Source organism: Arachis ipaensis, chromosome B5 (genome assembly GCF_059453495.1).
Source record: "Arachis ipaensis isolate K30076 ecotype BB chromosome B5, ASM5945349v1, whole genome shotgun sequence".
Lineage (NCBI taxonomy): Eukaryota > Viridiplantae > Streptophyta > Magnoliopsida > Fabales > Fabaceae > Arachis > Arachis ipaensis.
In genome coordinates this window covers 30,808,545-30,880,633 of record NC_142440.1, presented here as the reverse complement: position 1 = coordinate 30,880,633, position 72,089 = coordinate 30,808,545, and the positions used below count along the sequence as shown (strand labels likewise).

At 36.9% G+C, this 72,089-nt stretch overlaps 2 protein-coding genes and 2 pseudogenes across 2 annotated transcripts; all 4 read left to right on the top strand.

Moving 5' to 3' along the window:
• The first annotated feature begins 6,751 nt into the window (after positions 1–6,751).
• On the top strand, positions 6,752–13,087 carry EMB25 (DEAD/DEAH box helicase). Its single transcript, XM_016347126.3, has 8 exons — positions 6,752–7,389; positions 7,502–7,677; positions 7,829–7,942; positions 8,981–9,089; positions 9,178–9,264; positions 9,939–10,057; positions 10,229–10,403; positions 10,665–13,087. The coding sequence occupies exons 1-8, from the start codon at positions 6,892–6,894 to the stop codon at positions 12,915–12,917; spliced, it is 3,531 nt and encodes a 1,176-aa protein (XP_016202612.2). The 5' UTR covers positions 6,752–6,891; the 3' UTR covers positions 12,918–13,087.
• Positions 13,088–22,754: 9,667 nt separating this feature from the next.
• On the top strand, positions 22,755–26,879 carry LOC107643470 (pyruvate dehydrogenase complex E1 alpha subunit). Its single transcript, XM_088487831.1, has 9 exons — positions 22,755–23,594; positions 24,180–24,348; positions 24,450–24,529; positions 24,954–25,031; positions 25,413–25,508; positions 25,604–25,675; positions 26,226–26,279; positions 26,377–26,442; positions 26,583–26,879. Exons 1-9 carry the CDS (start codon positions 23,070–23,072, stop codon positions 26,625–26,627), a joined length of 1,185 nt encoding a protein of 394 aa, XP_088343957.1. The 5' UTR covers positions 22,755–23,069; the 3' UTR covers positions 26,628–26,879.
• A 4,169-nt stretch (positions 26,880–31,048) lies between these two features.
• LOC148563750 (peroxisomal targeting signal 2 receptor-like) lies at positions 31,049–31,601 on the top strand (annotated as a pseudogene).
• A 640-nt stretch (positions 31,602–32,241) lies between these two features.
• Positions 32,242–33,854, top strand: LOC107640476 (phenylalanine ammonia-lyase class 3 pseudogene; annotated as a pseudogene).
• Positions 33,855–72,089: the final 38,235 nt, after the last annotated feature.

The window sequence follows — 72,089 nt, the reverse complement described above, 5'->3', positions numbered from 1 at the left end:
AAATAATTAGAATTCAAAACCGGACACTAATTCTAAAGGTTTGGCCCAAAATTGGGCCAAACGGGCCAAAAATACTAACGGGTTAGACCGAGCCCAAGTTGGGCCCAAGCCCAACCTATATATAAGCTTAAATGAACCCCCATTCAGCCACTTCACCCTCATAAACACAACACCACAGCTGAGAAGGGAAGAGAGAAAATCCTAACCTCTCTTAATCTTCAAACCACCATAACTTTCTCTCCGGTGCTCCGATTGACGAGCCGTTTGCGGTCACGTGTCGTCCTTGACGAGCTCTTCAAATCTATCTAGGTTATGTGGTGAGTTTCTTGATGAAATCTGCCCAGTTTCGATTTTTCTCTTGTATTTCGAATTTGGCTTGGGTTTTGAGAAAATCTTGTGACTTTGGTTGTTTAGGGGTGCTCTAGTATGAGCTATTGGTGAATTCCATCAACCAAATTCATGGGTTAAGGTAAGGAACCCTCTAACCCTTGTAATATATGATATTTAGTGAGCCCTAAGTTGATGTATGTATGTAATGTGTGTATTAGAGAATTGGATACACTTTTGGAACTTGAATCTTGCTTGTGAAAGTGTTTGGTGGAGCTTGGAGCTGAGTTTAGGTGGAGATTCCCAAGCGAGAACTTAAATTTGACTTCTAAGAGGTACGGTTTAAGTTTCATTTGAGTACCGTGTGGTGTGATATGAATTCCTAGGTTAAATGCCCTTAGGATTAGGTTTGAATTATGTATTGGGATGAATTTGATGTGAGTAGATGGTATATTGTGGTAATTGAAGGTTTGGATGAGATTAGTGTAATAGTGCATAATTGGTGTATTGTTGGATTTTCTATTTGATAAGGAATGGTGTGAATTTTGAGTTATATATATATATATATATATATATATATATATATATATATATATATATATATATATATATATATATATATATATATATTGATTGGTGAATTTTGGGCCGGAGGCCGGAAGAGGTAAGGAAGGTGAGTTGATGTGTGTAGTGTGTGATAATGCATGATGATTTTGATGGGTGTGATATTGTTGTTGATTATTGAGATGGAAGTTGAATGATGATAATGTTGGGTAGTGATATTGAGTTTGTATGCTTGTGGATGTTAATAAATGAAAAGGCTTGGTGATATGGATATAGGATGATGGAATGAGGTTTTTGTCATGTATATTGTTGAGGTTTACATTTTTATAAGTAGAATGTGGGTATGGAATGGATTATCTATGTCATGCTAGGTGTTGGAATGATGAAAAGGTATATGAACATGAATTAAAGCATATTAGGACTGCTTTAAATGTGGAATAAGTGATGCTGGATTGAAATTTTGGTAAAATTGAGGTTTAGAGGTTTTTGGTAAAAATGGATTTTTAGTTAACTTCGACGGATCATATCTTGAGCTACGGATTTTGAAAATTAATGATTTTTTGTATCAAAATAAAGACAATTCAAAGAGCTTTAAAACGATATCAATTTTGTAGAAATCTGAATTTTGTAGAGAAAGATATGATCATCAAAACTTGGTATCCGAAATCTGAATACTGTGATGTTGTAGAATTTTGGTTTCTGGTTAGTGTGCGCATGCACACACTGTGTATATTTTTGAAAATGTGCGTACGCACACCCTTGTGCGCATGCACACACGAGGATATGGCTGCTGTTGGGAGAGCTAGCACGCCCTGTGCGCACACACAACCATCGAAGTTTTGCAGGCTGTGCGCACGCATAACCCTATGCGCCCGCACACGCTGGGAAGTGCGTTCTGTTGGAGGCGTTCGCATGTTCTGTGTGTACACTCAACAACCAAAATTTTACTTTCTGTGCATATGCACAACCTTGTGCGCACGCACACTTTCTAAAAACTCTCCTGGGCGTGCGTATGCACAGCTCTATGCGTACGCACACTGCCCTGTTTTTCAAATAAAAACTTGTTTTTAACTGTTTGATTTTCCTGATGAGCTTGCAAACTCCCGTAATACTTACTTGACACTTTTTTTTACCAGTTTTAGGGTATTGAATCACGGGAGAGAATAGTAAAGGAATAAAAAGGGTAATTTTGGTTATGAGTTTAGAAGATAGTGATTTAAGCTTGGTAATTTCTATAGATGAAATCAGAAGGGAATTAATGATGATTCGTGGGAACGATGAATGAGTTAACTTGAGGTTGAGTATTAAATTGAGACGAGATTAATGATAAGGGTGATTAAGAGTGTGATACTGAAATTGAATATGATTTGACTGTGATATACCTGCCTGGGTTGATGCAGTGGAGTAATTCTGCTTGCTCCGGGTTTGGTCTGAACTCCTGGGGTAGATGCAGTGGTTAGCTCCCACTTGCTCCCAGTCGAGGATAATTTGAGATTTGTGAAATTATCTGAGTTTCAGATTTCCTTGGGTAGAGGCAGTGGGTCGACTCCACTTGCTCCAGGTTGAGATCCGAGATTCTGTTGACCCTACGTCGTAAGATGTGGCCGGACACTTATACCTTTTCAGATGAGCTCTCCCCCATGGATATTTTCATTTTGATTTTTGAGCTTGGGGACGCACTCTCGCAGGGACTGTCCAATGGTTAGCTACCAGGACATGTCGGGTTGGCTTTGTAAACGACAGATGATATCATCGGCCATAAGGCAAACATTCATCATTTGCATATGTTTGACTTGTTTGGGCTTGCCTATTTGTTTTGGATTGCCAAATTATACATATATGCTATGCTACCTGATTAAATGCTACTTGCTTTACTTGTACCTTAATTGTATTTTACTTGTCTGTATTGCTTGTGTTTGTACAACTGAGAGGTCCCTCATGCTGGTGTCAGTTGACGCTGAGGGCTGTTCTTAACACGATGAGTTGATGATATAATTAATTAATGATAATGATTATTAAATGAGATAATTTGAGCTCCCTGGGTAGACGCAGTGAAGTGATTTCACTTGCTCCAGGTAGAGAATGAGACAATTGGTAATTGGAGTACTGAGTCTGAATTACGGGTTATAGTTGTTATGAATTAAGTGATGAGAGGTTTGAAAAGAAGAGAAAGATGAGGTGTGGCCTAGACTTAGTATTACCTAGATCGGTTGCCTAATTCATGGATTAGTGAGAACCTAGGATGAATAATCGACGAAGGGTGTTAGGATGCTTAGTGAGTTTTTATTACAATGTATTGTATTTATTTGGCACTTTTACCGTACCGGGAACCCATGGGTCAGGGTTCTCATTCCGTATATATCGCTTGTTTTTCAGATGCAGGTCCAGGTGTTCAGTAGTGAGCTGTGGTTCATTTGAGAGACGGCGAAGACCTTTATATTCCTGCTTTATATTTTGCTTAGAATCTCTCCACCTCCATTTTGAAAACTTATATTTTGTATATTGATCTATTTTGGGAACTTGCCTATTATTTTGGGAGAGATAGGACTTTATGTTGTTAAATTGCTTTTATTCTGTAACCTAGCCGGCCTAAACTTCGCGTGTCGCAACTAGTGACTACTTACTTATGCTATATTTCTATATTCTGACTTTACCCTATTCTTCTTCGCGGATTTAACTCTATATCGCCTTCAATTTATGCTTTATGTTCCATTTGACGATACGTGAGTGTTACGACCTTGCGATTTTATTTTTACTCTTTTCAAACTTCTCGATTAATACCACCTTCGATTATACTTCTAATTATGTATAAAAAAAATCCACCTGAGAGTCGTACCACCTTATTATCATTGACTTATGATTCGAGTATAAGGATTTGTTTATTAAGGCGTTACATTTTTAATTTTGTTCCACCAGCTATGTTAAAATGTGTTTCAGGTCTATTTTCAGCCACCATGTCTTCTTTACATATTTTCATGAATATAATAGTATTTTGTTCATTCCAATAAAGTTTAAATTTTATTTTCGGACTTGCCACTTTCATAAATTTGTTGAGGAAGAGCATAAAAAAATCAAACAAACAAAGTACATGAAGAGATACATAAAAAAGTGGAGAGATATTGCAAAATAAGGAAATGACCCTATTGAAAAAAAATGTTAAAAGGCCAACACTTCTAGCAAATGGAACATTGCGTGAAAATGGTGGAAGGCCACTACTTCTTGCAAACGAAATATTGCATGAAAATTATGGTAGATGGCCAATATTTCCAGCACAAATAGAAAATATTTTTCACAAAGCCAAGAATAAAAGTAGTACAAAGATCTCTTTTATTTTAAAGTCAAATTTTTTTTAATAGAAGTGATAAAATAACTTCTAAAAAAAAGAAGTCATATTTTCTATTTCTTCAAAAACGCTCAATTAACTTAAAAAGTTAAAAACAGTTTCTAAAAAATGATACTAAACACATATATTTATAACTTTTACAATCCAAAAGTTAAAAAAAAAATTGCTACTTCCCAAAAGGCACGCATAATCAGCCAAACTTTTTGGAGGGCCAAGTGAAATTTATCTGACCCAATAGATAGATTCGAGTAGGGGTGGCAAGAGGGGAAGCCCGCCCCGTCCCGCCCCGCCAGAAGCCCGCCCTTTGGTGGGCTGTCATGTCCCGTCCAGCTAGTGAGGGAGTCCTAAAATCTCACCTCGTCCCGCCTAACTGTGGCTGACAGGCTAAACCTGCTAAAACTTCTTTTTTTTTTATTAATTACTAAATAATATATATAATTTCCAAGGTTGCGAGAACCGGACCGGTCAATGAACCGGTGAGGTCACTGGTTTAATGGTTTACTGGTTCGACCGGGGTTCAACCGGGGTTCAACCGGTTTAATTAAATATTAAATAAAATTATTAAAAAACTTAAAATAATCTTAAGTATATAAATTCAATAATTTCTAACTTAATAAAATTTAATATTTCACATAATAAATTATCCATTACTTAATATTAGAGGTTTACAAACAACTTCAAACATCAAAGTTTATAACTAAACAAAAAATAAAACGTACATAATGACAAACCCATAATGTTCTACATTCAAAAGATACAATTACTAGCAGTTTTCAACTAATCAAAGATGCAACTCATCAAACTTTAATAAGATGATATTTCATTCTATATATCCCCCCTCCATTATAAGTATTCAAGCAGAAAATACATGTATAGTGAGCCTTGTTATTTTTGTCATACCTCACTGTGAAATACTGCCAAGCTGGATCAGATTTACCTCTAGATGAACCAGTTTGAGAATTTTGAGCAGCATTATCTTGTGGCTGTGAGTTACTTTGTGATTGTTCCATCTAAAACAATCAGAAACAGAACAGGCAGCATAGAGAATCAAAAACTATTTCCAGATTCCAGCAAACAGAACAGGCAGCATAGAGAATCAAAAACTATTTCCAGCAAACAGAACAGGCAGCATAGAGAATCAAAAACTATTTACAGATTCCAGCAAACAGAACAGGCAGCATAGATCAACTTCATGCAGCTTGACAGTCACAGAAATCAACTGATTCAGGTAAAATAAAAATTTAAAACCATTTCCATTCAGAAGCAACAAAAAGCAGAATCCAACAGAATGGTCGAGCATAGAGCAAACAGAATCAGCAAACAGAACATGCAGCATAGAGAATCAAAAACAAAAATTAAGATCAGCATGTTATCCATGAACCAGCAAACAGAATCAGATGCCCTGTTATTTTTTTTTTCAAACAGAAGTACAGAACAGGCGAGCTAGAAGGAAGCATGTTCAAAATCAAGAAGACAAGAAAACCAGTCTTACCGGCGAATGCGATGCGGGCTCGGCGAGCTCGTCAAGGTTCGGCGACGAGGAGGCGGGCTCAACGCGGTGGTGGTCGCGGCTGCTGAGGAGCGCTGCTGGGTGGCGAATGGGGAGCGATGCTGGGTCGCGAATGAGGAGCGCTGCTGGAATCTGGAGCTTGGTGGGCGGTGGCAATAGTGGCCTTGGTGGATGAGGGGGGAAGAAAGGGGAGGAGGCTGACTGGCTGAGAGCTTCGGGGGTTTGGTGGGTGGCTGAAGGCTGATTGATTAGGGTTAGGTTCGTTAGGGTTAACTGGTTAACGCGTATGCCATTTTTTTTTAAATAGCCAAAACGACGTCGTTTGGCTTCTGAATTTTGAAACCACTGAACCGTCAAAAAACCGGACGATTCTTCCGGTTTGCCGGTTAACCGCCGGTTCGACCAGTTTTTCCACCGGTTTTTTGCCACACGGTTTTGGAGGTTACCCAGACCGGCCAGGTAATCGGTTCCCGGTTTTCAGAACCATGATAATTTCACAACCATATTAATAAATTTATAATTTTTAAAAGCATAAAAAATAAAAATATTCACAAACATAATTATAAACTAAGTTTTCATCCAAAACATAATTATAAATATTGTCTCCAAAACAAAATAAACATAATCCAAAACATAATTATAAATATTATCTTCAAAGCAACATATAATCCAAAATAGTGAAAATACTCAATATTCATCTTTATACTCTTATAAATTGGATTGGAAGAAGATGAGTTTTGGCAAAAAAAAATTGCAAAAATACCTCTTTATAAAAAAAAAAACTAAGCCTGACAGGGAAGTCCGTCCTGTCCTGCCAAAGCTTGCGATTTAAGCGGTGCAAATTAGGCAGATTTTTTTTTTTTTGCGATTCCAATTTTTCAACCCGACCTATCTTTTTTACGGGTTATGCGAGCCGGCCCGATAAATTTAGGCCCGACGGGTTTAGCCCGTTTGCCACTCTAAACCGCATCATGGCCAGAAAATAAAAAGAAAAAATAAACAAACACAAATGTTGACAAAAAAAAACACCCAACCAAAATCTTGAGATATTTTTCTCATTTTTGAATAATAAAAAAGTTGGATATATTGTCATCGGCAACAGAAAATCGCAGCCAAACCAAATCCAAACGCGAAAAACTCTCCCGCCATGGTGGTCGTGGCAACCGCCCCCGCCACCAGCACTCCATTCATTCTCTCACTCCTTCCAACTCGCCACACTCCTCTCCCATTTACACGAGCCGCCACTACTCTCCCCTTCTCTCTTCTACTTCGCCACCGTTCGGTCCTCTCTTCCCTCCGTTTCCAAATCTCCTTTAAGTCCCCATCCTCTACGCTTCACGAGGCCGACGAAGACGAAGAAGGCGAACAAGATTTTGAAGAAAATGAAGAAGATGATGAATTCGAATACGACGACGACGAAGATGTTGCTGCTGATGAATACGACGACGTTTCGAGCGAGGCGTACGATGGCGCCGTTTCCGACGAAGGCGAGGAAGCGTTCGAGGCTGCTAGACTTGGCAACGACGGAACGTTCAAGTGGCAGAGAGTTGAGAAGCTCTGCAAAGAGGTCAGGGAGTTTGGCTCCGATATCATCGACGTCGACGAACTTGCCTCCGTTTACGATTTCCGAATCGATAAGTTTCAGGTTCAGTTTTCTCTTCTTTCTCATTTCAAAATTGGTTCGGAGAATTTTGTTACTCGAAGTGAAGTTTGTGCTGGCTGTTTTTTTTTTATTCGTCTTTGGCTTTTTCCTTCAGCGGCTGGCAATACACGCTTTTCTAAGAGGCTCATCGGTTGTGGTGTCGGCTCCAACGAGCAGCGGGAAGACTCTGATAGCGGAATCTGCGGCGGTTGCCACTGTTGCCAGGGGACGCCGGATATTCTACACGACGCCGCTCAAGGCATTGTCCAATCAGAAGTTCCGAGAATTTCGGTATGCAGTAATTTTGAGAAATGGAAGTTCTATGCTTCTAAATTTGACTTTCCTATTTTGCATCGTGTGAGAGAGTTTCTGTTGCCTTATCTTTTTGTCACTTTCATTACAAAGTTGAATCGTTGCTGATGCTTTTGTTGTGGATTGTCAGGGAGACTTTTGGAGACAACAATGTTGGCCTTCTTACAGGAGATTCCGCTGTCAACAGGGATGCTCAAGTCTTGATTATGACCACAGAGATTTTGCGCAACATGTTATATCAGAGGTACATAATTGCAAAAGTTTAATTTCTATGGAATGTCAGTGTAAAGCTCTTCTACATTGGCATCCAATCAGGTGCTACTTCTCATACTATAGCGGCTAGTTTCTGCCTCCGCCATTGCAAAAAGAAATTACTTTTATTTATGTTGCAGCAGCTCATTGGATGTCGGGGTAAAAGACAATGTGCAAAAATTGAACTTAACTTGGATCCCAGTATCAGAAACAAGTGATTTTGTGTAGCTGTGTACCATTTCACTACTTTTGAGACTTTTGTCACGAAACCACTCATCGCTAAAGTTTAAGTTGATAGGAGAAGCCGAGAAGACAACATTAATGGTTATATCTCGAATACTTCCCCTCAAGCAAGAGCCTCTTTTTGGGTTTACTTGATTTGCATAGGTCTTCTCTTCTTTTATTTGTCTTATGCTATTTTTTTCACTTCTGGGGTTCACCAAGGATTGAACTTAAGTCCGAGCTCTGATACCATGTCATGAAATCACTCATTCCAAAAGCTTAAGCTGATAGGAGAAGGCAATATTAATGGTTGTATCTCTAATAACTTTCAAGTTGTGCAGTGAAGCTGTGAGTTGGGGCTTTACGTTGAATAGGCCTTGTCTTACTGTTAATTACCCCTTTGGATACGTTTATTAGAGAAGATAATTTATTCTCCTTTTTTCCCCTGGAAATCCAAAATGGTTCATTTCAGTGGGTTAGAAGTCGAGCCTAACTGAAAAATGGAGTTGCTTGTTATGTTAAAGCATAGTCACATAACTTGTTCCGAGAATAATTTTGGTATATGTTGTCTTAAGCTAGGAGGACTTCAGCTACCAGTTACTGGCTTTATGTATTTGATCTTAAAATTTGATTTTGACTACATTATTTTTCTCACCTAAAGTCCAATTGTTTGCATAAATATTATTGAACCCTTCCATTTCATCCGAATTATAACATCTATAAAGCTTCTCTTCTCCATTGTGATTTTGGTATTTGAGCTCATCTATTGTGGACATCAATCATAGATAACTCTTGTCTTTTCATGCAGTGTTGGTAATATTTCTTCAGGAGGCGGACTTCTCCATGTTGATGTGATTGTTTTGGATGAAGTTCATTACCTTAGTGACATATCTCGTGGTACTGTTTGGGAAGAGATTGTAAGCATACTTTGTTTTTTTCTTTGCCTAATACTTAGCATAGTCAACTTCTCTTAATTACAAATACTTATGCAATCAAATACTGCAGGTTATTTATTGCCCTAAAGAAGTTCAACTAATTTGTTTGTCAGCAACTGTTGCAAATCCTGATGAGTTGGCTGGCTGGATTGGCCAGGTACTTGCGCTGGCTGGGTTTCTATATCTGTAAAATGATTCAGTCCGACTTAGTAGATTCTTGCACCCTTCTCTCGCTCACCCACTTACACATATACATACAAAGGAGTTCAGTTTTAGAGTGATAATAAAGAAAGAAAGAAAGAAAGAAAGAAGCAAATAGACAGTGAAATTTCAAATGGGTTTGAAAAGCTTCATTTTAAGTACCAAGCATTTTAACATCCTATAAACAATTACGTAACCATGGGAGGTCTTCCCCCTCTGTTCTTGGACATGAAAGGTTTTTTTGTAACTAGCATGAAATATCGAAAAACATTAGACAGTGCATTTCAAATTTACCTAAAAATTCAGTTTCTAGGGAATTTTGTAGGTTGATCATCTTGATGTACTTATGGAAGTTCGGGATTTGAAGAGTGTTTGGGTGTTAGATCTTGCCTATACTGATGTTCAATGATTTCAATCTTTTGTTCAAGTATGGGTCCTGATGGTTATACGATTCCTGGATTTAGCTTTTATCTACCCAAAATTTTCTGTACTGTTGTCTAACTGAGGTTTAGGGTTTATTTTCTATGCTCGTGAATGGAATTAAGTATGTGGGTCAGTGTATCCCTGCATTTTATTTAGTGGTTTCTGCAAGAGCGATCTTACAATGAGGATAACTGTTTTGGCTTTCAGATTCATGGTTCAACAGAATTGGTAACATCATCAAAACGCCCAGTTCCACTAACTTGGCATTTCTCTTTGAAAAATTCCTTATTGCCACTTCTTGATGAGAAAGGAACACGCATGAACAGGTCCGGTCAGGGACCCTTACTGCATTTATTTAGTTTTGTTAATCGTTTCTGACACTGCTGTAGATTAATCATTATTCAACATTTTAAACAACTTGGTACCAAATATTATAACATTTTTATTAGTGAATTGGATAAAAGTGGAAACTTAGTTTCTTCCTTTATTTAAAGCAGGAAGCTGTCTCTCAATTATTTACAACTTCAAGGTGCAGGGGTCAAATCTTACAATGATGATTGGCCTAGAAGAAAGAATTCCCGGAGACGAGGAACGAGGTACGATAGTGATGGTAGCACACTGGAAAATCGTTCTCTTTCAAAGAATAATATAAATGCAATTCGTCGTTCACAGGTAAGCCTTCTGAAAAAATTTCTGATAATGCTTCCATATTTTCCCTACCTTCAAAAATCATAATGCTGAAACTGTGATGGATAGATCTTGATGTCCAATAAGTGTTCATGAATAATAAATGGGGAGTTTGAGTTCTAAGACACACTTAGGGTATAAGTGCAAAAACTTTATTAAGACCAACAAAAAAGACTGAATGAACTTGTTTATAATAGTAAGTATATTCTTCAAAATGGAGTATTAATCATTTCACTTGTTTTCCAGGTTCCTCAAATAATTGATACTCTATGGCAACTTCAGTCTAGGGATATGCTGCCAGCTATATGGTTTATATTTAGCAGAAAGGGCTGTGATGCAGCTGTGCAATATGTTGAAAATTGCAATCTTTTAGATGAGTGTGAAACAAGTGAGGTTGAACTTGCCTTGAAGAGGTTCCGCATTCAATATCCTGATGCTGTCAGAGAAACTGCTGTGAAAGGACTTCTGCAAGGAGTTGCTGCACATCATGCGGGTTGTCTTCCCTTGTGGAAAGCTTTCATTGAAGAATTGTTTCAAAGAGGGCTTGTCAAGGTTGTTTTTGCAACAGAAACACTGGCTGCAGGAATCAACATGCCAGCTAGAACTGCTGTTATTTCATCCCTCAGCAAAAGAGGTGATAGTGGACGTGTCCAGTTAAGCACAAATGAACTGCTTCAGATGGCTGGGCGTGCTGGGCGAAGGGGCATTGATGAAAGTGGTCATGTGGTGCTCATACAGACACCTAATGAGGGTGCTGAAGAGTGCTGCAAGGTGCTGTTTGCTGGACTTGAGCCCCTAGTCTCACAATTTACTGCTTCGTTTGGAATGGTTTTAAATCTTCTTGCAGGTGTGAAAGCCATTCATAGGTCAAATGAGTCAGATGATGGGAGACCTTCATCAGGGAGAACTTTGGAAGAAGCTAGGAAGTTAGTTGAGCAGAGTTTTGGAAATTACGTTAGTAGCAATGTTATGCTGGCTGCTAAAGAGGAAATTAATAAAATTGAGAAAGAAATTGAGATTCTGATGTCAGAAATAACTGATGAAGCCATAGATAAAAGAAGCAGGAAAGCTTTATCACAGCGACAATATAAGGAGATTGCAGAATTGCAGGAGCAGTTAAGGGCAGAAAAACGTGTTCGGGCTGAACTGCGTAAACAGATGGAAGCAACAAGAATATCTGCTCTAAAACCTTTGTTGGAAGACCCTGAAAATGGACATCTACCATTTTTGTGCTTGCAGTACACAGATTCTGAAGGAACTCAACATTCACTGCCTGCTGTGTTTCTGGGGAAGGTTGACTCACTTAATGCTTCAAAACTTAAGAAATTGGTATCTTCTGCTGATTCTTTTGCAATAAATTTAGGTGATGCGGAACCAAGCATTACTGATTCAGTATTGGATGATGGCCTTGAACCATCATACCATGTGGCTCTTGGTTCTGATAACTCTTGGTATCTATTTACAGAAAAGTGGATTAAAACAGTATATGGGACTGGCTTTCCTAACGTTCCATTGGCTCAAGGGGATGCTCTACCACGAGAAATTATGAGCACTCTCCTTGATAAGGAGGACATGAAGTGGGATAATCTTGCGCAATCTGCCTATGGTGGTTTATGGTTCATGGAAGGCTCTTTAGATACATGGTCTTGGAGTCTGAATGTTCCTGTTTTGAGTAGCTTCTCTGAAAGTGATGAGCTACTGCTAAAGTCTCAAGCCTACAGAGATGCTGTAGAGCGTTACAAGGATCAAAGAAATAAAGTTTCACGCTTGAAGAAAAAGATTTCTCGTACAGAAGGCTACAAAGAATACAGTAAAGTCATAGACGCAGTCAAGTTTACTGAGGAGAAAATCAGGCGCTTGCAGAATAGATCAAAACGTTTAACTAATCGAATAGAACAAATTGAACCCTCCGGATGGAAGGAGTTTATGCAGGTTAGCAATGTCATACATGAAACCAGAGCATTGGACAAAAACACGCAGGTCATATTTCCACTTGGGGAAACTGCAGCAGCAATCCGAGGAGAAAACGAGCTTTGGCTTGCAATGGTTCTTCGCAGCAAAATTCTTCTAGAGCTAAAACCTCCACAACTTGCTGCAGTTTGTGCAAGCTTGGTCTCTGAGGGTATCAAACTCCGACCATGGAAGAATAACAGTTACATTTACGAGCCAACCACAACAGTTATGAATGTCATAAAGTTATTGGATGAACAAAGAAGCGCCCTGTTGACCATTCAGGAGAAACATGGGGTGATGATACCTTGCTGTTTGGATAGCCAGTTTTGCGGTATGGTTGAAGCATGGGCTTCTGGGTTGACTTGGAGAGAGATAATGATGGATTGTGCGATGGACGAAGGCGATCTTGCTCGCCTCCTTCGTAGGACTATTGATCTGCTAGCTCAGATTCCAAAATTGGCAGACATTGATCCTTTGTTGCAGCGCAATGCAAAGGCTGCATATGATGCCATGGACCGGCCGCCAATTAGTGAGCTTGCCGGGTAGTCTCTCTCTCTCTTGCTTCTTTTCTGGTGTATCATTCATTTGTAAATATTGTATGATTATTGATTAATTCCAAAGATTATTCTTATGATACCAATATAGATTCATAAGTGTACAAGTTAGTTTTGATCAATGGGAAGTCAACTAGGATTCGAGACGAACTTTATTTAAAATGGAGCTCACATCCGCGCCGGATTAGTCCTTGACCTGTCGGGTTGGGAGATACCGTGGAAAACAAAAAAAAAATTTTCAAAATTTACTATACTTATATTCGAGATCCAGCTCTGGGCACTATATTCATTCTTGGTTTTGTCTTAGATGGAAAAAGGTATATTAAAAATCTTGGTGGTCCAAATAAAAAAAAATTAAAAAATAACATGGTAAATTGCTTAAGTACCATGTCTTCTTCCTCTTATTTTTTTTATAACAATAACCACCATCACGCCACTTGCTATATCTTTGTGTTTCTTTCTAACAATAGCAATCACCACAATATTTACAAGTTACAACCAACATTATTAACAATATTATTAATAATTATTGTTTTTCCCTTTTTATATCGTTAGGACAAGGTTCCTTCGCTTCAATTCAACACTCCATAATCATAGATTTCATAAACTGGTTTGGGATAAAAACAGTGGTAAAAAGTAATAATTAGTTTCTATACAATTTTTAACACCAAACTGAAACTGATCTTTAATAACTGGGCTGTGTCTTGTTAAATAGTAACTAATATACAATTTCAATGTCTTACCAGTTGCCACTTCACAGATCCAATATGTTGTATTTTAGACTAAACCTCAATAAACGACGAGTTCACTTGGTCAAAAGTGCTATGAATGCTTCATAGCCATGATAAGTAGGTGATGCGTGTTGTTTTTTTAGGAGCTTCTATTTTTGATTCAAAGCTCACATTAATTAGAGAAAAATATTAATAATCAAATCTCATTTTCTATCAGAAGAAAAAGATAGCAAAGTGGATGATAGGACAAAGAGGGAATGAGCTGGAAAAAAAAGAATAAAAAAGTAAAATCAAAATTTTACAAATGTTGAATAATTAATTTATATTATTATAATTTTTAATATATAATAATCATTTAATCGAAACCATTCATCACTATTTTTTAATGGTTAAGATGAAAGATTCTACTTGGACCATCAAGATCCAAATATACTTTCACCACCATAGAACCAGCCTTCATTCTTAACTCTTTCTAACTACTACTACTGAGTGACTATATATATATATATATATATATATATATATATATATATAGTTTTTATATTAGAAATACATATATAAGAATCTAATGAATAAATTTATCATTACTTTTGTCCAAAAAATATAAAAAAATTATGGTACAGTATTATTGTGCAAAAAATAATAATAATAATTTTAATTTTTTTTGGATGGAGGATTGTTATGTCTGACAATTTTTTTTAGGACTAAAATGTCCGTTTTTAAAATTCTTAGGGACTGATCTGAGTAATTACTCTGCCGAAAAATGAACTGGGGACTGATTTGTCTACCGGAGTAAAACCTTGGGGATTGATATATGTATTAAATTTTTTTCAGGACTAAAATGTCCGCTTTTAAAATCTTTGGAGACTGGTTTAGGTAATTACTCTATAGATTATTACTCACTCCTCACGTACCTATGTTCGCATATTCAGAAAATTCTAATGCATACATGATATTAAGATCCAAGCTACGCATAAAAGGTGAAACATCAATGGGTTGACTGATTATGGATAAAACCACTAAATTGTCACGACTACCTCACCTTTTCCATCACCATCCTCATCCTCCTCCTCGTCACCGGCTTCGTAGGTAGCTTCGAACTGACTTTGTAGGTAGCTTCAAAGTCTTCTTTGCTATCACTGTTCATTTCTTCGTACACTTCAACTCTATTATTTTGCATGTTTGAGTCATGTTGAATCCCATCCGCAGCTATATGTTCAAACTCAACATACAACTCAATCTTTAGATGTTGTACCTGAGTCTGCTGGTGAATATGAAACATATGATGAATACTTGTTTCGTCAATGATCAGCATAATATCAAACTATATTAGGCGCCAAATACGATAACAAGATTCCTATAGAGAATATTGTTTATCCTCTTTAAAATATCACTTTCTATATTTTGACGAAGACCATACTGTAGTTCTGCGAATGTCATAGTGCATGGAACCACAAATGAAAATGAATTTTCACACATAAAGCTTATCACCTCATTTGTATTTTTTATAATCTCACAATTGTGGTACACTATTCTATTTGTAGTACTCTCCATTGCACCAACAATACAGTAAAACACATCTCTTGCAATGAAGTAAAATGATAACGAGCTTCAATTTTTAGGTAGAGCACCCACCACGCAAGTCACATGTTGGAATCGCATCGAATCAAAAGTTGATATGTGTCCAATATGCACCCTACGTGTTGGCCTCGATCTTAACACATGTCGATCACGCATCCTACGTGTTAACTCAGCATGTCCCTTGTGTGTTGGGACTGCTCCACCTGCAACATCCACCCACGTGCAATTATACCAAATAGGTTTATTTCCAGAAAAACATCCAAAATATTTCTATATAAAAGAAATGAGCCGATATTTTAATATTTTATTGATATTAAAATATAAATTATTTTTAATTGTTTTAATATTTTTTAATTATATAAAATATTTAAATATTTTTTAGTTTAATAAATAATAATATATATTATTTCTAAACTCATTTTAAGAATAAGGAAAGACACGCTGATACGTGATAGTATTTAGGTATATTCAAACGTATTCGAAGAAATTTTTTTATTTTTTATTAAGATACAATTGGTCACTAAAAATATGCGTGTCTAACGAATGTTAATGAATATCATGTTCAAAATGTGTTCGATACAACAAAAGATTTATTTTTCATAATAAATTTTAGATATTTAAATTTTTATATTCATAAATTTAAAATTAATTATTTGACCTTTTTAATAATTAGGCAATAATATTTAGACCTATATATCACGGCCTTGGACACACTCCAACGCTACCGTGCCAGCACTCGGACTTACTCAACCTCTTGAGTTAAGAACAAGTCAGCCTAACCCTCAATACTTAGCAAGAAAGCTAAGAATACAAAAGAACATAAGAGAATGGAAGCTTTGGTGAAAAGAACACTTTATTACTCAAGTGTTTGTTACAAATGACTCACACATGACTCACACTAATTCTCTCCTCCTATTTATAGTCATCCACCTCCTTAATGGATGGTTAAGATTAAATCTAATCAATGGTCCAGATTAATTATCTAGAACCTTCATTACAAATATCTATCATACTACAACTTTCTAAATACTTCTAGATTTTTCCATACCTCTTCATACTCCTGTATACATCCACACTCTTCTAGAATACTCTATGACCTTCCAGAGTCTTCTAGAACCTTTTAGAGTATTCCTGGACCTTCTAGGACATTCTAGAATGTTCTGGAACCATCTAGAGCATTCTCAAATATTGCAGAAAATTATACAAACACTGTTAAATCTAACCTTCTAAAATTTACCGTGACATTCTCCCCCACCTAATGCGCAAACGTCCACGTTGTGTTCTGTTCATGATAGCGCTCTAGGTGTTCTTGAAATTGCCACAAATCTTCACGAGCTTCCCAACTAGCTTCAGTTATCGGGAGCCCTTTCCACTTGATCAAGTATTGGATACTTGGTGGTACCCCTCTTCGTCGCATGACGCGATTAGCTAAGATCTCTTCGATTTCTTTATTAGAGGATCTAATCACCATAGGCAGAGCATGAATCGATTCACCTCTACTTGGTTTATTTTGGTCTTCATGATATGGTTTAAGCATACTCACATGGAAGACCGGATGGATCTTCATAGAGGGAGAGAGTTGTACTTTGTAAGCAACCTCCCCAACACATCCAATGATCTCAAATGGCCCTTCGTATTTGCGGATTAAGCCCTTATGAACCTTGCGAAAGGCTTTGAATTGTTGTGGAAGAAGTTTAATCATTACCTTATCTCCCACTTGATAGCTTGCATGCCTCCTCTTCTTATCTGCCCATTTCTTCATCTTCTTTGCTGCTTTGTCGAGGTAAGAACGAGTGACATCTGCTTGTTCTTCCCATGACTTGATCATATGATAAGCTCCAGGGCCATTCCCTGAGTAGGAGGAAGAAAGAGAGTGAGGCGTAAGCGGCTGTTGTCCAATCACAATCTCGAACGGACTCTTCCCAGTAAAGTCACTCCTTTGTAGATTGTATGAGAACTGAGTAATGTCTAGGAGTTTTGTCCAATCCTTCTGATTAGCGCTTACGAAATGCCTCAAGTAACACTCAAGTAAGGCATTCACTCTCTCAGTCTTCCCATCGATTTGAGGATGGAAGCTTGTTGAGAAATGAAGCTCCGACCCAAGGAGTTTGAACAGCTCTGTCCATAGTCGTCCTGTGAAGCGTGGATCTCGATCACTAATGATACTCTTAGGCAATCCCCAGTACTTCACCATATTCTTGAAGAATAGTCGTGCTGCTTTCTCTGCAGTGCAGTCAGTAGGGACAGGTATAAAAGTAGCATACTTCGAAAATTGATCCACTACCATGAGAATAGATCCAAACCCCTCAGACTTTGGTAAGGCAGAGATGAAATCTAGAGAGATACTTTCCCACGGTCACTCTGATGGAGGCAGAGGTTCCAACAACCCACTTGGTGTTTTATTTTCAATCTTATCTTGTTGGCACACAAGACAAGTCTTCACATAGCTCTCCACTTCATCTCTCATTTGAGGCCAATAATAAGAAGATTCAATGAGTGCTAAGGTCCTTCGCTAACCTTGATGACCAGCCCACTTGGTGTCGTGACATTCTCTCACTAATTTTCTTCTTAGATTTTTTCATTTAGGGACGTATAGTCTTCTCCCTTTAGTGTAGAGAAGGTCGTTTTCTAGCCAAAATCTTTTGGTCTTACCTTCTCTAGCCACCTCCACCAACTTCTTGGCTAATGGATCGTGGTGCAACCCTTCCTTGATAGTATGCACAATATCTCCTTCAACCATAGAAATGGCCACCAACTCAGCCTTGCGACTCAGCGCATCTGCTACCACATTAGTCTTGTCTGACTTGTATTCAAATTTGAAATCAAACTCAGCTAAGAAATCTTGCCACTTAGCTTGTTTGGGGCTTAACTTCTTCTGAGTTTGGAAGTAGCTTGTAGCCACATTGTCTGTCTTGACGATGAAGTGTGAACCAAGCAAGTAGTGATGCCAAGTTCTCAGACAATGCATCACCGCGGTCATCTCCTTCTCTTGGATAGTGTATCGCCTCTCTGTATCATTCGACTTGCGACTCTCAAAGGCAATAGGATGTCCTTCTTGCATCAGAACCCCTCCAATAGCGTAGTCAAAAGCATCAGTGTGGACTTCAAACACTTTTAACTAGTCGGGTAGTGCTAGTACTGGTCCTTCTATGATAGCAGCCTTCAACTCATCAAAAGCCTTTTGACACTCCTTTGACCATTCCCAAGAGTGATTTTTCTTGAGAAGATCAGTTAATGGTGCAGTCTTGGCGGAGTATCCCTTGATAAATCTCCGATAGTAATTAGCCAACCCAAGGAATGACCTCAATTCAGATACCTTATTTGGCGGCTCCCATTCTTTGATAGCCTTCACCTTTCCTTGATCCATGCAGAGGATTCCATCTTTAATTATGTGTCCCAAGAAGTGGACTTCATCCCTTGCAAAGGAACACTTGTTAAGTGCTCAATAGTCGATGCATAGTCTCAGCAAACCATCATGCTTCTTTTGGAACAAGACTGGTGCGCCAAAAGATGCCTTCGATGGACGGATGAATCCAGCATCTAGCAAATCCTTGAGTTGCTTCTTCAACTCCTCAAGTTCTGGAGGTGCAGTAAGGTGTTGAGGCAGGCGGCTTTGCTCTGACTCCAATTCAATCTTGTGGTCCACCTTCCTCCTAGGTGGTAGTTATTTTGGCAACTCGGGAGGCATCACATCTTTATTTTCTTCAAGGAATTTCTTGATTTCAGGAGGAACGTCTTCTCTTTTAGATGTTGACTCCTCTTGTAATAGAGCCAAGTATGTAATCTCTCCTTTCTTAAACCCTTTCTTGAGTTGCATAGCAGAGAGCATCAGTGGTCCTCCAGCTTTAGAGACTGTAGAGACCATGCATGGAGACCCTTTCTCCATGACGCATACTATGTCATAGTATGGCATAGGTATTATATTTGCCTTCCTTTACAAATCAAGTCCGATGACTATTTTGATATCGTCCATGGGTGCTACTGAGAAATCTACAAGACCCTTACAAGAATCAAGAGTCATCTCAACCCCTTTTGCTACTCCCTTAAGAGGTTCACCCTTGGTATTCACAGATTTGAACCAGCCATTCTTTTTGGTGATCTTCAACCCAAGCCTCTTTGCTTCATCAGACGTGATGAAGTTGTGTGTAGCACCAGTGTCAATCATACCCATGACGGGTTTTTCATTTATAAAGCCCTTGACATACATCAAGCCTTTCTTTTCTGCGGTGCTTGCCTCTTTTTCCTTCAGAGCATTCATAAGTTGGATAGATCCAACACACTCATTTACTTGAGTTTGGGCCTCTCGTTCCTCGACGATAGATGCCAGAGTCCCTAACTTGGGACAATCCTTCATTTGATGTGGTCCCTTGCACACGAAGCATCCTCCTTTGGGCACAAAAGCCTTCTTCTTTTCCTCGTACTCTTTTTTTGAAGAGTATTTTCCTTCCTTCTTGGTTGAGAAACTCTTCCCCTTGTCTCCCCAACCTTTAGTAGAACTAGGTTTGGAGGAAGACTTGGGTTTAGAGTCTCCCCTAAGATACTCAATGAGAGATTCGGCCACTACGATAACCTCATCGACATCCTTAACATTCCTTCTTTGTAGTTCTTGCTTTGTCCAAGGTTGGAGTCCATAAATGAAGAAGAACAATGCAACCTCTGATGCTAAGTTTGGGATTTGAAGTGTAAGAGTAGTGAACTCCCTTACGTAGTCACTAATCATACTCTTGTGCTTCGACTCCCTCAACTTCTTCCTTGTTTCATAAACCACATTCTCAGGGAAGAATTGTCTTTTTAACTCCCTTTTAAAATCTTCCCATGTGGCTATGTTGCAAGTACCCTTTTTCATATCTACGCACTTTCTCCTCCACCACAAAGTAGCATTATCAGAAAGGTACAGGGTTGCAGTGCGTACCTTTATTGCTTCTTCAACCATTTCTTGGCCTTCAAAGTACCTCTCCATTTGCCATAGGAAGTTCTCCACCTCTCGAGCGTCCCTTACGCCCTTGAACTCCTTTGGCTTTGGAAGATCAATCTTTGTCGTCTCCCTTATAATGATTGGTCGAGATTTTGCCTCCTCGAACCAAACTCGAACTTCCTCAAATAACTTCAAGGAATTCTCAAGCTTCTCTTCGATTTGAAGCATGCTTTCTTTGAAAGCATCTAGTTCTCCTGACACGTGAGTCTCGAGGGTCTCCTTATCATGTTCTATCCTTTGGAAGCGCTCATCCATAGGATAGCATTTGTTTTTGGAGACACGACACAAAGACATGGACAAAACATGTTTAAAAAATGTTTGGAAGCAAAGACATGGACAATGAACACATTGTCTCCGAGACAGTTTTTTATACTTTTGTGTCTACCTTTTTACGAAGGACAATGATGGACACGGGATTTGGAAGAATGGACACGGACTTTTTTATAAATTTTGTTTTTCTTTTTGTCCATAGATATTTTTTATTATTCCACTATTACCCCTTCTTGTTTTTCCTATTGCGTTGTTCTCAGGTATTTTCTTCTTCCTGCTCTTTCTCTATCTTTGTGTTCTCCTTTTTGTAGAATTTGTTATTGAACTGGATAATTCCTTCCTTCTTATCGTTCTTACTTTAATACCATTTTAACCTTGTATTATATTATTTAATTTGTAATAAAAATAATAACAAAAATAATTAATCTTAAAACTTTTGAAAAATAAATATTATCAAAAGTAAAATTGATCTTTTAAAATGCTAAAAAATAATTTATAAGTTGTAATTGATTTTATATAATTTAAAGAAAAATCAATTTTTTGAAAAGAAAAATCAGTTTTTAGATAAAAAAGAATTGGTTTTCTAAATAAAAATAGATTTTTATGTGCAAAAACTAATTTTTTTTTTCATGTAAAAATGGATTATTTTTTAGAATTGATTTTTTATTTAAAATTAATTTGACTTATTAACCTAAACAAAATTTTTTATTAATTAAACTCAGATTTATTTTTTTGTTAATCTTAACCATATGTATTCCTACATATTAATAATAAATTTAAAAATAAAATAATTATATTTATAAATTTTATTTTAATATAAATACTATTATATATTTTTTTATTAAAATTTTTTGCCTTTTCAAACATTTTTTTAAGTTCTGTCTGTACTCCTACGTGCTCTCATTCTCTATTAAATTAGTTTGTATTTGATGTAGAAAATTTAGAATCACATGGCTATTTTAGTCATTTTATATAATATTTTAGTCTTATCTATGTGTATTCAAACATAATATTGGATATTACATTAGTGTCTTGTACATCGTATCCAAACACAATACACAAAGGATAATTTTTAATATCTCCGTCCTATTGTCTCTATCTCAGTGTCATGTTCTGTCTCTAAAAATAAACATAGTCTAGAAGATAGAACATTTTCCAACATAGAAACTCTCTCTTCTAAAAAGTTAGAGTCCTTACCTTTAGGCTCACTTGAAGAACAGGCCTTCCAGCCTCTCCATTGAGAAGGAATAGCATCATTTCCCCTTTGAGACTCAACATGCTCCATGGTTACATTAGAAGTAATATTCACAAACCACTTGTGCTCCCTCTCGAATCTTGCTCTGATGCCAAATTGTCACGACTTTGGACACACTCCAACACTATCGTGCCGGCACTCGGACTTACTCAACCTCTTGAGTTAAGACGAAGTCAACCTAACCCTCAATACTTAGCAAGAAAGCTAAGAACACAAGAGAATGGAAGCTTTGGTGGAAAGAGCACTTTATTGCTCAAGTGTTTGTTACAAAATGACTCACACATGACTCACACTAACTCTCTCCTCCTATTTATAGCCATCCACCTCCTTAATGGATGATTATGATTAAATCTAAGATAAAAGGATAAATAGGTCCCTGACCTTTTGCCCCGCGGACATTTTCGTCCCTGACCATTGAAAAATACTTTTAAGTCCCTGACCTTCACAAAATTTGGACGAATCAGTCCCTCCGTCCAAATGCCTCCGCCAGGGACTGATCCGTCCAAGTTTTGTGAAGGTCAGGGACTTAGAAGTATTTTTAATGGTCAGGGACGAAAATGTCCGCGGGGCAAAAGGTCAGGGACCTATTTGTCCTTTTCTCTAAATCTAATCAACGGTCCGAATTAATTATCTAAAATATTTATTACAAATATCTATCCTAGTACAACTTTTTAAATACTTCTAGATTTTTTTATACTATTCTTCATACTCCTATATACATCCACCCTCTTCTAAAATACTTTATGACCTTTCAGAGTCTTCTAGAACTTTTTAGAGTATTTCAAGACCTTCTAGAACATTTTAGAACCTTCTAAAATCATCTAAGCATTCTTAAACATTTAAAAAAACTATACAAACTCTAGCTTTCTAAAATTTACCGCGACATATAGTATTTAACCAAACAAATACTAGTTAAACAAATTAATTATTTTAGTATATAGTTATTACTTATTACTTATTGGAGATATTAGATTAGAGATCATCGAAAAGCAAATACTACAATATTAAACATTTATTAACACACTAATTAATTTAGTTCATGTGGCAGTAACATGACGAGACACAAAACAAATCACTCTCGGACACGATTATTCCCCTCCAAAAATTTCTCCTTTTATATTTTTTCACCTCTGTTTCCTTCTTCTTCTTGATCTTCCACCTTTCTCTCTAAACCTCCAAACTTTTCTCTTTTGTTCTCTTCTTCACTTCAAAACCCCTCAACCCCATTTCCACATTCCACTCTTACTCCAAAAACTCTCCACACCAAAACAAAAATTAAACCAATTTTCTTTTTATATTTTCTTTGTTCTTCGGTAACAAGAGAATCTAATCATGGCTCTGTCACGCATAGCATCATCAACTCATGCATCCAACCTCCTTAAACCCCTCTCCGCCGCCTTATCCATCCGCCGCGTTATCTCCTCCGACTCCACCGATCCCCTCACCATCGAAACCTCTCTTCCATTCATCTCCCATAAATGCGACGCGCCCCCACGCGCCGTCGACACCTCCGCCTCGGAGCTCTTCTCCTTCTTCCGGGACATGGCCACCATGCGCCGCATGGAGATCGCCGCCGACTCACTCTACAAGGCCAAGCTCATCCGCGGCTTCTGCCACCTTTACGACGGTCAGGAGGCTGTGGCCATCGGCATGGAGGCCGCCATCACCAAGAAGGACGCCATCATCACCGCCTACCGCGACCACTGCATCTTTATTGGCCGCGGAGGCACGCTCCTCGAGGTCTTCGGCGAGCTCATGGGCCGCATCTGCGGCGGCTCCAAGGGCAAGGGCGGCTCCATGCACTTCTACCGCAAGCAGACCAATTTTTTCGGTGGCCACGGCATCGTCGGAGCTCAGGTGCATTTTAGTTAACTAAGAGTTAGTTACAGTTAGTTCAAATTTGTTATGATCCAGTTAAGAATTCGTTGAGTTAGTTGAGGAATTAAGTAAGTAGTTAGTCGTACTTGTTAGCAAGTTTTTCATGCTGGATTAGGCCCACTCAACTTTAATTTGTTACGAAGCATATCCTATGATTGTTATTGGGTCAAGGCCACTGCATATATCGAATAAATCAAATCTTACACTTCAAGTCCTTGACCCTGATGAGAGATGAAGTAGGCCTAACCAAGTCTATTTGTTAGATTTAGTTAAAAGTACAACGGGATGGTCTAATGGTTAGCTTACTAGTCAATTTAAGCAAGTGTCGGTTCAAATCCCGCCTTGTACATGCTACAACCCATTGGCAAACCCTTAAATGAGCTCTGATCGGCGATAGATTAGTTCTTGGCTTGCCGGACTGGCGGATGCCGTAGAAACCAAAGATTTAGTTAAAAGTAGTTAACTTAGTAGATAATTATACTAATTTGTGATCAAACACTTTCCATTCTTCCGTTTGTCTTTAACCTTCTTTTTGGCTCTCAAATTGTGTTCTTTTTTCAACAGATTCCGCTTGGATGTGGGTTGGCGTTTGCTCAGAGGTACTCCAAGGAAGAGAATGTGACATTTACCTTGTATGGTGATGGTGCTGCCAACCAGGGCCAATTGTTTGAGGCACTTAATATGGCAGCGCTTTGGGACCTACCTGCGATCTTGGTCTGCGAGAATAACCATTGTGAGTGTTTGGGGACTTGGGGAGGTTTAAAGTTTTGTGCTTTTTGCAGTGGATTGGACTGGTTGGGTTGATTTGATTCTATTCGACTTTGGTTTTCGCAGATGGGATGGGAACAGCAGAGTGGAGAGCTGCTAAAAACCCTGCTTATTACAAGCGTGGAGATTATGTTCCTGGGTTGAAGGTGAGATTGAGAATTGTTGCTTAGATTTTTAGTTCGGTCTTGTTTCGGTATGTTAGCTTCATGGAAGTGATCAATAATCTTTATTGTTCTGTAACACTTCTGTTGGGTGAATACATGTCAGTGTATGGGATGTAGATTATAGAAAATTACCAAAATTTAGTTAAAGTCGTCAATACAGTGATGTTGCTATGTGCAGTGTGTTCCTGGGCTCTATTCCGTTCCATGATTTTGTATCTAAATTTGTAGCACTATGTTTTGTTTTGTTTTGTTTGAACATATAAGTTCTTTGTTACCATTGTTTAAGTGTATATTTTATTTACTTGTTTACTTGGATGCATATATTAAATTGTGAATATGCATAGTATGATAGTAGTCTCTTTTAATCCAGTGTTTGAAAATTTTCAATATTATAAACTTTTTCTAGGTTGATGGCATGGATGTTCTTGCTGTGAAACAAGCTTGCAAGTTTGCAAAGGAGCATGCTTTGAAAAATGGGCCCCTTGTAAGTATATTTATTTGCTATATTTGATATTTATATCTTAATAATAATTATTAGCAATTCAAAGTTCTAAGTGGATCATCAACAAATGCTTAGTTGACATAACAAATTAAAACTCTCTAGATCTCTGAAAGAACTTATAAGTGGTATCGCATTAACCATGAAAACTTTGTAGCCATCAGACATAGATGTACGTATAGATCTCTGAATTAAAGCTTACTTGTGTATATAAGATAAGATTGGGCTTTCTCAACCCAAGTGCTGCATATAGGATTGCCCTAACTTTAATACTTTCTAGCATTTGTGTAGTTTTGATTAAATTATCAAAGTTTGTTATTTGCTTTACTCTGATTGCTTTCTTGTATTCTTGACTATTTTGTAAAGATTCTTGAAATGGACACCTATAGATACCACGGGCACTCTATGTCTGATCCTGGAAGCACATACCGTACACGTGACGAGATTTCCGGTGTGAGACAGGTTTGTCACACTACCGAGCAAAGCATATAATGTTCTGTTATTTTAATATCATGGAGTTCTTTCTCAAATTTTTCTCTTGGCTAATATGATTATAGGAGCGTGATCCAATTGAGAGAGTAAGGAAGCTATTATTGGCTCATGACATTGCTTCTGAGAAGGAGCTAAAGGTAATCAAACGAAACTAGACTTCTTGCTTTGTTCTTCTGATGTGAAGTGCGATAATTTTAAGGGTTGGTTATGTATAATACTATGACTTCCATATTGATGACATCTTTGCCAAATTTACCATGCCTTTTTTATTTTTTATTTCTTTGAAGATAGTTCATGGATTAAACTTTTCTTTATTTTGAATTTATGATGTAAGGTATCAGACTTGACTTAAAGAATTATGGGTTACGTCATATTTTTCGTGGCTTCCAATTCGTGTTTACCATACTTTGGAGTTAGTAAGTGGATTCGAGTCCTCTCATAGGGTATAGATCTTATTATAGTAACTACCGTTAAATTGAGTTATATTCTGCCTATAACTATTTCTGCTATGTGTAGAAGGTTGCCTATTTTTTGAATTACTAGTTGTATTCATGGTTTTCTTTCCAATTCAATTGGAGTTTAGGAAGATTTGTTGTTGAAACATGCAAGTATATATTTTGTTGTTTTAGGGGTCAGATGAAACATTTTATTTTAAGCACTATGCTTATTCAATTGATCTTCTTTTAGGACATTGAGAAACAAGTCAGAAAAGATGTCGATGATGCCATCGCTAAAGCAAAGGTAAAGAACAAAAAATATATATTTCAATCAGCCATACCTTGTGATCGCCGTACATGGTTAACAAATCTTATTTTTCATGTTCATTTTCTGTAATCAGGAATGCCCAATGCCAGACCCATCTGAACTATTTACCAATGTATATGTTAAGGGTTTAGGAGTTGAGGTATCGATTTATTCCAAATTCATTACTAGTTTCATCAAGTATAAGAAAATGACAAATTAAGTTTTCGTCTTTTACTTTTAAAATTGAGGATGCTATGTTTTATTCAACCCTTGACCAGTAGTGACCTTGTGAATTTGCAGTCATTTGGTGCTGATAGGAAAGAAGTGAGAGCTACTTTGCCGTGATCGATAACATCACTTTTCGAGTTGAGTATGTTACTATCTTAGTACTAGACTACCAATCAAAATAAAAGGATGTTATGTTAACAGGTTACTTCTCTGCCTATTGGTTGAGTTCTCTCCATATGTATTGAATTTTACTCGAGTAGCAATGGGGAAGAAATTCATACTTTTGTGCATGTAATTTTGGATGAACCAACCAATGGCTATATAACATTATGCAACTGATGTTGCTGCAAATTTGAGGAATTAATTGTGCACAACTCCTCCCAACACTTGTCTTTTTCACTAATTGGTGGCAAGTTTTTGCCATTATAATTAATACTTAGTAGGTTGTGTTTATAATCTAAACCGTTGATTTTGATAATGTGGTAAATTTGGTGTGTTTACTTATTGTAAGTCTCACATTGCTGGAGGATCTAGTTATGTTGATAGTCATTACAAGCAAAGTTATTAAACTATCACGTTTAGGTTCCCAAATCGGATTTATAATTGTACTAGTAAACATACTATTATTAAAAGTTGCTATTTTTGAAAGTTAAATATTTGAATTCTGCCTTGTGCATGCAGCAACTCATTAGCCTGTGGCAAACTCTTAAATGTAGCTCGAATCTGCCACGAATTAGTCCTTAACTTGCCGAGTTGGGGGATACCGTGAAAAACCAAAAGAAAAATTTACCGTTCAAGTTCACCTAGCTTCCACTTGCGATTTTTGAGCTGCTGCTTTTATCTTTTCTTTTTTTCCTTTTTCAACAAGTCTCTTATTCTCATGCTTCTTTCTTGGGGTGTGTGTGTGCCCCCCTTGCTTCTTTGTTTTTTATGTCATGGATCCTTATGGTAGGTTCAACCTGGAGCTAACTGTTTTAGGGGCTGGAATTTGGCTAACCCAAAAGAGTGTTGCGAAATGTTTTCTGTTTTGGTCTGCAATTTAGTTTGCACATGAATAATTGAGTATCAGATTGTCTACGAATTAATCAAACTGCTATAAATGATGTAATGGTGAACTGTTAGTATTGAGAATGATGTTTGTACTATTTCTTATGTATATTTATTTTTATGGTATATAAAAGAAAAAAAACTTTTTTTCATTTCTTAATAATCATTTTTAATACCAAAAGTAAAATATGTATAAGAAAAATGTACATGAAGTGCTGCATATTACGTCCTTCCCTTCCAATCATTAATTGCCTTGCATGTTGCTCGAGCATTACAGCACAATAGATAACGCTTCCACCATACAAGTGTTTGTGCCAAGTTTCACAACAATATTAGATTCGAAAAAATGTATTTTTGGCATTTGATTATAATTATATTGCACGAAAGTTTATTAAATTAGGTTAGACCTTTATTCGGACTTAGAGCATCAAACTCTTATCTGGGTTGGAATTTCAGATGAAAAGGTATACGAAAGGAGTGTTTATTTTGAATACTAAAAATATGCTTCACTTTATATTTCGAATTCTTACGAGAATCAGCAAGAATTAAGAGGATTACCGCCAAAACCCAATTACTAAGATAAAATCAAACAATCTTATTAACGTAGGAAACTTCAGTTCCCTCGAGAGTGACTCGCTGATATTTCCCTGGTTTACTTTGCTATCCTGTTCCGAATTCTGTACCTAAAATAAATGCTATGTTTAATTTATTTTATTTCTGTACCCAAAATAAATGCTTCTCAAGAGTCAAGAAAGAGAAGTCAACAATAATTCATGCATAAACAAATCCTAGAATAGAACAGATATATAGGGAGCTGGAACCTTCTTCTACCCATTTATTATAGGTGTTTCGTTAAGACTATCAACTACCATCAAAATCACTCTAAGGTGTTCGTTGTAGAGCAGTCAAAGCTCCGTAAAAAAAATTAATAATAATAACCTAACCCATTTATTTTTCCTAAAATTATCTTGAATATTTAATATTTATTACAAAATAAAAAAATGTTTTGCATTAAATTCATTACAATATTTTTATATTAAATATTTCAGACTTTTTAAATTGCACAAATGAGAAAGATAAATTTCTTTTTTAAAAAAAATCATGTTCACAGATAATTTTTTTAAATAAGTAAACTCTTATAAACATTCAAATCTTTAAGTTGAAATAAAACCCTTTCGAATATCTTTAAGTTCAAATCTTTATAATCAGAATCAGGTACGCTTTTTAAATGTAACTTAAAGAAAAACTGTTGGTATATGGATAAATTTTTTGTAAAAAAATATTAGAAAGTCAACAGAATTTATTATTTTTTATCAATCATTAGTCATTAATATTTAAAAGTATGAGCTAAAAATATATTATTAAATTACAAAACTAAAGACCCGTTTAAAAAACTTTAAAAACAACTTTTTTTTAGACTTTTGACTTATGAAAAATCGTATTAATAGTATTGTTATAATTTTTTAAATATTTTTAACTTTTTAAAGGTTGTTTAAGAGTTTTGAAAAAGTAAAAAAATTTGATTTTTTTTCTTTTCCAAAGCTATTCTATTACTCCTATTTATTAAACAACTTTAAAACAAGCACTTTTTTTTTTCAAAGATAATACTTTTATTGCAATCAAATGGTTCAATTACAATACCCGCACAATCAGGGATAAGCATATACAGTAATAAAAAATTTGGAGAAACTCCCAAAAAGAACAATACCAAGCTATAGCATTAGGGATTCAAAACAAAAAGGTCAAGTTATTCCTTCCTTTTCAGTTTTAGTTGCTATGCCTCCCAAGTCATCCAAATTCTTCAGCTAATGTCAGAGCTTGGAACAGAATTTTTTCAACCTCAACTCTGCAATTTTCAAAAATGAGAGTTTCTGGACAATCAGATTTGCCATAGCAGGTAACTCACTTGACTGAGTTTTTCTTTTGAATATCCTCTTCTTCTCACCGCTTCCATCAACTGACACTACCGCTCCCATAGTTCCATAGTCGGATCTCTGGGAATCACACTTGTTACTGGTGATTTATTCCATACTTGCACAACTCCCGGACAAAAGATCAGGACATGAAGATGTGTTTCCAATGGTGAAGAACATCGCAAAAATTGCTTTTAATATAAGTTTTTATGTTTTACATTTTTTTATAAAAAAATTTAATTAAATTATTTATCCAAACTGATTTTAAAAATATTAGATTAATGGCTAAAAGTACTTGCCAAAATTAACAAATTTAGCTGGTGATTGAGCATTTCTCTTATTCTCTTCTTGTAGAGCACGAATGCATTATTCAGATTTTTATTTATACTTATTATGTTGAAAATTTATGTTACCTTAGAGGTTCATTTGGTTTATATTAGGTACGGCTAGAAGTGAGTCAAGCCAGCTCATGAACTAGCTCGAATTTGACTCGTTAATAGTTCGATAAGTTAAGCTCATAAGCTAATTAGTGAGCTAATTAAGCTTGAACTTCGAATTGAGCTCATAAATTAAATAAACCAAGCTTGAGTTTGGATAAGTTTAGTTCATTAGCTCGTGAGTTTACTCGATTATATATATATATATATATATATGCATTTAATCTATACTTTTAATATTTTATATATACATATAAAATAGTAATATATAATTATATATATATATATATATATATATATATTAATGATATTAATTATTTAAAATTTTATATTTATTTTTTACTTATAATTTTGATGTAAGATATAAATAAAAAATTTATAATTTATTGATAGATAACAATATATAAAATTGATCTTTTTAAGTATTTTTAAAATATATAAGTTATAATTTATTGATATAGAATGATAGATTATATATTTATGTTTCTATTATTTGAGTCAACTCGTGAGCTCGAGCCAGCTCGTGAGTTTTCAGTGAGTCGAATTTGAACTTAAAAAATAAGCTCAATTGTTAATGAGTCGAGTTACGAATCAAGCTCAATTTTTATAAGCTGAAGTTGAGCTTGGTCTAGCTTAACTCAGTTCGGCTCACTTCAGCCCTAATATTAGATATGGTAATATAAGCTCATGTTATAAGTTATAATCTTATTTGTCTTTGGTCCAGTGAACTTATCATTGTATAAGTTTATACATCATGGACCTCGTTTTATGTCAAAATGATATATAGCTTAGTCATATCCATAAAAATCATATTATGTCTAAATAAAAAGATAAATAATATTACAACAAACAAAATTATAATATATAAAAATATAATTAAATAATAAATATAATATTATTATTAGATATTTTGACTTCTTTTTATGAATAAATAGTTATTTTTGACGAAAAGATTCGGATACTTACAAAATTGATCACAGAAGAACTAAATGAACTTTATACTCATAAAAAGTAAATTGTATTTGACAAAAATATCCAATCATTAAATTTTTGTTGACTTCATTTAAAAAACACATTAAATTTTAAAATTAACCTTACCACCAATTATCTCCAACCTTTAATCTTCTATTATACTTCCTTTCTCACATCCTCTTGGGATGATACCGTCAAATTCTGGACCCTCGACTACCCCTCCTCCCACCACACCTTCAGGGAATATTCCTACTGCGTCTACTCCACCGTATAAAATCCTCCGCGTGTGGAATATTTGTGAACTTTTATGTACCATGGTGTTTCCTCCTCACAAATTAAAGGTGCTAATTACTTTCAATTGGAACAAGTACGACGACTACATAATTGTGACTGCTTCGGTGGATAAGAGCATTAAAATTTGGGATATGGGGAGCTTTAGGGTTTCAATTGCGGCTATGAATGGGCATGGTATGCGGTGTCAAAGGTGAGATAGATTTTTGCCGCAAGTGCAGAATTTGATGGTATTTTGCTCTTATGAAATGACGGTTTATGTTTAGAATTTCATGATGGAGGATGCACTGGTGAGTTGGTACAATCATTACATAAAATTTGTCGTTGGCGTTGATACGAGTGTTCTTGTTGAAGACTTGATGACCAGCATTCATTAGGATGAGCTTGTTTATGTTTGGCAGCATGGCACTGATAAATTTTTGTTGGCTTAGAGCAAGACATAGCAGGAGGTTGAACATTAAAAATAATTGGTAGTAAGGTTAATTTTAGAATTTAAATATTTTTTAAAATGGAATCAACAAAAAGTTAACAATTGTATATTTTTATCGAATATAATTTATTTTTCATGGATATAAAATTTATTTAGTTCTTCCATAGTCAATTTTATTAATGCCCGAATCATTTATGGTCAGAAATAATTATTTATTTTTTTATATTTGTTTGATTTTTTTATGATAGATTTAGTATATATACTCCCTAATTTTATGGATTTATATGAATTTAGTGTGTTACAGTTAAAAAAAAAGAGTAAAAGACAAATAGGTCTCTGACCTTTTTAAACGGAGACATTTTCGTCCCTCAAAATTGGAAAATACATTTTGATCCCTCACCATTCAAAACGTGTGACAATTATATCCCTTCGCCGAATTGGTGTTGGAAGCGGTAACGGAGATTGTTGAGCTGGAGGGCTGGATAGTGATGTGTCCGTTACGGTTGCTGAAGTGGATGGGGAACAAATTGTTGGAGGACAATTTGGTCCTTATTGGCCAAAACGACGCTGTATTGTTGGAATGAGCCCTATTTCATCGAAATGGATCGACAAAGCAATGGCCATTGATGGAGTGATCGTCGATGATGAGTGAACGGGGTTCTTCATGCACAAGACCTGGCGGGAGATCTTCATTCGTCGTGCCAAGAGCTTCTGTGGAGCTCTTTGAGGCAAACATATTAGCTTTATTGTCTGAAATTTTGTTAGCAGTTTTCACCGAAGTTATGCAGGGCAATCCAGAATTTACACATCATTTGATACATAAGCTGAAGTACCATCCTGGCCAAATTGAAGCTGCTGCTATCATGGAGCACATCTTAGAAGGTAGATCTTACATCAAACAAGCCAAAATGCAACAGCCAAATCCATTGCAGAAGCCCAAAAAAGATCGTTATGCTCTCCAAACTTCTCCTTAGTGGCTTGGTCCACTAATTGAAGTCATCAGGTATTCGACTAAATCAATTGAGAGGGAAATAAACTCTGTCAACGACAATCCTCTGATTGATGTCACTAGTAGCAAGGCTTTGAATGGTGGCAATTTTCAAGGCACCCCAATAGGAGTTTTGATGGATAATGCACGTTTAGCTGTTGCTTCAATTGGCAAACTCATCTTTGCCCAATTTACCGAGCTAGTCAATGACTTGTATAACAACGGTTTGCCATCGAATCTCTCTGTCAGCAAAAATCCGAGTCTGGATTATGGTTTTAAGGCATCTGAGGTTGCCATGGCTGCTTATTGCTCTAAACTTCAATATCTGGCAAACTCAGTAACCAACCACGTGCAAAGTGCTGAGCAACATAACCAATATGTGAATTTCTTGAGGTTAATTTCTGCTTGAAAAACCGTAGAAGCTGTCGAGATATTGAAGCTAATGTGCTCCACGTATTTGGTTGCGCTTTGTCAAGCAATTGACTTGAGGCATTTGGAGAAAATTTTGAAGAGCACAATCAAGGATATTATAAGTGGAGTTGCAAAGAAGACATTAAGCACAAATTTGTTTGGATCATGTGAGAGAGATTTGCTCAAAGTAGTTGATAGAGAATATGTATTCTCCTATATTGATGATCCCTTCAATGTTAGGTATCCATTGATGCCAAAATTAAAACAAATACTTTATGAGAAAGCACAAGCGAGTGCCATCGGCGGGAAAAAAAATGCGAGCGTAGTTTTTGAGGAAATTGGAGCTTTTGAGAATGAGTTGAAGAGTATGTTACCAAATGATGTTGAAAGTGCAAGAGTATAAGAATGGGAATCCAACAGTTCCAGATAGAATTGCAAAAAGCATATCACCCATTGTATAAGTTTGTGAGGGAGAAGCTCGGAATAGGGTTGCTTACCGGGAAGAAGACTGCCTCACCAGTGCTCTTGCTGCCCCACAACAGAAAGTTGATTGCAGTTAGAATCACGAGAGCAATTCCTGGAAAGAAGCATGCAGCAAACCACGAAATTCGCCACCACCCTTGTGTTGTTCCCTTGATGGTCCTCCACACTCGCACACTCACATATCCAGGAGGACAACCCCATCACACTCGTATTCTCTTGGCACGACGAATGAAGATCTCCCGCCAGGTCTTGTGCATGAAGAACCCCTTTCACTCATCATCGACGATCGCTCCAACAATGACCATTGCTTCGTCGATCTATTTCGATGAAATAGGGCTCATTCCAGCAATACAGCGTCGTTTTGGCCAATAAGGACCAAATTATACTCCAACAATTTGTTCCCCATCCACTTCAACAACCGTAACAGACACATCACTATCCACCCCTCCAACTCAGCAATTTCTGTTACCGTTTCCAGCACCAATTCGACGGAAGGATATAATTGTCATGCGTTTTAAATGGTGAGGGATCGAAATGTATTTTCCAATCTTGAGGGACGAAAATGTCCCCATTTAAAAAGGTCAGGGACCTATTTATCTTTTACTCTAAAAAAAAATGCGTGCTCCCGCCGCAGCCCTCTCCGGTAATGCATGCCGGTAGATCACAAGGTGCAATATAAGCAAACTTTTTTCTTTTTGAGTTCAAATTTAATGTCCAATCCATCTCTTTTTGGCTGGTTAAACAAAATGGTACACTCGGTTAGAAGCTACAAAATGAAGCAACTCTATGTGTTGGCTCCACAAACTATAAAATTAATGTTGACAACACTGCATTGTAACTGGTTTCGCATGCAGTAGATTGGTGCATTTTTATTTCCAATTAGTAGAACCAAGGGAAAAATAGTGGGATACATTAAGATTAAGTGTTATCCGGCTATTTTAGTTGTTAACTTAATGTTCTGTAAATAAGTATGTAAACAGTTACTAATTACTATTAGGGCATAAAATTTTAGATACATTTTATTTGTAAAATTGTACAATTACACAACATATACACTAGTTGGTTTTGAGCGCTTGAGTAACTTAATTTACAATATTTTTTAGTTGAAGACAACATAAATAAATTTACCAACTTTTAAGTATATAACTTTTTCCCGTTATATTTCATTTACTCAAAAAAAAAAAAAAAAAAAAAAAAGAAAACAACAACAACAACATAAACAAATTATTCTTGCCTCTTCTCATCACATTCGAATAAAGCAAAGGAAATATACTACTTTTATTCTTTTCTCTTTTTCCCCAGTTCTTTTGTAATCTTCTGGGCTCACTGTTTAAGTCGTTTATTTAATTTTGATTTGATAGATAACTATCTGTATTATTATGCACCGTCAATATAATCCGCCATCAAAGCAACACACATTCTTTTTATGAAATGTAAGTACTCAACTTATGATTGAGCACTTTTTGTACATTTTTTATTTTTTATTTTTTTTTATTCTATATAAAACGTGAAGGTGGTGATGACAAAGTTCCTTGCGTATTAAGTATTGGATATTGATATACCTGCTCGCATTAGTTAATAAAAAGCATGTTACAAAGTTAAAGCGTAGGTATACATCACGAACAAGATAAAGTCAATTATGATGATGATTAGGTATTAATTAAGAAGCATTAAATGTTATATAAAGACATAATTGAGTATCAAAAAATGCAAAGCTTGAACTAATATATATATATTAACTTCTAGTTAGATTTATGTCTGACAACATATCTTGGATATTCTTGCATATTGATATGAAATATAATGTTAGCATAATAGAATACTCACATGCAAAGAGGTTGCAAAAAACATGAAGCCCGTTGCGTTTCACGGGTTACTAGTAGCCGTCAGATTATTCAACAGTAATCCATTTATCCATATGATTCAGATGATGATGATGTGATGATTATTATTATTAGATTTTAGTTAAGATGTGGTATATATTAATTAGGATATATGCTAGTTGCTAGGGTAACTATTAGTATATTTTTTTTTCTTTTAATAAATATATTAAAAACTCAAATTTTGTATCATTTTTATCATATTTTTTAATTAATAACTTTAACATGTGTCTTAAAAATTTATTTTAATTAAATCTTATTATTATTATTATTATTTGTTGTATGAAAAAAGTTTAAGATTATACTCTATCATAAAAATAACATATTAGGAGGTGAGCTAAAGCCACCAAATGACAACCTATGGAATTTAATATATTTTATTTATGAATATTGAAATAATAATTAACAATTATGTTTAATTTTTCTGACATAATATGTGTGTGTGAGTGAATACGAAATGATCGTACAATCATGTTTGTAATCAAACTTTATAATTAATATAATCAAATTCAATTTATACTTGTAATAAAATTTCATAAATAATATAATCGAACTAAATTTATGCACTAAACTATAAAATTAAAATATAATGGTGATATTGGAGCATAATAAAGTAATAAACAATAAATCCAACATTCGGAGAATACAAAATTTCAAATAATATAATTACCTTTTTTTTATTTTGTTATTTCTTATCTTTTTTCTCAATATTAGTATCTTTTTAGAAGATAATAACTCACTATTTTTATTAGTTATTTTTTAAAAAAAAAATCTATAAATATCTTTATAGAATTCTGATGAATTATACATTATGTGCTGATATGTTGTGTATATATGTAATGATTCAATCATTAGAAAATTAAGCAATATAAAATACAATTTTTTATATTCTATCTTTATTTGCTACAAGTCTTGTTATGGTATCAGAATTATTAGAGCTTTTCTGATATCCTGTTATGGTGAAAATAGTCAACCCAAATAATTCTCCTCCTTCTGACCCTCCTCCTGTCATGAATAATAATTCACAACTTGAATCATAAAACCTCAACAATCCCTATTATATTCACCCTAGAGAAAACTCCACTTCTTTTCTTGTTACACCAATTTAAAAAAAAAAATAATTATCATTCTTGGTCCAGAGCATTTTTCATAGTTGTAATTTAAAAAAAAACTAATATGAATTTCTTACCAATCTTATTCTTTTTCCTTCCTCTGATAATCCTCTTTTTCCTACTTGGGAACGCTGCAACAATTTGGTCATTTCTTGGCTGTTTTACTCTCGTCTACCTCCATCACTCATAGTGTCATCTACCTCACAACTTCTGTTTCTGTTTTATCAGACCTCCATGAACATTTCTCTCAGTCAGATTTACTTCAAATAGCGAAACTTCAAGAAGAAGTTTATTCCCTAAAACAGGGCACCCTGACTGTTACAGATTTATATACTGCTCTCAAAATTCTCTGGGAAGAGCTAGATAACTCTAGACCTTTGCCCGTTTGTCTCTGTCCAGCGAAATCACACCGAGCACAAGACTTCATCATCAGTTTCTCATGAGACTCGACGAACATTTTTTTTGTTATCCGTTCGCAACTTCTTCTTCTTGATCCATTGCCGTCGGTGAATCGTGTGTTCGCTATGGTGATCAAACACGAATGGCAGCTCCAAGCAAATGTTGGAATCCTTGATGATCAACGAGATATTGCCGTCACCTTCGACACTCGCCACTCCTCTTCTGCTCGTGGCCAAGGCACCCCCAATCTCTCTTATGGATGCGGCAGCGGCTCTTTCAAGCAGTGCACTTACTGCGGTCGAGGAGGTCACATTGTGAAGGTATGCTATGGCAAACTGAAGAGAGAACTTTTGCGTGGTCTAGAATTCAGAATAAATTCTCATTGCAAGTATAGCTTCTAAACCAACAAAAGTCCTTTCTTACAAACGTTTTAGTTGTCACAAGTAACAAACCCCTAAATAAATTGATAACCGGAGTATTTAAACCTCGGGTCGTCTTCTCAAGGAATTGCAGGGAAGTATGTTCTTATTATTGGTTATGAGTATTGTGAATTGGGGGTTTTAAAAGTAAGGAATCAGTATGTTAAATGATGAGAAAAATAAAATAGTAATAATAAAATAAACTCTTGGCAAAGTATTAGAACTGGAAGTCCTATCCTTATCAATTGTGATGAGAATTGGATTTTAATCCCACTTTGTTAACCTCTAACTATGAAGGTAAATCAAGTGGATTAATTAGCTTAATCCTCAGGTCCTAGTCAATTCCTATGGAAAGACTAGAGTTATTGGAGCAACTCCCAATTTCAACCACTGCTTTATTTGACAACTCAAGCGTTACCAATTACTTAACCAAAGTCAAAAGGAGGAAAATATCTAAATTAAATTAAAAGCATCAATATAAATAAAGCAAAGCAATCTTAAATCTGAAATACCTCAAATAATATTAATTAAGAAAATCATAACATGAATGTAACATAAGCCAAATTGAAAGGATAAATAATTAAAAGTATATAATAAAAGTAGAAAATAAATAAGAGGAACATTGAACCTGTACTTGAAGAGAAGTAATCCTAAAATTAAGAGAAATCCTAATCCTAAATCCTAAGAGAGAGGAGAGAACCTCTCTCTCTAAAAACTACATCTAATCTTAAATATTATGAATTGTGAGCTGATTATTATGTATGGATGCATTCCTCCACTTTATAGCCTCTAATCTATGTTTTCCGGGCCGAAAACTGGGTCGAAAACAGCCCAGAAATTGCTGGAGAAGAAATCTGCCACGCTGATTTTTGTCACTGCAACGCGTCCACGTGGAGCACGCGTTCGCATTGCCTAGCATCAGATAAACTATGGAATATTATATATCAAATCGAAGCTCCAGACGTTAGCTTTCCAATGCAACTAGAACCGCGTCATTTGGACCTCTATAGCTAAAGTTATAGCTGTTTGAGTGCGAAGAGGTCAGGCTGGACAGCTTAGCAATTTCTCCAACTTCTTGTATTCCTTCCACTTTTGCATGCTTCATTTCCATCTTCTGAGCCATTCCTGCCCTGTAATCTCTGAAATCACTTAACACGCATATCAAGGCATCTAATGGTAATAAGAGAGGATTAAACATAGGGAACTTAAGACCAAAGAAGCATGTTTTAAATCAAAGCACATAATTAGGAAGGCAAATGTAAAACCATGCAAATAGTATGAATAAATGGGTAAAGATTTGATAAAAACCACTCAATTGAGCACAAGATAAACCATGAAATAGTGGTTTATCAACCTCCCCACACTTAAACATTAGCATGTCCTCATGCTAAGCTCAAGAGAAGCTATAAAGGGGTGAAGGAGAATGGTAGAATGTATGAAATGCAACCTATGAATGCAACTACATAAAGAATGCTTTTTCCTACTTGGTTTAAAAGTAAATAAATTCTCCAAGAATAAATATGAACTGGATTTCACTAATTCAAATCATAAAAATGAAGTACAATTAGGCTTGTAGAAGAAAATAGCTCATGAAAGTCAGGAACAAAGAATTGAGCATCGAACCCTCACTGGGAGTGTATGCACTCTAATCACTCAAGTGTTTTAGGTTCGATTCTCTCAATTCTCTACTAACCTTGCTTTCTAAGGCTTGCTCTTCATCTAATAATCAACATAAATTTAATGCACAGATACACATATCAAGAGGTCTTTTAAGGGTTGTAATGGGGTTAGGATCAAGGTAGGATTGTAACATTTTCAAATTCTTTAATTCTTACAAATATTTTTTATTTACCCCAATTTCATTTCAATTCAATTTCTATTTCCAAACTTACATCCTTCCTTTCTTTCTTGTGGACTCACCTTTCACAATCTTTTTGTACTTTATAGGCACCGCACAATAAGAAGATGATTGGTTTGGGTAAAGTAAGAGAACGACTATACATACTTCATGATGTTATCTACCGCTAATAACTTATCTCCTTCAATAAATTTCACATACCTTACATGTATTACAACCACCAATTTATGGCATTTTAGATTAGGGTATCCATTCGAACATAGACTAAGTCTTTTACACAAAAAATTTCCATTCATTACTTTCTCTCATGATGATGTTTGTGATGTATGTCACTTAGCAAAACAAAAGAAAATTTATTTTTCTCTCAGTTCTTCTAAAGAAAATGTTGTCTTTGAATCTTTGCATCTAGATATTTGGGGACCTTTTTATCAAAATTCTATTTATAATCACAAATATTTTTTGACGATTGTTGATGATCATAGTCGATTCACTTGAGTCATTTTATTAAAATCAAAGAGTGAAGTTTCAAAACATATACAAACGTTTGTCAATCAAGTTGAAACATAATTCAATTCCAAAGTCAAATTTATACGTTCCGACAATGGTTCCGAATTTCTTCTACCACAATTTTTCTCTGTTAAAGGTATTATTCACCAAAAGAGTTGTGTAGAGACCTCTCAACAAAATGCTAGAGTTGAAAAAAAAACATCAACACATTTTGAATGTTGTCCGAGCTCTTATGTTTCAATCCAATTTATCTCATCAATAAAGTCCCTCTTCTAGTGTCAATTTTAAAACACCCTATGAAAACACAAAAACTCATAGTAGAATCCAAAAATGTGAATTTAACATTAAAACATATGAAAATTTAATAAAAACTAAACAAAACATGTTAAAAACTATATGAAAATGATGCCAAAAAGCGTATAAAATATCCGCTCATCACAACACCAAAATTAAACTGTTGCTTGTCCCCAAGCAACTAAAAACACAGTAGGATAAAAAGAAGAGTAAGATACAATAAATCTCAGAGTTTCCAATGAAGCTCAGTTTCAATTAGATGAGCGAGACTTAGTAGGTTTTTGCTTCTAAATAGTTTTGGCATCTCACTATCCATTGAAACTCAGAAATGTTGGTCTCTTTAGGAACTTAGAATCCAGATGATATTATTGACTCTCCTAGTTCAGTTCTTTTTTATTCTTGAACACAGCTTTCAGAGTCTTGGCTGTGACCCTAAGCACTTTGTTTTCCAGTATTACCACTGGATACATAAATGCCACAGATACATTAACTGGGTGAACCCTTTTGGATTGTGATTCAGCTTTGTTAGAATCCCAAGATAGAGGTGTCCAGAGTTCTTAAGCATACTCTTTTTGCTTTGAATCGTGACTTTAACCACTCGTTCTCAAGCTTTTCACTTGACACCTTCACGCCACAAGCACATGGTTAGGGACAACTTTGTTGAGCCGCTTAGGCCAGGATTTTATTTCCTTTAGGCCCTCCTAACCATTGATGCTCAAAGCCTTGGATCCTTTTACCCTTGCCTTTTGGTTTCAAGAGTTATTGGCTTTTTCAATCTGCCCTCCTTTTCCTGCATTTTTGGGCAGTAATGGATATTTCTCTTTTTTTTTTTGCCATTTTATTTTTTTTCGCATGCATGTATTATTTTTTTTTCTTTTACAACATGATTTTTATTTTTCTTTTTGCTACTTTTTCTTGCTTTAAGAATCAATTTTTGGATTTTTCAGATTACCAATAATACTTCTCCTTTTTCCTTATTCTTTCAAGAGCCAACATTCATAAATTTCAACTTTAAATATGCACTGTTTGTTTATACATTCAGAAAACAAAAGCAATGCCACCACATCAAGATAATTGAACTATTCTTATTATAAACTTGAAATTCATATATCTCTCAATTCTTTTCAATTAAAATTTTCTTTTAAGCAAGGTGAGAGATATATGGAACATTTTACAACTTTAAGACATCAATGCAAATGATCATGCAATAAGAACAAGAGAATAGACAATACAACATAACAAAAAATAGAAAAATACAAAAGAAAAGGAGATAAAAGTGAATGAATCCACCTTTAATGGTGGCTGCTAGTACTCCTCCTTGAGGATCCAATGTGGTGCTTGATCTCTTCAATGTCACTCTTTTGCCTTTGTTATTCTTCCCTCATAGCCCTTTGATCTTCTCTAATGGATCTTTGGTCTTCCCTTATTTCATTGAGGATGGTGGAATGCTCTTGATGCTCCACCCTCAATTACTCCATGTTAGTGCTTAGTTCTCCAAGAGAAGTGTGCCAATGATCCCAATAGTTTTGAAGAAGAAAATACATCCCTTGAGGTATCTTAGGGATCTCATGCTGAGGCGACTGCACAGGCTCTTGTGCATGCTCTATAGTTTGTTCCATCCTCTTTTTAGTGATGGGCTTGTCCTCCCCAATGGAGATATCTCCTTCTATGACAATTCCAGCTGAATTGTATAGATGACATATGAGGTGTGAGAATGTGAACCTTGTATTGGTAGAGGGCTTCTCAGCTATCTTGTACAGTTCTTGAGGAATCACCTCATGTACTTCCACCTCACTTCCAATCATGATGCAATGGATCATGATGGCTCTATCAATAGTCATTTCTAACCAGTTGCTAGTGAGGATGATGGAACGTTGGATGAATTCTAGCCATCCTCTAGCTATGGGCTTAAGGTTAAGCCTTCTTAGTTGAATGGGCTTGCCTTGGGGATCCCTTTTCCACTGTGCTCCTTCCACTCAGATATCTGAGAGCACTTGATCCAACCTCTGATCAAAGTTGACTCTTCTAGTATAAGGATGTAGGTCTCCTTGCATCAAAGGCAAGTTGAACGTCGACCTCACACTTTCCGGGCTGAATTCTAAGATTCTCCCTCGGGCCATGGTGCTCCAATTCTTTGGATTTGGGTTCACACTAGTGTCATAGTTTTTAGTAACCCATGCATTAGCATAGAACTCCTGCACCATTAGAATTCCAACATCTTGAATGGGATTGGTTAGGACTTTCCAACCTCCTCTCCGGATCTCTCTTCGGATTTCTGATACTCATTCTTTTTTAGCTTGAAAGGGACCTCAGATATCACTTTCTTCTCTGTCAGTACTTTATAGAAGTGGTCTTGGTGGGTTTCGGTGATGAATCATTCCATCTCCCAAGATTCAGAGGTAGCGGCTACTGCCTTTCTAAAGGACTCTCTAACCTTGGGTGCCATAAATGGGAATGGAAAGAAAGAAAAAAAAAGCTAGGCTTTTTTAACACCAAACTTAAAACTTTGCTCATCCTCGAGCAAAAATAAAAGAAAGAGAAGAATGGAGTAGAAGAAGAAGAAAATAGAGGAAGATAGAGGGAGGGAGAGGGCTCGGCCGTGGGGCTTATGAGTGTATGAGAGGTGTGTGTATGAAGGTTAGAGGGAGGGTTATTTATAGGAGGGGGGTAGGGTTGGGTTCGGCCATGGGTGGGGATTTGGGTGGGAATTATGATGGATTTGGGGAAGTGATATGGATATGATTGGGCTAGGGTTTATAGAGAAGTGTGTATGGAGAAGTGTGAAAGTAAGTGGGGTAAGTGAAGATACTGTGGGATCCACTGATCCTGAGATGTTAGGGAATTCAGATTCCCTGCCCTCTGCACTGGCGTTTGAATGCCCAAGGTTTGCTCCCTGTCTGGTGTTCAACTTTAACAACACTCCATCCAGAGTGTTCTGTTTTCACTGCTGAATTTTTCTGTCTCTGTTCTGACTAATGCACATGATCATGAACCTAAATAAACTTAAAGAAAAACAAAATGAATAAAAATAAAAATAATTAATCAAGGATGGGTTGCCTCCCAACGAGCACTTCTTTAACGTCACTAGCTTGACGGTTAGCTCCTTACGGAGGTGAGTATGGGCTTATATTTCGCCCCTTACAGTAAACTTTCTTCCTGTCTTCTCATGAATGAACTTCACATGCTCTAGAGACAGGATACGACCCACTATATGTGGTATGACTGGTTTATTGGTGAAGACAACTCTCATGCCAGGTGAGAGGCCTTCAGTTGGGACTTTCTTGTCCTTCCAGCCTTTAGGTAATTTCTTCCTAGTACCTTTGTTCCCAAAGCTTATTGATGGCTGCCCAACACCAAACTTAGAATTGATGTTTGGGGGCTCAACAAAGCTCTGCACAGAAAGAGAGGGTTGGAACATTAGGTGTTGCACCACTGTCTCTTTCTTATCAGAGGGAGAATTGGGATTGGATATCTTGAACAAGATGTAGTCCTCTCCTAGTTGGAAAATGATTTCTCCCTTTGTCACATTAATCATGGCATTTGCAGTAGCTAGGAAAGGTCTCCCGAGAATGATAGAGTCATCCTCATCCTCTCCTATGTCCAAGACTATGAAATTTTCAAGGATGTAGAGGTCTTCAACCTTTACCAAGTGATAAACTACTATTTTATGGTTTATTTTGTGCTTAATTGAGTGGTTTTTATCTACTCTTTACCCACTTATTCATACTATTTGTATGGTTTTACATTTGCCTTCCTAATTATGTGCTTTGTTTGAAAACATGCTTCTTTGGACTTATAATTTCTAATATTAATCCTCTCTTATCACCATTAGATGCCTTGATATGTGTGTTAAGTGTTTTCAGATATTATAAGGCAGGAATGGCTCAGAGGATGGAAAGAAAGCATGCAAAAGTGGAAGGAATACAATAAGTTGGAGAAATTGCTAAGTTGTCCAGCCTGACCTCTTCGCACTCAAACGACTATAACTTTAGCTACAGAGATCCAAATGACGCGGTTCTAGTTGCGTTAGAAAGCTAACGTCCGGGGCTTCGATGTGATATATAATATGATATGGTTTCCCTGACGCTAGGTGATGCGACCGCGTGATCCATGCGGCCGCGTCGCAGTGACGGAAATCCAGCGTGGTTGAATTCGAGACCAGCGAATTCTGGGCTATTTCTGACCCAGTTTGCGGCCCAGAAAACACAGATTAGAGGCTATAAAGTGGGGGAATGCATATATTTATGGGAGGCTCTCATAATTCATAATTTTAGGAGTAGATGTAGTTTTTAGAGAGAGAGGTTCTCTCCTCTCTCTTAGGATTAGGATTTAGGATTTCTCTTAGTTTTAGGAGTGACTCTCAATCCCAGGTTCTTTATTTTTATTTATTTTTATTTAATTTATGAACTCTTCCATGTTACATATAATTTTCTTAATTAATGTTATTTGAGGTAATTCAGATTTAAGATTGCTTTGCTCTGTTTAAGATTGCTTTCAATTTAATTTAGATATTTTTCTCCCTTTTGGCTTTGGTCAAGTGATTGGTAGTACTTGAGTTATCAAACTCAGCAAGTGGTTGAAATTGGCAGATTTTGCTTGAGCTAGGATTGCTCTAACACTAGTCTCTCCACAGGAGTTGACTAGGACTTGAGAATCAAGCTGATCAGTCTACTTAACCTTCCTTTGTTTAATAAAGGATGACCAAGTGGGATTAAAACCCAATTCTCTTCACACCTGATAAGGATAACTAGGATAGGAATTCCAATTCTTATACCTTGCCAAGAGATTTTATTATTATTATTTTATTTTACTTGTCATATAACATATTCCCACCTTACTTCCAAAACCCCAATTTACAAGACTCATAACCAATAATAAGAACATACCTCCCTGCAATTCCTTGAGAAGACGACCCGAGGTTTAAATACTCGGTTATCAATTTTAAGGGGTTTGTTACTTGTGACAACCAAAACGTTTGTACGAAGGGATTTCTATCGGTTTAGAGACTATATCTACAACGCGACTGTTTTTATGACATTCTTTACTGGCAAAAATCCTAACGTCAAAATGGCGCCGTTGCCGGGGAATTGCAAATGTGTGCCTTATTATTGGTTATTGTAAATATTTTTTTTTATTTTTGCTTGTTTATTTATTTTTATTTTTGTTTTTATTTTTGCTTTTCCATAAATTAAGAGGTTATTTGTTTTTATTTAGTTATTAAAAAAAATTTCAAAAATTTGTTCTTAGTGTTCATCTTGATCTTCAAGTTGTTCTTCACGTTCATCTTGACCTTCAAGCTGTTCTTAGTTGTTTTCTTCATTTTGATCTAAAAATTTGAAATTTGGTGTCATTTTATTGTTTTTCTCTTTCCTCATTAAATTCAAAAATATTTTTTATTAATTTTTTCGAAAAAAAAATTTAGATTTTTATTTTTAAAATTTTTATCTTATCTTATCTTATTTCAAAAATCAAATTTCAAATTTCAAAATTTCAAAATTTAATTTTCAAATTCAAAATTTAAATAACCTTTTAATTTAAATTTATTTTTATTTTTATTTTTAATTTTTATTTACTACTATGAACTCTCACCCCTTTGGCTATGAGTCTGGTTACAATAATGTTGCAGGAAGAAGAAATTACAATGAGAACAGGCATCAAGGTTGGAACAATCAAAGATGGGAGGAGCCACAAGGATTTGATCAACCCTCATGGCAACAACCACCTCCAGTGGACTATCAACAACCACCACCATATGCCTATGAACCCTTTTCTCAACATGACTTTGGACCACCATACTCACAAGCCCCTTTCCACCATTCACCTCCATATGACCCTAACCCACATCCACCATACCAACCACCTTATGAACCAAATGAACCATACATAGATCCACCCCAAACCTCCATGGAGAAAGCACTTGCCGATCTAAACTCTACTATACAAGCTCTCTTCACCCAAATCAGACCACCAAATACCTTCAACAATCAACCCTCAAGCTCTAGTGCACTTCCTTTTCAACCACAGAATAATCTCTCCATCCCATCACCACCATCCATGGAAGAGCACCCACATCCACCAATCCAAGAGCAAGATGATCCCAATTATGCTATTGATATGGAACAGAAAAGAAGGAATCATCTTCGCGAATCCATACTTCATAAAGAACTAGAGGAGACCCTACGGGTAAGGGTAGGAGAGACCCTTGAAGATGAAAGAATAGTTGAAAGGAGTTGTCATAGAAAAAAAAATCGAGGATGAGTACGATTTTATACTTAAACAACTGGACAAAGCAGCAATTATTAAAAAGGAAGAAGTGGTTGCAGACTTAAGAGATGCTGTACCTCCATTGGAAAGTCCAGTCACAGAGCCTCCTTCCACGGTGTTTGATGTTGATGATGAGAAGAGCGTACAACCTCCAAGGCAGATCATGGTTGAAGATTTTGTAGAGGTTGATCAAGAGGTAGAAGATGTCAAAGAAGAGCACAAGGGAGTGGAGCTTAAAATTACCTTGCCAAAGTTGTTGGAAACCCCTCCCCCTATGTTGCCATCATCCTTCACAACATTTAAGTGGGTAAAATTCATATCCCATAGCTTTCTAATCCCACTTAAATATGGGCTACTGGAGACGGATAGTCAACTTAGAGCTCTTTGTGGCATTAAGAGTAAGAGGAAGATGGCCAGTGGTAAGAATTGTCCTGCAAGGTTTATTATGGTTGGAAGCTTTAAGTTTAAACGCAAAGGTTGGTGTAGAGCTCAATTGAATGGGTCGAGGAAGCTGTTTGGTAGCTGCAGTGAGAATTCAAATTACTTATCACCCGGCTGGAAAAATACAGATCTCGACAAAAATGGGTGCAAAGGCAAGGTCTGGGACCCCGGAATCCATTCTACCAATCACCACTCTTGGGGCCTTGTCACTTGCTTTAACTTACTTGAAGGCTTTCTGCGCCTAGTTTGGGACCCCGGAGGCTATTGGAAATACAAACATTGGTGGAGATTCCTAGATCAGTACAAGCACAAGCCACCATAGTAGGAAGCTCATCAAATGTCCAACTTAAGGACTATAACTAAAAGTGCTAGGTGAGAGAGAACCCACCATGGTATGATCGTTCTTTTTTATTTTTATTTAGTTTTATTTGTTTTCGAGTTTTATTTTATTTTATTGAACCTGGAGTTTTGCATCACATTCATATTAACACTGCATTCTGCATCTTTTCAGATTAAAAAAAAAAGCGAGCACGCGACGCGACCGCATCAGCGACGCGTCCGCGTCGCAAGGAGATGGGAGACAATATTAATATGAACAGAGAGTTTCGTAGGAGCAGCGCTGGAGGCGTGCCAATGGCACAAATCACCCCATGCGACCGCGTTGCTGACGCGACCGCGTCACCCACGCGGCCGCGTGACCTGAAAATCGACGTCAACCGGGTGCATGGCCGAAAGTTGAGCTGGAGTTGGGCTGAAATCGTGCTGGAAGCCCAAGCCTCACCACGCGGATGCGTGCCCCACGTGTCCGCGTCATATCCCATAATGGCCACTCACGCGATCGCGTCAACCACGCGACCACGTCACCCAGGATTTTGGCAATACTAAGTTTTGAACAGAGAGTTGTGCGACCGCGAGGCTGCACTCGCGCCACTAGCACAAATCAAGTCACGCGATCGCGTGCCCCACGTGTCCGCGTCGCCTAACCTTATTGCGCACCACGCGGCCGCGTCACCCACGCGACCGTGTCGCCAGCGTCGCACAACCTATCCAGATTAGTGCCAATTTTCTTATCTTTTCTTCTCCGAATCCTTATTCTCTTATCTTTTCTTATTTCTTTCTTCTTCCTTTCTTATTTTCTCTCACTCCCATTCTAGTTTATTTAATTTATTTGCATACTTTCATTCATTGCATATTTTTATTTTTCTAAAATTATTATTGGTGCTCAAATATTCTTATTCAACTGTTACATCTTTTCTGGTATTTTCTTGATGCTTAGTGACTTGTTTAATTCTGATTGAGTAATATTATCTAAATCAATGCTAATCTTTTATATTTGTATTACTTTTGCATTGACATAAATTTATATTATCTCTCCTCCCCCACTCTTTTCCCCATTGTTGCAAATTTTGCACCATTGGTATGCCATGGCTTCTATTATTTTCTCACTTACATGTTGTAGCTACCATGTAAATGAGACCCTTTTCATTTGGCATTAACCCAACCATACTTCATTTATTTTCTTATCTCTATTATTGGGTTACCTTTCTTCCCTTTTTCTTTCAGGATGGCCACCAGGAAGAGAACCGGAAGACGTTTACATGGGGAGACAAATAAGTCCATCAGCAAAATTCTTGGAGAAAAGCATCAGTTGGAGAAGACCCGTCCACCTGCACATCTCAGCATGCACCGAGGACGGTGAAATCTTTAAGTGTGGGGAGGTCGATACCGATCTCTATGGGTTAGTACTTTCTTGTCTCAACACCAATGTTTAAATTTTTCTTTGTAGTTAGTTGTTGCATTTGCATGTTTGATTGCATATTTATTTGATTTTTTTGTATATTTTACCACTTGGTTAAAGTAATATTTTCTTTTTCAAGAAACCTTTTAGAAAATTTCACTAATTTGAATAAAATTTAATGTTACACTTGTTTGAAAAGATATTATACTGGAACATGGTTTAGAGCTCGAACACACAAAACCTGTGAGATTTTTGAGCCTTTTGAATTGGTTGCATTTTATCAACCAAAAATTTTGTTTTAGTGTGTATTTTTCTCTCTAAAATTGTGATCTTTGTCTTGCTTAATTCTATATTTCCATAATTTAATATATGCATACACTTATATGATTGAGGCCTTTGTTTCACCGAGCTTACATACCCATATGGCCTTAACCCTTCAATATCCTTTGCAAACCAACTTTGAGCCTATTTTACCCCTTTGTTCTTTATTTTAGCACATCATTAACTCTAAGCGGAAAATAATAATGTCCTTGATTCGAATCCTTGGTTAGCTTAGACTAGTGAGAGTGCTCACGAATTAAGTGTGGGAAAAGTGGGTTTGGAAACATTTGGTTTGAGAATTGAGTATGTTAGAATTTTCTGAAAATGTGAAAGAATGTTGAGAATATGTTCATGCATTCAATACTTTAATCATATGCATTGAGAAAAAAAAAAGAAAAAAATAATATATAAAAAAAAAAAAAAAAAAAAAGAAAAAGAGCAAATAATAAAAGGGGACAAAATGCCCCAAAGTAAGTGGTGAAAGCAATGCATATGAGTTGTACTTGAAATTAGAATGCATGAATATATGAAAAACATGGTTAATGGATAGTTGGATGTGGTATTATGATTATATGGATTGTTTAAGTTAGGTGGAAAGTTTAAGTTAATTAAGGATTCAGATTTTAGTCCACTTGACCAAATACAGTCCTACCTTGACCCTAACCCCATTACAACCCTTAAAAGACCTCTTGATTTGTGTATTTGTGCATTAAATTTATGTCGATTGTTAGATGAAGAGCAAGCCTTAGAAAGCAAGGTTAGTAGAGAATTGAGAGATCGAACCTTAAACACTTGAGTGATTAGAGTATATACACTACCAGTGAGGGTTCGATGCTCAATCCCTTGTTCCCTACTTTCATGAGCTATTTTCTTCTTGCAAGTCTATTTGTACTTCATTTTCATGATTTAAATTAGTGAAATCCAGTTCATATTTCCTCTTGAAAGATTTATTTACTTTTAACTAAGTAGGTGGAAACATTCTGCATGTAGTTACATTCATAGGTTGCATTTCATACATTCTATCATTCCTCTTCATTTTTATAGCTTCTCTTGAGCTTAACATGAGGACATGCTATTGTTTAAGTGTGGGGAGGTTGATAAACCACTATTTTATGGTTTATCTTGTGCTTAATTGAGTGGTTTTTATCTACTCTTTACCCACTTATTCATACTATTTGCATGGTTTTACATTTGCCTTCCTAATTATGTGCTTTGTTTGAAAACATGCTTCTTTGGACTTATAATTTCTAATATTAATCCTCTCTTATCACCATTAGATGCCTTGATATGTGTGTTAAGTGTTTTCAGATATTATAAGGCAGGAATGACTCAGAGGATGGAAAGGAAGCATGCAAAAGTGGAAGGAATACAATAAGTTGGAGAAATTGCTAAGCTGTCCAGCATGACCTCTTCGCTCTCAAACGGCTATAACTTTAGCTACAGAGGTCCAAATGACGCGGTTTTAGTTGCGTTGGAAAGCTAACGTCCGGGGCTTCGATTTGATATATAATATGATATAGTTTCTCTGACTCTAGGCGACGCGACCGCGTGATCCATGCGGCCGCATCGCAGTGACGGAAATCCAGCGTGGTTGAATTCGAGACCAGCGAATTCTGGGCTATTTCTGACCCAGTTTGCGGCCCAGAAAACACAAATTAGAGGCTATAAAGTGGGAGAATGCATCCATTCATGGGAGGCTCTCATAATTCATAATTTTAGGAGTAGATGTAGTTTTTAGAGAGAGAGGTTCTCTCCTCTCTCTTAGGATTAGGATTTAGGATTTCTCTTAGTTTTAGGAGTGACTCTCAATCCCAAGTTCTTTATTTTTATTTATTTTTATTTAATTTATGAACTCTTCCATGTTACATATAATTTTCTTAATTAATTTTATTTGAGGTAATTCAGATTTAAGATTGCTTTGCTCTGTTTAAGATTGCTTTCAATTTAATTTAGATATTTTTCTCCCTTTTGGCTTTGGTCAAGTGATTGGTAGTACTTGAGTTATCAAACTCAGCAAGTGGTTGAAATTGGCAGATTTTGCTTGAGCTAGGATTGCTCTAACACTAGTCTCTCCACAGGAGTTGACTAGGACTTGAGAATCAAGCTGATCAGTCCACTTAACCTTCCTTTGTTTAATAAAGGATGACCAAGTGGGATTAAAACCCAATTCTCTTCACACCTGATAAGGATAACTAGGATAGGAATTCCAATTCTTATACCTTGCCAAGAGATTTTATTATTATTATTTTATTTTACTTGTCATATAACATATTCCCACCTTACTTCCAAAACCCCAATTTACAAGACTCATAACCAATAATAAGAACATACCTCCCTGCAATTCCTTGAGAAGACGACCCGAGGTTTAAATACTCGGTTATCAATTTTAAGGGGTTTGTTACTTGTGACAACCAAAACGTTTGTACGAAGGAATTTCTGTCGGTTTAGAGACTATATCTACAACGCGACTGTTTTTATGACATTCTTTACTGGCAAAAATCCCAACGTCACCAAGACATCTTCTACTAAGCCATATGGATTCTTCATTGACTTGTCTGCCATCTCTAATGAGATGTTTGCAGCCTTCACCTCAAAGATTTCCAGCTTCTCCATTATAGAGAGTGGCATGAGATTTATGCTTGACCCTAGGTCACACAAAGCCTTCTCAAAGGTCATGGTGCCTATGGTGCAAGGAATCAAGAAGTGTCCAGGATCTGGAAGCTTCTGAGTTAATTTCTACTGAACCAAAGCAGTGAGTTCTTTGGAAAGCAATGGGGGTTCTTCCTCCAAAGACTTTGTACCAAATAACTTGGCATTCAGCTTCATGAGAGCTCCTAGGTACCGAGCAACTTTCTCTTCCCTAGTGTCTTCATCCTCATCAGAGGATGAGTATTCATCAGAACTCATACACTGCAGAAGTGCATGCAAAAGAACCTCTATGGTCTTTATGTGAGCCCTAGCTTCCTTTAGTTCTTGGATAGGGGTTTCTTGAATGGATATTGAGCACTCAGAGGGTGTGCCTTTACTGGCGTTCAATGCCAGCTCTGATAGCTCTTTGGGCATTGAACGCCAATGATGTACACCCTTACTGGCGTTAAACGCCAGGTCCCTTATCATTGTGGGTGTTGAACGCCCAGCAGGGATGTCCTGGTTGGCGTTCAATGCCAACTTCCCTGTCTGGTTGGGCATTGAACACCCAGTGAGGGGTTCCTCACTGGCATTCAGCGCCAGAGTTCCTACCTATTTGGGCGTTGAACGCCCAGCCGAAGCTCACTGGCTGGTGTTCAACACCAGCTCTACTGCCAGGATGGGCGTTGAACGCCCAGCGAGGGCTTCCTCACTGGCGTTCAGCGCCAAGCTTGCTGCCAGTTTGGGCGTTGAACGCCCAGTGATATGCCCTTCATTGGCGTTCAACGCCTTCCTAGTTTCTCCAGATTCAGCCTCTACCTCAGAGGTGATGGCCTTGCACTCTTCTCTTGGGTTCACCTCATTGTTACTAGGAAGAGTATCAGGAGGAGTCTCAGGGATCTTCTTGCTTAGTTGACCAACTTGTACCTCCAAATTTCTAATGGAGGATTTTGTTTTAGTTATAAAACTATGAGTGGTCTTAGAGATGTTGGAGACCAGAGTAACTAAGTTAGAAAGGCTCTGCTTAGGAGTCTCCATATTCCCTTGAGAAGATGGGAATGGTGGTTTGTTGTTGAACCTATTCTGAAGTACCCCATTACTTACAAGGTTTCTTTCAGAAGTGTACATGAATTGGTTGTTTGCAACCATTTCGATGAGTTCTCTTGCTTCTGCATGTGTTTTCTTCAAGTGGAGTGATCTACCTGCAAAGCTGTCCCATGAGATTTTGGACATCTCAGACAGACCATCATAGAACACGCCTATGATAGACCATTTTGAGAGCATGTCAGGAGGACATCTCCTGATCAGTTGCTTGTATCTTTCCCAAGCTTCAAAGAGGGATTCACTTTCTCTTTGTCTAAAGGTTTGAAATTCCACTCTAATTTTGCTCATCCTTTGAGGAGGAAAGAATTTAGCCAGAAGAGCATTAACTAGCTTTTCCCAAGAGTCTAGGCTCTCTTTTGGTTGAGAATCTAACCATATCTTAGCTCTGTCTCTTACAGCAAAGGGAAAGAGCATTATTTTGTAGACTTCAGGATTTACTCCATTGGTCTTAATACTATCACAGATTTGCAAGAATTCAACTAAGAACTGATATGGATCTTCTAGGAAAAGTCCATGGAACTTGCAATTCGGTTGCAGAAGAGAGACTAACTGAGGCTTAAGCTCAAAATTGTTAGCTCTAATAGCAAGTACAGAGGTAGGCATGGTGAAGTCACCAAGAACCTTTCTTGCATCTCCTTCAGGTTCAGCCATGTCTTCTATTTCTTGTTCAAAATTTTCTGAAAGGTTTCTTCCAGAGTGTTGTGCTTTAATTTGTTGTAAGCTCCTCTTTAAAGTCCTTTCAGGTTCAGGATCAAAATTAAAAAGAGGTTCTTTTATCCCTGTTCCTGGTCATAAACAAGAAAAGAAGAAAGAAAGAAAGGAAGCTTCTATGTCTGATTTGAGTATAGAAGGCTCCCAGTAAGATGTGAAGAATGAAGAGGAAGATAGAAAAGTGAAGATGGAAGATGAGAGAGGAGGAGAGTTCGAATAATATAAGTAGAGATGAGAAGAATTAGAAATAGAAGAGATAAATAAGAATTAAAAAATTTTTATTTTTTATTTTCTTTATTCATTAATTTTGAAAATTAAGGTTAATAAATTTAAATGATAATTTTTCAAAAATAGAAGAGAGACAGAGAAGAGAGTTTTCGAAAATAAGAGAGAAGAATTAGTTAGGAAGTTTAAAAAAGAAGAAAGAGAAAAGCAACTAACTAATTAAGAAAATATTTGAAAACAAGATAAGATTAGAAAATATTTGAATTTAAAAATTGAAATAAAAAATAAATAAGATAAGAAATTAAAAAGATTTGAAAAGATTTAATTTTAAAATTTGAGATTAGAAAAGATAAGATAAGAATTTGAAAAGATTTGGAAAAAATTTGAAAAAGATATGATTTTTGAAAAAGATATGGTTTTGAAAAGATTTGATTTTTGAAGTTTAAAACTAAGATAAGATAAGATAAAAAATTTAAAAGTAAAATCTGAATTTTTAATTAGAATTTTCGAAAATTAATTAAAAGATAAGAAAAGATAATTTTTTTTATTTTTGAATTTAATGAAGAAAGAGAAAAACAAGTAAAAGACACAAAATTTAAAATTTTTAGATCTAAATAGACCTAGTGTGCGAAAATTTAAGGAAAAACACAAAGGGACACCAAACTTAAAAATTTTAGGATCAGAACAAAAAGAAAACACAAGAACACTTTGAAGATTAAAAAGAACACCAAAAACAAAACTCAAAAAACTCAAAGAACACAAGAACATGCAAAGAACACCAAACTTAAAATTTTTTGAAAACCAAACACAAAATTTTCGAAAAATTAAAGGAAAAACACAAGAAGACACCAAACTTAAAGATTGACACAAAATTTAAACAAAGAACTATTTTTGAAAATTTTTAGAAAGAAAAACTCAAAAATTTCGAAAAATTCAACAAGAACAAAAACAAAAGACTTAAACCAAAAACAAAGATTAAACAAAGAAAATAAAAATTTTGAAAAATATTTTTGATTTATTCGGAAATAGGGAGAAGAAAATAAAATTAAAGAAAAGCTAACAAAATTAAAGATAATACATGATCTAGGGAACAAGATAATCCGTCTGTTGTCCAAACTAGAACAATCTCTGGCAATAGCGCCAAAAACTTGGTGCACGAATCCCCACACTTCATACAACTGTACCAGCAAGTGCATTGGGTCGTCCAAGTAATACCTGAGCGAGTTAGGGTCGATCCTACGAGGATTGTGGTTTGGAACAAGCTATGGTTATCTTGCAGGTCTTAGTCAGGCGAATCAAGAAGTTGTTGGTTTGAATTTGGTTAAAAGCATAAAAGAAATAGTGTATAAAATACTTTGTGAATTTGAATGGAATCAGTAATAGAAAGATGGTTAAGGATTGGAGTTGCTTTGTCTTTCTGAATTAACTCTGGTCTTACTGTCTCCTTCAATTGTGTATGATTTCTTCTATGACAGGCTGTATGTGTTCAACATCGTATGGCCACGGTCATTAATCTTCTCTGCTTCAGATCAAACGCCGTATGGCTGCGGTCATCCAATTTGAACGAGGGTGAAGCTCTAGCAGTTCATTCTCTTTGGTGATCCTACTCAAAACGCCACAAACAAGGTCGAATCTTCTGGATCAGAGAATGTTGCTCCTTTGGGTTCTAGCCTCTACCACAGAGACCCTAATCTCCCCGTAAATCGACTGAACTGGTGTCTCGAGAAGTCCTCAACGAAGTCGTGGATTAACCGTCTGAGAGATGTATAATCAAGCTGGCGGTTCGATGCTTTCCAGTCACGTATTCACACGAACCCAAGAAGACATGGGTGGTTGTCAGGCACGCGGTCTTGGTATGATGAACGAAGCTGATTGTCATGGATCATCTCATTCACCATGTTGAAGAACGAATATACATCTTATAATTAAATCAAACACGGATTGAAGAGAAACAGTAATACTTTTATTAATTCATAGAACTCAGCAGGGCTCCTCCCCTCAACCTAGGAGGTTTAGAAACTCATATTGATAGAGAATACAATGATAGAATTCGAAATATGCTGGAAGAGATGGTAGAAGATCCTAAACAAGTGTGATCTTCTCCCTTAAATACTAAACTAATGACTAGTAAGGGTAAAACAGTCTTTTTAGTGCTAAAATCCGCTTCTAGCAGGTCCCACTTGGTGAGTGTTTGGATTGAGCTTTCACGATATTCACGTGCTAGGAGGCCTCTAGGGTATTGAACACTGGCTAGGAGGTCCTCTTTGGGCGTTTGGACGCTAGTCTCTTCTCCTTGGCCGTTGGACGCCTGAAAGGGGGCAGGAGGTTGGCGTTGGACGCCAGTTTTGAGTCTTCTAATCTGAAGCAACGTATAAACTATTATACATTACTGGAAATCTCTGGAAGTCAGCTTTCTATAGCTATTAAGAACGCTCCATTTGGACTTCTATAGCTCCAGAAAAGCTCTTCCGAGTGCAAGGAGGTCAGATCCGGACAGCATCTGCAGTGCTTTCTCTGTCTCTAAATCAGACTTTTGCTCCAGCTCCTCAATTTCAGCCAGAAAATACCTGAAACTGTACCAAAATTGGATGTGAACAACGCCTTCTTGCACGGTGAATTATCAGATAAAGTGTATATGGCATTACCACCAGGCCTTTATTCCTCTCGACCAGGGTAACGTTGTTGACTGCTAAAATCCATCTACAGTCTTCGACAATCTAGCCGTGTCTAGTATGACAAGCTATCTCATCTTCTTTTATCTTGTGGGTATAAGTAGACAGTTTTTTACTATTGCATATTCATTAAGATGGTTGGTTCTGAGATTTGTATTTTTCTAGTCTATATTGATGATATCGTATTAACTGATAACTCTGTTTCTGCGATAGCCTCTATTAAAAGAATTTTGGATAATCACTTCAAAATTAAAGACCTGGGCACTCTGAAATATTTTTTGGGAATAAAGGTTGCACATTCTGCTCAAGGGATATCTCTTTCTCAACATAAATATTGCTTAGATTTATTGACTGATTTAAGTTTACTGAGAGCTAAGGCTACTTCCTCACCCATGGATAATGCTATTAGGTTATCCCAAGATAGTGGTCATTTGCTTCTAGGTCCTACTACATACCATTGTCTTGTTGGTCATCTTCTTTATCTCACAATAACTCGTCCCGATATCATCCATGCCACCCAATAATTAAGTCAATTTATTGCTTTTCCAACTCATATTCACTATCGTGATGTTATCAGAGTGCTCAGTAACTTAAAGAACAGACTAGGACAAGGTCTTTTCTTTTCCAGAACTTCTTCTCTATAATTATTTGATTTCAGTGATTCTGATTTGGTTGGTTGTCCAGACACAAGATGCTCACTAACTAGTTTTTGTTTTTTCTTGGGCGATTCGTTAATTTCCTGGAAAACTAAGAAGCAATCCATGGTAGCTCGTTCGTCGACCGAAGCTGAATATCATGCTCTTGTCAATACCACTTGTGAACTCCAGTAGATCCTGAATTTGCTTAAAATTCTGAATGTATCATGTTATCGAACCCTAGTGCTATATTGTGACAATCAAAGTGCACTCTACATTGCGACGAATCCTATTTTCCATAAACGAACCAAGCATCTTGAAGTCAATTGTCACCTAGTCCATCAGAAGGCTCAAGCCGGTGTCATGAAACTTCTTCCCGTCCAATCAACTCACCGATATTGTCACTAAACATCTCTCCTCTCATCCATTTCATAAAACTTATTCAAGTTGAAAATTCTCGACATATATCATCCTCCAGCTTGCAGGGGAATATTGGAGCATAATAAACAACAAATCCAACACTCAAAGAACACAAAATTTTAAACAATATAATTTCCCTTTTTTTCATTCTATCATTTCTTGTCTTTTTCCTCAGTATCAATATCTTTCTAGAAGATGATGACTCACAATTTTTATTATTTTTTTTTTAGAAAATCTGTAAATATCTTTATAGAATTCTGATGAGCTGTGCACCCTGTGCTATGTGTATATATATAATAAGTCAATCATTAGAAAATCAAGCAAACCTATTTTTATTTGTTATAAATCTAACTTGTTAGGTGAGTAAAATATGTGAGAGAAAAGTCTTATGTGGTGTAAAAGGTTTGATTTTATTGTTGTGACAGTATTTGATTATTTTATTATGAAAAATTTAATTATCATTTTGTAAAAAATTTAATTATTTTAATACTTAATTATTATATAAAATAAAATGTAAAAATATACATGAATACTCTAGGGGTATACATGGTCTGTCCGGTCCGGATCTGAATATTTTAGGAAGTAATTTAGTGTGATTTTATTGGGTCTAGGATTGGATAAGGGTATCAAAAATAGACCCGGTTATTATTTATAGTCGGGTTTGGGGTCAAGACAAACCCGGCTTCACCCGATTCATGTGCACCCTAAAGAACTAAAAAGGTATATATGTTTTAAATTAATTCCAATATTATGTCATATTAATTATAAATTTATTATTTTATTTTTAATCACACTTGTTAAATTAGAAAATAGACCAAAGAAGCATCAAATTAGAATTTATAGACAAATTCAAGTTCAAATATGGATATCAACTTCTCGGTAACAAGTTTTTTTTTTTATAAATAAGTGCATCATAAATAAGTTTTTTTTATAAATTATTGTATAATTTTAAAGGCCCGGTTTTTACCCAATTTGAACCCAGTATAATTGTGGCTCAAAAATGTTTAGGTTTCATAGGATTTAGGATCGAATTAAAGTATAAAAAATAAATCCTATGTATTTTTAGAGTCAAGTCTAAATTAAGACAAATCCAGACATCCAGTTTCACTCGACTATGTACACCCCTTGAATACACTAATATAATATGCTGATTTTTAATATCTATATAACATTGTTTAATAATTAATAAGATCTATTATAATCTTTTGGATTAGTATTTTTCTTAGGTGGGTACCCATTCGTCCGGATCACGGCCCACCAGTGAAGAAAGAAATGGTGAAAAAAAGGAAAAATAAGGGGAAAAAAATGAAAAAAAAAAAAGAAAAAGAAGAGATGGGTCCACGTGCGTAGCACATTATGAAAATTTTGCATTAATTTAATTTCCCATGTACGTGGTAAAATCTTATTTGAAAACTCAGATGATGACAAAAATCACCGTCGATGACAAAGGATGCACCATTGCCTATGTGTACCAACAATCAGGGTATCCAATGCCCTCTCCGTATGACTATACTGTATACACATTTGTACATGTCACATAAAAAGTTACAACTGAATAATTACAGTAATATTTTGAACAATTACTGTTTAATAAAATTTATACAAAACGATAATTTCCCAACGTAATAATTGAGCTGTGTCGGAAAAAATAGTAATTCTTGGACCTTTATATGAGGAAGATATATACAGATCTTAAAAAATTCGAGAGTAAAATAATATATATAACATGATAATAAAATAATTGTTATTGTTACATTGGGTAACTGGAGATTATTGGGCTGGATTCGCTGGGTTACTCCAATCGTCTGAAAAAGGAAGCCTTCGAGCAGGTTCGCGTCTTAGAGGCCTCCGTCCGACTTGTGAGTATGAACAAATGGGGGTGGTACCTGCAAAGACACTCCGATGCCTAAGTCAGCAAGGATGTGAGCAAGTCTAGAGAGTATTGGGACTTAGAGATACCTGAGGGGTGTCAGTGTACTTATAGTGGTGAACCAATAACCACCGTTGAAGTGGTTCCACCTTTTAAGGTGGATAACCGCCCCTTTATCTTAGGGGAGTTGGGATATGGCTCCTGGAAGTGGATTGAGAGATTTTAGGGGTAGTTACCCATTTGAATGAGTGTTTATTTGCTAGCTAACTCTCGTCCCCAACTTCTTTTAGAGCAAGATGTGGCTGGAACCGACTTCTTTAGGGGAAGGTCGGCGTGGGGTGAGGCTCAATCCTTTGAATTGGGTCTTTCGTTTGGACCTGAGCCTTAGCGTTGGGCCAGGGTATGAACAGTGCCTCTACTCGAGCCCAATTTCTTTTAAGAATTGGGGTCGAGTATTTAACTCAGGGCTGTAGCCGACCTGATGAGGAAACGACGTGATGTTTCAAAACCGACGTGTTTTAAAAATTCTCAACAGTCGCGTCTAATCAAACATCGCGTCCATTAGGGATTTGTGTATTCATACGCAGGGGTCAGTTACATTGGAAACAGTGCCTATCTTTAAATGACGGCTTCCGCTTTTACCATTATGCCCCTAACGTCTTTATAAATACTTTTCCCTCTCTTTCCTTGTTTCGTTTCTGAAAACTTTTACACTTCTTCTCCTCTGTTCGTAAGAAACTTGTGCTCGAAGGGATTTTCCTTTCTCTGCCCCTATCCTTCCCCAAGTAAAGGTTAGTTTTCCTCTACTTTCTTTTTACGAAATGCTTTTATTTGCATGTCTTTATTTTAGAGAGGAGGGTAGGCTTCTGTTTGATCCCTTTAGAGACCCTGTTTTTGATTCTTTTCCTTTTTTCCTTTGTAGGTTTCACTAATCCTTTTTAGGAAAAAAATGTCTTCCATAGAAATTCTGGCTCAGTGGGTGGATGTCATGGTTCTGCGGGAAGAACCTTTTGTTGATACCGATTTTATCATCAACATTCGCACTCATCATAGGCTCTGCACCTCTGATGAGGATGAGCCCAAGTATGAACTTCTTGCCCCGGGTCCGGAAGACCAGGTTTGTTTTGGGAGGGCTTCTGAGGCGGCCCCTCATTTCTTCTATATGTATGATAGTATGATCACGCGCCTGGGCATTTTTCTCCCTTTTTCTGATTTCAAAATCGCTGTTTTACGTCACTGCCGTGTTGCTCCTACCCAACTTCACCCCAATTCCTGGGGTTTCCTAAAAATTTACCAGTTTATCAGCCATGCCTTAGACTTTCCGACTTCTTTGAGGATTTTCTTTTTCCTTTTTCACATGACGAAGTCCTTTAATGGGCAAAACAACAAGCAGCAGTGGGTGTCTTTCCGAGCTATACAAGGTCGGAGAGTCTTCACCCTTTTTGATGAATCCTTCCATGACTTTAAAAATTATTTTTTCAAAGTTCAAGCTGTAGAAGGTCACCACCCCTTTTTTCTGGATGAGAGTTCTTCTCCTCGCTTTCCTCTGTATTGGTTAGAGGCCTCCCCTTGTGAGAAATATAGTTTGGATGACCTGGATGAAGTGGAGGCAGCCATTGTGGGATTCCTCCGAGAAGTGTCGGGGATGGCCCCCTATCTGGATACCAAAAAATTTCTCCAGGGGGCTCCGTCCTTTGTCCAGACACAATTAGGTAGCTTTTTGTTTGTTTATATTTTCTGACTTCATTTCTTCTGACTTGTTTTGCTGACTTTGGCTACCTATTGTTTTGTACAGAGATGGCGAAGAAGAATTCTAGGGAGTCTTACCAGCGAGTTCAGGAGGCCAAGGCGAGATCCCGCGCCAGGGTTGGTGGCGCCAGGGTAACTAACTCTCCTCCCCCCTTCCTCACAATTTGGGGACCCCTTCCCGACCTATTGTTATTCCTTCCTCGACTTCTTCTCAGCCGTCTCCTCCTCCCCAATCTTCTTCTGAGCCAGAAAAGAAGAAGTGCAAGACTCTTGAGTCTAGCTCTTCTTTTGAAGGTGAGGCTAAAGTGGATGTGCCTCAGTTTGTTCGAAAGTACATCTATCCTCATACCCGTATAGGTATGGATGATGTTTCTATTCGGAACCACCTTACTATTCTGGCTCAGGAGAGTATCAGGGCAGCAGGGGTGTGCACGAAGTTCCTTGATATTTTTTTAGAAGGCTCCTCTTAGCTCTCTGGGTTCATCCTCGAGGGTTGAAGAGCTGCAGGGGAGGCTTCTCATGTATTAGGAGCATTAGAAGGCGCTGAGGGAAGAGGTCACCAAATTGAAGGAGGAAAGGGATGGCCTTCAGGAGAGTGAGCGGAAGTTGCAGGCTCGATGTAACATGGAGGAGAGCCTGAAGCTGAAGGCGCAGGAGAGTTATTCGAGTCTGTTTGAGGATCTCGTGGTGGTGAAGTCGAATTTGGTGAGAGCTCGGGAGGCTTATACCGAGTTGGAGGACTCCATTGCTGACGGAGCCGAGGAAGCCTAGAGGATCTTTAAGGAACAAGTCGGAGTTCTTGCTCCCGACTTAGATCTCTCTCCCTTGGATCCTGACAAGGTCGTTATTGATGGGGCTATAGTCTCTCCTCCCTCTCCCCAATATGTTACCGAGTCAGATTTGAAGACTCGGGGGCAGAGGATAATGGAGTCTCCTCCCCGACCTAAGGATGCTCTGAGTTCCTCGAAGGCTCCAGGAACCTCCACTCCTTCTCCTATGGACACTTCCCTTCCTGTTCCTGATGGCGCTCTTCCTGACTCCAGTGGTGCTCCGACTACTCCTCTCGGCTCTGGTGGAAATGAACTTTGAAAAATTGATTGTGGCTATATGGGGGCCCGGTGACAAACCCCATTTGTAGGGTTTATCTTGTATTGATTTTTGGGGATTTTATCACCTTTTACCCATATTTATTCAAGAAATAGCATGGTTTTGTATATTCTCCTTTAATTGTGCTTGAATGTGAAAACATGCTTTTTAGACTCAAAATAGCTAAATTTAATTCACCTTGATTCTATTAGATGCCTTGATATGTTTGTTAAGTGATTTAAGGTTTAGGAGGCAAAGATTGGATCAAGGGAATGAAGAAAGAAAGCATGAAAAGTTGGAGAACTCATGAAGAAATGAAAGAACCGGAAAGCTGTCAAGCCGACCTCTTTGCACTTAAACGACCATAACTTGAGCTACAGAGGTCCAATTGATGCGGTTCCAGTTGGGTTGGAAAGCTAACATCCGGGGCTTCGAAACGATATAAGATTTTCCATAGTTGCATCGCGCATAGGGGCACGCACGCGCACAGTACGCGGACGCGCCGATGGTGGCACATGACCCACTTAATGCAAACGTGGCCAGCGATTTTAGAAGCCTTGTGGGCCCAATCCAACTCATTTCTGATGCTATTTAAGCCAAGGATTGAAGGGGAATCAACATAATTTTGCATACTTTTCATACTTTAGAAGTTAGTTACCATTAGTTTAGTTTTAGCTTAGTTTAGTAGTGAGAGTTAGTTTCTAGAGAGAGAAGCTCTCTCTTCTCTCTAGAATTAGGATTAGAATTAGGTTTAGTTTTTAGATCTAGGTTTTAATCTTTGCTTTCTTCCACTTCTATCTCTCAATTCTTTGTTGCTACATTCAATCTTCTTCTATTCCTTTGTTGTAATTTCCTTTATGTTGTTCTTATACTTTGTTGTAGATCTAGTATTGTTCCTTCTACATTCTTCCAATTCAATAAGAGGTAATTCATAATAAATGTGTCTTCTTTGCTTTTCTATTGTTGATCTCTTGTTTTTGTAGTTGTAGATTCCTTTAATTCTTGCATTTAATAATGTTTACTCCTCTTGCACTTTATGTATTTGTTGAAATGTCTCTTTTAGTTTTAGTGTAGATTTTGTTCCTCTTGGCCTAGGTAGAGTAATTAGTGACACTTGAGTTATCTAATTCCTTTGTTGATTGATAATTGGAGAGATTGCTAATTGGTTTGGAGTGCACTAAAGCTAGTCTTTCCTTGGGAGTTGGCTAGGACTTGTGGCTCAAGTCAATTCATCCACTTGACTTTCCTTTAATTAGTAAGGGTTAACTAAGTAGTAGCAATGAACAATTCTCATCACAATTGAGAAGGATAACTAGGATAGGACTTCTAGTTCTCACACCTTACCAAGAGCCTTTTATAGTTGTTAGTTTATTTTCATTGCCATTTACTTTTCATGCTTCTTATCCAAAACCCCAAAATAACTCATAACCAATAACAAGACACTTTATTGTAATTCCTAGGGAGAACGACCCGAGGTCCAATACTTCGGTTTATAAATTTTAGGGGTTTGTACTAGTGACAAACAACTTTTTGTATGAAAGGATTAGTGATTGGTTTAGAAACTATACTTGCAACGAGAATTCATTTGTGAAATTCTAAACCGTCAAAAATCCGTTCGTCAAAATGGCGCCGTTGCCGGGGACTTGCAATGGTGTTATGTTATTGGTTATTGTACATATGTGAATAGTGTGAATATCTTGCTTTTTGCTTTATTTGCTAGTTGTAGAATTTTGCTTCTTTTATTTTCTATTAGCTTTTGTTTTTATTTTATCTTTTCACCATGAATTCTCATTTTGGCTATGAATGTGATTACAACTATGTTGTAGGTGATGGGAGCTACAATGAAGATGTGTATCAAGGATGGGACAACCAAAGGTGGGAGGAGCCATATGCATATGATCAATCCCCATGGCAACAACCTCCACCAATGCACTATGAAGAAGAGCCATTCTATGATGCATACCAATCAAATGGCTATGGTGAATCTCCTTGTGATTTTCAAGAACCACCACCATATGCCTATGAGTCATATCCTCAACATGAACCTCAACCACACTCACAAGCCCATTTTCAACAAACACCTCCATATGACCATGATCCTTACCCACCATACCAACTTCCTTTTGAACCATATGAGCCATACATGGAACCACAATTCCAAGATTACTACTCCCAAGAACCACCTCAATACACACCACCACCTTACCAAGAAGAACCACCTTCCTATAATGAACCATTTCTCCAATATGATGAACCCTCCCATCCACCACAACCTCTAATGGATGAAACCCTCGATGTTCTTCTTCAAGGACAAGAGGAGATGACAAGGGATGTGCAACAATTCATGACCGCCTTGGATGAGGTGGTAAACCGGCTAGCATCCCAACTTTTGGACACTCAAGGAACTCCCATGGCTACATGTGGAGAATCTAAAGAGGAACATAGCATGAAGGAGAGATTGAAAACTCCAGTGGAAAAGGAGGAATGCTACTTTGTGTTAGAACAATTGGAGAAGCCTATGATTATTGAAGAAAAAGAAGAAATGGTTGAAGACTTAGGAGATGCGGAACCTCCATGGGAACCTAGAGTTATAGAAAACTCCTCCAAGAAGATTGAAGTTGATGTTGAGGAGGAATGTGCACAACCTCCAAGGCATATCCCATATGAAGACTTGGAAGGAGTGAAGCGAGAATTGAGTTCCCTTGGCGATGAAGATCATGCATCCAATCTTCTTGGTGAAGAATCCTTTGAATTTGAAGAACCTTCTCCTAATAAATTTGAAAGTGATATGAAGGTAGATTTCTCTCGTCCTCCCATTTATGATTTGAGTGATGGAGAAGAGTGGGATGAAAATGATGAACAAAGGATTGAAAGTGAAGAAGTTTGTAAAGAGGTGGAGATAGTCAAAGAAGAGCACAAGGGAATAAAACTTACAAGACCATTGGAGATGTCTCTTCCTAAGTCACCATCCAACATAACATTCAAGTGGGTAAAACCCTTATCTCTAATCTTTACCTTCTCACTTGAATATGGTTTGATTGAAAATGATGGTCAACTTAGAGCTCTTTGTGGAGTTAAGAGTAAGAGAGAGTTGTGTAGTGGTTGGAAACACCATTCTAAGTTCATGATGGTTGCATGCTCAAAGTTGAATGGCAATGGTTGGTGTAAAACCAAATGGCATGGGTCTAGGAGGTTGTTTGGAAGCTTCTTTGAGAATTCTAAGGTCATGCCACCCTATTGGAACCATGATGATCAATTTGAAGATGGGTGTGAAAACAAGATATGGGATCCCGGTTCGCTATGTGAAGACCAACTATGGGGATTCATATCTTGGGTAGAACTTTGCCCAAGCTTGATGAAGATGGTTGGAAATTCTGTCAACCAATTGAGAGGCAAAGATCCTTGGAGATTCAAGGATGAGTACAAACATAAACCACCATGACAATGAGCCCCTCAAAATGTCCAACTTAAGGACTTAAACTAAAAGTGCTAGGTGGGAGACACCCCACCATGGTAACCTCTTTCCATTCTCTTTTGGTTTTGTATAATAAGTGATTTGAGTTGCCATTGTAGGTAGATTTTCATTTCATATTGATTTGTTTGTAAAGATTGGTTGTTAGTATGTTGTATTCATTAGTAGTAGATGAATAAATCCTAAAATCAAATTGCATTTTTGTGAATTGTTTGATATTTGATTGAATAAAGAAGAGTTTTGGACATTATAGGGAGCTCTTGGGCATTTTTTCTGCTTTTTGGGCAAAAAAAAAAAAAACGGCCATCGGCGCGTTAGCACGCTGTGCGCGCGCGCGCACATTGCACTTCCGCAACTTCTGGTACAAAAACCAAAGAGTTGTGCGCGCGTTGTGCCAGCATTGTGCTTGGAGCACAAGCTCATCCACGCGTAAGCGCGCTGTGAGCGCGCGCGCGGATTGTCTCTGCTGCATCCACGCGTAAGCGCGCTGTGCGCGCGCGCGCGGATTGTCTCTGCTGCATCCACGCGTAAGCGCGCTGTGCGCGCGCGCGCGGATTTGCTCCCTGCTTTTTTCCTTCCTCCTTTCTCCTTCTTTCTTCTTCTCTTCTTTCTTTCTAATTTTTTTTTTCTTCTTCCTCTCTTAGAGAATTTTTTTCTTTTAATATAAATGAAATTTTTTTTTAAAAAAAAAAATAATAATAATAATATAATAATAAATAAATAAATAAATAAAATACTAAAAAAAAAATTTGTTTTTTTTTTCTCTCTTTTCCTCCATTTTCTTTTATTGCATTTGCTTATTTTCATTCATTGCATTTTAATTTTGTTTTTTTTTTACCTTGTTCTCATTTTATTTTCTAAGTTTTCCATTTTAATAATGGTGTTGAACTTTCCTACTCAATTGTTGAGACTTTCTTACATTATTTTGGTGCTTCTTGACTTGTTTGATATTATTGGGTGATGAAACTTTTAAATCAATGCTTCATCCTATATGACTTTTGTGTCTTTGTGCATTGATATGACCTCATATTGTCTTTCATGACCCACTTCTTCTCATTTGAACTTGATGCTCAACACACTCTTCATACTTTAACTTTACTCTTGCATCGAGCTTAATGATATGCCTTAGCTTACATTGTTTTCTCACTCACATGCTTAGCTAACATGTAGTAGGAAATCATACTCTTATTTGGCATTAGCCCCGCCTATGTTCTAATTGCCTTGATATCTTTGTTATAGGCTTAATTTTCTTTCCTTTTCTTTCCTTTTAGGTTGGCCACCAAGAAGGGAGAAAGGAAAAGCTTTTAAATGGGGCCCCAAACAAGTCCTCCGCGCAACCTTGTGAAGAAGCTCATCAATTGTAGCAACCCGTACACCTTGCTCTTCTTTGCATGCACCGAGGACGGTGCAATCTTCAAGTGTGGGGAGGTCGTCTGACCGATCTCCATGGGTAAAAATTTCCTTTTCAACACCAAATTTTTTATTTTCTTTAATTAGATTAGCTATTGCATTGCATGATAGGTTGCATGTTAGTTAGAATTTGTACATATTTTTACCACTTCTTTGTTATTAGGACTACTTGGTTAGGGTGATGATTTTCTTTCCAAGAAACCGTTTTAGGGTAACCTACCAATTTGAAAATTTTTGTTGAACTTGCTTGAAAGAATTTATTTTGGAACATGGTTTTTGAGCTAAGAACATAAGCAAGTGAGATTTTAGCCTAATGGTGTGGTTACATCTTATAACCACTTATTTTCCTTCTTGCGTGTAATTGTTCTCTTTCTATGATTGTAATCTTTGATTTGTTTGAATCTATATGTCCCATTATTCCTTGTATTCATGCATTTATATGATTGAGGTCATCATTTCATTAGCTCACTTATCCAAATAGCCTTACCTTTTACTCTCCTTTGTTAGCCGATTTTGAGCCTACGCTTAACCCACTTGTTCTTATTTTAGCACATTACAAGCCTTAAAGCGGAAAACAATGAATGTCCTTTATTTGGATCTTTGATTGGCTTAGGCTAGTGAGTGTGAGTGTCATCCAAGAGTGGGAAAACTTTGGGACATTGGTTGGGATAAAAGGGTGTTTGTGTTTTGTATTTTTATATTGGAGAATTGGTACATACTCATGTATTGATTAAATGTATAGACCTTATGCATTGATGTTCTTGTATATAGTTTGAAAGAAAAAGAAAAAAATGAAAAGAAAAAAGAAATAAAAGTGAAAAAGAAAAAAAGAAAATAAAAGAAAAAAAAATGTATATAGAAAAAGAAAGAAAAAAAAAAGCAATAAAGGGGACAAAATGCCCCAAAGTGAAGCTCAATAAGAATCAATGCATAAGTGTTGTGAAATGAAAAGAAAATGCATGAGTATGTGAAAAAGTGAGGAATGGGTAGTTAGATTAGTACTTAATTGTATAGGTCATTATATAGGTTAGGTGGGAAAGTTTAAGTTAATCAAAGATTCAAATCCTTAAGTCCACTAGCCATATATGATCCTACCTTGACCCTAACCCCATTACAACCTAAAGAAAAGACCTCATGATACATGTATGCATGCATTGAATAATTGTTGATTGTTAGAAGAAAAACAAATCTTGAAAAGCATGATTAGGGGAGAATTGAGAGAATCAACCCCAAACACCGAGCGACTAGAGTGCAAACACTTCCGGTGAGGGTTCGATGCTCAATTCCTTGATTTCCGGCTTTCACGAGCGTTCTTCTTGCAAGTCTACTTGAACTTCATTTTGATATTCGAATTGGTAGGATTCATGAATCGTTATATGATCTTGACCCTACTTGTGCATGTATGACTTGGAGGATTGATTTTTAACCAAGTAGGTAAAACCATTTTTTTGCATTTAGTTGTATCCATTTAGATAATTGCATATAGTTTATTTACATTGAATAAATGTTGATACCCTTTGTTTCTCTCTTGGCTTAAGCATGAGGACATGCTTGGTTTAAGTGTGGGGAGGTTGACAAACCCCATTTGTAGGGTTTATCTTGTATTGATTTTTGGGGATTTTATCACCTTTTACCCATATTTATTCAAGAAATAGCATGGTTTTGTATATTCTCCTTTAATTGTGCTTGAATGTGAAAACATGCTTTTTAGACTCAAAATAGCTAAATTTAATTCACCTTGATTCTATTAGATGCCTTGATATGTTTGTTAAGTAATTTAAGGTTTAGGAGGCAAAGATTGGATCAAGGGAATGAAGAAAGAAAGCATGAAAAGTTGGAGAACTCATGAAGAAATGAAAGAACCGGAAAGCTGTCAAGCCGACCTCTTTGCACTTAAACGGCCATAACTTGAGCTACAGAGGTCCAATTGATGCGGTTCCAGTTGGGTTGGAAAGCTAACATCCGGGGCTTCGAAACGATATAAGATTTGCCATAGTTGCATCGCGCATAGGGGCGCGCACGCGCACAGTACGCGGACGCGCCGATGGTGGCACATGACCCACTTAATGCAAACGTGGCCAGCGATTTTAGAAGCCTTGTGGGCCCAATCCAACTCATTTCTGATGCTATTTAAGCCAAGGATTGAAGGGGAATCAACATAATTTTGCATACTTTTCATACTTTAGAAGTTAGTTACCATTAGTTTAGTTTTAGCTTAGTTTAGTAGTGAGAGTTAGTTTCTAGCGAGAGAAGCTCTCTCTTCTCTCTAGAATTAGGATTAGAATTAGGTTTAGTTTTTAGATCTAGGTTTTAATCTTTGCTTTCTTCCACTTCTATCTCTCAATTCTTTGTTGCTACATTCAATCTTCTTCTATTCCTTTGTTGTAATTTCCTTTATGTTGTTCTTATACTTTGTTGTAGATCTAGTATTGTTCCTTCTACATTCTTCCAATTCAATAAGAGGTAATTCATAATAAATGTGTCTTCTTTGCTTTTCTATTGTTGATCTCTTGTTTTTGTAGTTGTAGATTCCTTTAATTCTTGCATTTAATAATGTTTACTCCTCTTGCACTTTATGTGTTTGTTGAAATGTCTCTTTTAGTTTTAGTGTAGATTTTGTTCCTCTTGGCCTAGGTAGAGTAATTAGTGACACTTGAGTTATCTAATTCCTTTGTTGATTGATAATTGGAGAGATTGCTAATTGGTTTGGAGTGCACTAAAGCTAGTCTTTCCTTGGGAGTTGGCTAGGACTTGTGGCTCAAGTCAATTCATCCACTTGACTTTCCTTTAATTAGTAAGGGTTAACTAAGTGGTAGCAATGAACAATTCTCATCACAATTGAGAAGGATAACTAGGATAGGACTTCTAGTTCTCACACCTTACCAAGAGCCTTTTATAGTTGTTAGTTTATTTTCATTGCCATTTACTTTTCATGCTTCTTATCCAAAACCCCAAAATAACTCATAACCAATAACAAGACACTTTATTATAATTCCTAGGGAGAACGACCCGAGGTCCAATACTTCGGTTTATAAATTTTAGGGGTTTGTACTAGTGACAAACAACTTTTGTATGAAAGGATTAGTGATTGGTTTAGAAACTATACTTGCAACGAGAATTCATTTGTGAAATTCTAAACCGTCAAAAATCCGTTCGTCACCCGGCCTGTGGGTCCCCTCCTTTTTAAACTATTTATTTTTATATTTGTGGTGATGGTCTGCTAACACATTTCTTGGCCTTTTAAGGCCGTAAACAAAATATTTTAGAAATACCTTTTTTTGGATAAGGGTTTAAGTTAACAAAAAATACCCCCTTTTTTGGATAAGGGTTTAAGTTACCTTTCTTTGTCTTTTTGTGTGCATGCTTTTCTGATTTTAGGTTTTTGGAAAACCCCTTTGATCTTAAAACCCTTTTTCTTGGCCGACTGTCCTTTCTTTTAAGTTTCTTTTTTCTTTAAGAACTTGGGATAGTCTTTTGCTTTGGCGCTTTTAATAGGTTTTTCAATCTCTTTTTGGTATTCCTTATACTCAATTTTTTTGATTTATTCAGTTCCTATGACTTAGGTTATTTTTGTGATGCGTTTTCTTTGCTGCTCGGTTTCCATTTCGACTTAGGAGTCGGATTGTTTCTGAGTTTCTCACGATCGACTTTTATAACCTCTTTATGCCGACTTGTACCTCGTCGTTTTATCCTGATGACCATCTAGGTCGGTCATGGGATTTTCACGTTTTGTCGAGCTTAAGTCGGCGCGTTTTGTAGAAAAAAAAGCGAAAAGGAATTCATAAGAGATAAAATATCTTTATTTATTTGCGAAGGTACTTTTACTGCTACTAAGGGCTTTTCACTATCTATGACCCCTTAGTCTCTACTATGATGCCTCGTTAAAAACCCCCCCTTCAGAAAAAAACCCTCTTTTGGGAAAAACTCATGAAGTTGGGAAAAAAGTACATCAGGGAGTAGAGTTTGCTTTTAACTGTAGTACCTTTTCATGTTACAAGCATGCCAAGACCTAGGAAACTCGGCTCCGCTTAAGTCGGTCACTTTGTAGTAACCCTTTCCTAGGACTTCACTAATTTTGTATGGTCCCTTCCAATTGGCAGCGAGTTTTCCTTCCCCAGATTTGTTGACTCCAATGTCGTTTCTGATCAAGACCAAGTCGTCTGAGGTGAAACTCCTTCGAATGATTTTTCTGTTGTACCTGGTGGTCATCCTTTGTTTCAACGCTGCTTCTCTTATCTGGGCTTGCTCTCGGACTTCGGGGAGCAATTCAAGCTCCTCTTTGTGCCCCTGTATATTTCCGACCTCATCATGGAGGATCACCCTTGGACTTTGTTCGCTGATTTCTACTGGTATCATGGCTTCTACGGCGTAGACAAGTCGGAAGGGTGTTTCTCCTGTAGAGGATTGTGGCGTCGTTCGGTAGGCCCATAACACTTGCGAGAGCTCCTCAGCCCAAGCTCCTTTTGCATCTTGTAGTCTTTTCTTTAGTCCTGCCAGTATGACTTTGTTAGCTGCCTCAGCTTGTCTATTTGCTTGTGGATGTTCCACCGAGGTGAACTGGTGTTTGATTTTCATACTGGCCACTAGGTTTCTGAAGGTATAGTCGGTGAACTGGGTTCTATTATCTGTAGTAATGGAATAGGATATCCCATAACTTGCGATGATGTTTTTGTAGAGGAACCTCCGACTTCTCTGGGCAGTGATAGTGGCCAATGATTCTGCTTCTATCCACTTTGTGAAGTAGTCTATTCCCACAATTAAGTATTTGACTTGTCCTGAGGCCTGGGGAAAAGGTCCTAACAGGTCCATCCCCCATTTTGCGAAGGGCCATGGAGAAGTTATACTGATTAGCTCCTCTGGTGGAGCCACGTAGAAATTTGCGTGCATCTGGCATGGTTGGCATTTCTTCACAAATTCTATGGCATCTTTCTGCAAGGTAGGCCAATAGAACCCTACTCGGATTACCTTTCTTGCTAGTGACCTGGCTCCGAGGTGGTTTCCACAAATTCCATTATGAACCTCCTTTAGTACTTCAGTTGTCCTTGAGGTCGGTACACACTTTAGCAATGGTGTTGATATTCCTCTTTTATAGAGGGTGTTTTTCACCAAAGTGTAGTATTGTGCTTTCCTCCGGATTTTCTTGGCCTCTTTTTTCTCTTTGAGGAGCATGTCAAATTTTAGGTATTCGACCAAGGGATTCATCCATCCGAGGTTTAACCTGGTCACTTCAAGGACTTCCTGTTTGTCCTCTGTTTTCACCACAGAAGGTTCTTGGAGAGTTTCCTGGATCAAGCTTCTACTATTCTCCCCTGGTTTGGTACTTGCTAACTTGGAAAGGGCGTCTGCTCTGCTATTAAGATCCCGAGTTATGTGTCTGATCTTGGTTTCTGCA

What these genes read in the sequence shown, in the direction of transcription:
- EMB25 (XM_016347126.3), top strand. Translation starts at nt 6,892, where the DNA reads ATGGTGGTCGTGGCAACCGCCCCCGCCACCAGCACTCCATTCATTCTC. An exon ending in AAAGGAACACGCATGAACAG is followed by an intron (nt 10,058 to 10,228) that starts GTCCGGTCAGGG and finishes TATTTAAAGCAG; the next exon opens with GAAGCTGTCTCTCAATTATT. An exon ending in ATGCAATTCGTCGTTCACAG is followed by an intron (nt 10,404 to 10,664) that starts GTAAGCCTTCTG and finishes CTTGTTTTCCAG; the next exon opens with GTTCCTCAAATAATTGATAC.
- LOC107643470 (XM_088487831.1), top strand. Translation starts at nt 23,070, where the DNA reads ATGGCTCTGTCACGCATAGCATCATCAACTCATGCATCCAACCTCCTT. An exon ending in CTTCTGAGAAGGAGCTAAAG is followed by an intron (nt 25,676 to 26,225) that starts GTAATCAAACGA and finishes ATCTTCTTTTAG; the next exon opens with GACATTGAGAAACAAGTCAG. An exon ending in ATGCCATCGCTAAAGCAAAG is followed by an intron (nt 26,280 to 26,376) that starts GTAAAGAACAAA and finishes TTCTGTAATCAG; the next exon opens with GAATGCCCAATGCCAGACCC.